Source organism: Scyliorhinus torazame, chromosome 1 (assembly GCF_047496885.1).
Source record: "Scyliorhinus torazame isolate Kashiwa2021f chromosome 1, sScyTor2.1, whole genome shotgun sequence".
In the NCBI taxonomy this organism is placed as follows: Eukaryota; Metazoa; Chordata; class Chondrichthyes; order Carcharhiniformes; family Scyliorhinidae; genus Scyliorhinus; species Scyliorhinus torazame.
Window position 1 is genome coordinate 267,858,057 of NC_092707.1, and position 60,948 is coordinate 267,919,004.

The 60,948-nt window shown below is 49.1% G+C and overlaps 2 protein-coding genes across 2 annotated transcripts; one reads left to right on the forward strand and one right to left on the reverse strand.

Moving 5' to 3' along the window:
- Positions 1–29,238: 29,238 nt before the first annotated feature.
- Positions 29,239–33,506, forward strand: LOC140421266 (somatostatin receptor type 1-like). The gene has a single exon (XM_072505855.1). The coding sequence runs from the start codon at positions 29,306–29,308 to the stop codon at positions 30,302–30,304; it is 999 nt and encodes a 332-aa protein (XP_072361956.1). The 5' UTR covers positions 29,239–29,305; the 3' UTR covers positions 30,305–33,506.
- A 22,035-nt stretch (positions 33,507–55,541) lies between these two features.
- On the reverse strand, positions 55,542–60,715 carry thbd (thrombomodulin). The gene has a single exon (XM_072505863.1). The coding sequence runs from the start codon at positions 60,599–60,601 to the stop codon at positions 58,940–58,942; it is 1,662 nt and encodes a 553-aa protein (XP_072361964.1). The 5' UTR covers positions 60,602–60,715; the 3' UTR covers positions 55,542–58,939.
- Positions 60,716–60,948: the final 233 nt, after the last annotated feature.

The following is a 60,948-nucleotide window of genomic DNA, read 5'->3' on the forward strand; positions in this document are numbered from 1 at the left end:
GCATCAAACGCTATGGAGAGAGTGCGGGAGTATGACATTGAGATAGAGGATTAGCAATGATCAAATTGAATGGTGGAGTAGTCTCGGAAGGCCGAATGCCCTACTCCTGCTCCTATTTTCTATGTTTCTGTTACTGAACCATGTGATATTGCAGCTACTCTTTGCCTCTTTTTCCACCCACAGTCCGCTAGCTTGACACTAACATAGACCGCTCCCTAACTGGACAGGGCCTCCAGCCAGCACTATGGATCAGTGAAGAACTTCACTGAGGCAAAATGTAGCTCCAAACCCTTTGCAAATGCCAGTGGATGGCTGAATTTTAGAAAAATAACTGGCAGTATAAGAAGAAAGGAGGAACGTGCATTGATACAGCACCTTTTGGTTCCCGTACCAGCCTCCTCAAACAGGCGCCGGAATGTGGCGACTAGGGGCTTTTCACAGTAACTTCATTTGAAGCCGACTTGTGACAATAAGCGATTTTCATTCCATTTCATTTTTCATTTTTCATTTCATTTTTGTGACCTCAGAAGGTATAAGTTGCTTTACGATCAAAGGAATTATTTCAAAGTGTAGTCACCCAGAGATTCACATAGATATTGGGCGGGATTTTTTGTTGCCCGATGCCGATATCGTAATCGGCGTTCGGGCGGAAAATCCCTTTTAATGCCAAAATCGGGGGAGGTGCCTATTTTCGGATGCTCCGCCCCCTCCAAAAAGGCATCATCGGGGAGTACGACGCACGTCTTTGGGGCGGCCTCAGGACGCCACTTGAAGGTCCTCCCCCGATGCTCCGCCACTGATTGGCCGACTATCTCACAGCATTGGAAACATGTGCTCTGATTTTTCGTCAACCTCTCCTGGCAGTTGCGGATTGTGTCCAGCGCCGCCAAGTCGGGAGGGTGGCGGGGGAGCCATTCCGGTAGCTGGGCGGGGGGGGCCTTCGACGGGGGCTGGGGGGACCAGTGGGGGGGTGGTCTGGTGTAGCATGGGTGGCCGGGTCCGCCCTCAGCCAGCGCCATGTTGTCCGGCTCGACTGCTGTAGGTCTTCGCTGTGCACATGTGTGGTCATGGACCCAGCAATTCTCCGGCCGTTCATGTCGGGAACGCTGGGAGTTTTACGTGGTGCGGCTGCTGGCCCCCCACTGGGCGGAGCATCGGTGCGCGGGCGCTGCTGACTTTTTCATCGTAAAACTAGACACTTCCTCCGGACACAGCCTCTAAATTGGAGAATCCAGCCTATTATGTCTATGGGACAATGTTCTCTCCATCACAGGCCATGTTGCATTCCTGAAGTGACTCTGTGTATTTCCTGAATCAAATGGCTTCACATGCCACCCTTCTACCCTATTTTGTCCTTCTAATCTTCCCAATAAATATCATGAGTATAAACCTCAAAAGCATTTCAATGCCTCGGTAAGAAATATGCAAGTCACTTTGAAATGTTTAGTTCTAACAGCGCCAAAAATGTACTGAATTCCTTTCTGACCAAAAAGGGGAGCGTGCTTTGGCCCTTAGTTTCAGTGGTCAGCTCTAGGTGATGAAGTAACTGCTAACCGGCTGCACACTGCAAAGAGAGCCCAGCATCATATGTGGCCAGCATTCGTCTCGGCTAGCCAACAGGTCTTAAAGGCAGACTGCTCCTCTTAAAGAGAAGCTGAACTCATTGCACAGAATCTGTTGCAGGCTTGACTGTGGTAAATTTGCAGGGAAGTTAAAACATGGAGCAATAAGCGAGAGAGGTTTCCTGACTTCATTATTGAATGCGACCAATAAATGAAAGAATGCAAAACTGTACCAAACTGAACATATTAAAAATGTGAAGATACCACTCAATGTGAATCATTGACCCTGGAGCTTTGAAGTCACAGATATGCAAAATATTCATGAAAAACAACAATCGTTTTTCAGAGAAGGAAGATGTATATTTAGATAGTACCTTTCATAACCTCAATGTCTCAACATGCAGCCAAAGGTGTGCTTTTGAATTTCAGTCACTGTTGTAATATAAGAAATCTGGCAGCCGGTTTGCACATAACAAAATCCCACAAGCAGCAAAGTAAATCATCAGTTTTAATCTAATGTTCATTCAGGGACCAAGAAAATTAGGATAACTCTCTTGCTTTTCTTCCAAATAGTGTTGTGTAATCTTCTGCCAGAGAAATCAGACAGTCCTTGTTTGATGTCTTATCCGCGAAGTCAGCACCTCTGGCAGCGCAGTACTCTCTCTGTCCTGCGCTGGAGTGTCAGTCCAGGTGCCTGTATTCAGTCACTGTAGCGGGGCTTGAACCCACAACATTTTAACTTAGTGAGTGAGAACAAGACCAACTGAGCATCCGCTGTTAATAAAACATTGACTCTGGGGAAAATGCCATTCAAATCAATTTAATTTAATCTTAAAATCAAAGGATTATACATGATAGAAGTATTTACTTTAGTTAAACACACGGGATACAGCTGTTTTACTTGGACTGCATTAAACTACTTAAATCTACATTAAAATTAGAGGTTAATCCTCTCTTTGAGCTTTCCAGGAAAGACACAATTGCAAATAGCCCAAAGATTTGACTGTGTCGACATATGCCACCAAACTCTAAAATATGCATTCTAATTGTGTACATGAGAACATAACTAATAACACAACTAATATGAAAGGTCTATCCAAACTAGCATTGTGTCTGAGTTAAATGAAAAATTGATCCCTGGGCATTAATGCGCCCACCATTGCAAAAACATTTACGTTTACAAGTGGACACTATGGAATCTCTTTTCAGGGTCACCCAGGTCCTCACTTGGAAGAGCAGCAATGAGTCACTGTAATCCTCCATTACATCTATGGATTAGGGTTTTAACCAGACCCAGAAGCAAGCCCAACAGGAGGTCCACCGATTTGCTCACTCATCCGCGATCAAAGATCAGGAACCGTGGAAATTACAGGAGGTAATGGGGCACAACTTCCCCAATTTACATTTTTCAAGGATGCACTTTTATTCTTCATGTACATTATCCCTACCTGTTTACCATTCATTATTTTGGTTCAAGCATGAGAGCTGGCACTAAACGCATGCAGGGGACGATTGTCTGGCCGCGTTACACCCTCACCGATCCCACTATGTTGGCAGAATAGTGGGAGAGCCCTAAACTGGGAATTGTGCTGGGCTCCAAAGAGTTTGACATTCCCCTGGCCAGCTCCAGCTGGCGTGATCAAGGATCGCGCCCAGAGTGGGTGAGAAACCGATCACATCTCATTTGCATTTATTTTAATCTCATTGGCGAGATTAAAGTCAAATGCAACGGCCTCAGGGGAGTCACCCACCCCGCCCCAGTGGAAAGCCAACTGCACATCATTTAATACTCCTCTACAAAAGCGGGGACCAGACGCCATGGACAACCAGGAGGTGAGTAGCCCTCTCCATTTACCTCCATCATCTTAAGAGCACCATAGCTGAGAGCCCAGTGCTGTGTGTGTGGTGGGGGGGGGGGGTCTCTTCAAGGGGGCTGGACTTGTTTGTGGGGCTGAGGGAAGAGTGGGTTTACGCATATGAGGCATTCAAACCATCTTCTAATCTTGTGAACATCCATAACAGGGCCAACCACAGTTGTGGCCTGTCTGACCGACAGAGGATAGAGCCATCCTGCAGCTTGTCTTCTGAAAGTCCATTTCACCCCTCATGAGGTTCCAATGGGCTCTGAGGTTTCAACATTGCAGTTTACCTTCTTTTCAACCTTTGAACTTGGATGTTTGCATTCCATTTCACAACCCATTGACTGTGACCAGCCTCTAGTTTGACAGCTGAAGGCTTTGTCAAAGGAGGGTTCAGCATTGTAAGTTGTGATAGCACTTCATGGCCCCTGAACTCTGAAGTGCATCTTAGAAAGATCAGGTGACCTTTCTGAAAGAATTATTAATGGACCTGACGCCCTGCAGCCTTTGATGCCTGAACAGCATACCTGTGTGTATCAGCACCACAGAGGCAGCTGCCAGTACTCAAACAGTAAAGAGCAGGGGTTCACCACTGAAGACCCTCACACGGCCAAACGGTAACTATCTTGCTGAGTGGAAGACAGCTGAGCATGACCTCCCTAGTGTTGTTGGCAGGAGTCTAGGGACATTTGTTGCGCAACCCTAATTGCCCTTGAGGGGCAGTTAAGAGTCAACCACATTGCTGTGGGTCTGGAATCAGGGGCAAAATTCTCCCTTAACGGCGCGATGTCCGCCGACCGGCGCCAAAAACGGTGCAAATCAGTCCGGCATCACGCCGCCCCAAAGGTGCGGAATCCTCCGCATCTTGGGGGGCCGAGCCCTAACGTTGAGGGGCTAGGCCCGCGCCAGACTGATTTCCGCCCCGCCAGCTGGTGGAAAAGGCCTTTGGTGCCCTGCCAGCTGGCGCGGAAATGACATTGCCGGGCGGCGCATGCGCGGGAGCGTCAGCGGCCGCTCACGGCATCCCCGCGCATGCGCAGTGGAGGGAGTCTCTTCTGCCTCCGCCATGGTGGAGACCGTGGCGAAGGCGGAAGGAAAAAAGTGCCCCCACGGCACAGGCCCGCCTGCGGATCGGTGGGCCCACGGGGCCATATCGCCCCGCGCCCCCCCCAGGACCCCGGAGCCCGCCGCCGCCGCCTTGTCCCGCCAGTAAGAGAGGTGGTTTAATCCACGCCGACGGGACAGGCATTCCAGCAGCGGGACTTGGGCCCATCCGAGCCGGAGAATCGCTGGGGGGGGGGGGGGGCGCCAACCGGCGCGGCGCGATTCCCACCCCCGCCGAATCTCCGGTGCCGGAGAATTCGGCAACCGGCGGGGGCGGGATTCACGCCAGCCGCCGGCGATTCTCCGTCCCGGCGGGGTGTTGGAGAATCTCACCCCAGGTAAGGATGGCAGATTTCATTCCCTAAGGGACATTAGTGAACCAGATGGGCTTTTACAACAATCGACATTGGTTTCATGGTCATCACTCGACTTTTACTTCCAGATTTTTATCTGTAGTGGTGGGATGTGAACCTGGGACCCCAGAGCAGTACTTTGGGTCTCTGGATTACTAGTCCAGTGACAATACCACTACGCCACCGTCTCCCCTTCAAAGATCACCCCAGGATAACAGGATGGTTTGTGGAGGACAAAGGGATCCCGCTGAGGTCATGGTTACTCAAGCCAGTGCGGAGGCCTGAGACCGAGTTGGAGACTCGTTAAATGAGGCCCACGCTGCCACCCGTGCTGTCATTGAGCAGTGCATCGGGATGCTGAAAATGCAGTTCTGCTGCATGCATCGCTCTGGTGGTGCATTGCAATACAGACCTCACAGGGTCTCCCGCTTTGTGGTGGTTTGCTGTGTCCTCCACAACCTGGCACAGCAGCGGGGAAAATGATGGGCAAGGATGAGGAGGAACATGTGGCCTCATTGAGCAGGAGGAGGAGGATGAGGAGGGGCTGGAGGTCAAGCCCGAGGAGGGGCTGGAGGATAGAGAACAGGTGGCAGTAAGGGTTCGACATGCCAGGAGGACCAGGGTGGCCCTCATAGCCTCCAAATTCACATGACACTAAGGTTATGACACCAAGTTATGTTTCCGTCAGCTCAACGTCCACCGCCCCCACATCACACCAGCCCTTCCCCGATCTCCCTGTTCCCCCTCCCCATCTCCAAGGATCTATGTCACATGACACCAGGGTGATGGGCATGTGTTGGCACTGTCAGCAGATCACTATTCAAGGCAGGAAGGTAATGACCACTCACAGTGAGGAAAGCTGTGGTGCTCCTCAGATTCTGACTGAGCCTGACTCCTGTCTTGCTGCTGACAGCTCACGCCCATGCTTATAACGGATTCTGAATCGGGGGCACTTTATTTTGGAACACTTTGAAGTGATAAGGCTTGCAGCCCAGGATGTCTGTCACTGTGGGTATCCTAGGCTCTCACTGGGAAGGACAGCACTCTAGATGGGGGAGAGAGACCCACTCTGTTGTGAAGATTAAAATGACGGATTGGTTGCATGTTTCAGGTGTGACATATTTTAATGGTGAACATTTAAGTGGCTATTATTCATTTCCCCCTAAATACGAATACAGACCTCACCAGTGCCAACTCAGTGCTCCTGAAATTTCTTAATCCTCTGTTGTCTACTGCTACATCAAGGAGTGCCCCAGGATTCACATCAGGGCTGGAGGCGGACTGCTGTCTTCCACGCCCTGTGACCTTTGATGCCCTCCTCTAGAGGGCCTGGAGTCGTAGGGCCTGGTTGTCTTACCGGTGTCACAGGTGTCGCCATGTTACCCTGTTCTGCCTGCTGCCTTTGTGATGCGCCAAAGTCATGTGTGGGTGTCAGAAGGACTGGAGACCACCTAGGACTCTCTTTGGTGGAAAGCCCCAGAATGGGCTCCACTGCTTCCTCTTCCCTAAGGGCACTGGGTGGCTCCATGGGATGGAGGGGCAGCTGGTATGAGCTCCAGAAGCCTGAGTCACCTGGCACTGCCAGTCCTGGAATCCCCCCCCCCCCCCATTGGCTGCATCATGGTGTTGAAGCCCTCAGCAATGATCCTCTCTGACTGGGCCAAGCTCTGGAGTGCCTCAGCAATGTCCACCTGTGTCTGGGGCATGTCCCTCACTGAATGGGACATGATGTCAAGGCCCTCAGCCATGGTCGTCAGGGACTGAGAATTCTACCACTCACGGTTTGAACATCATCTTCCCAGCTTTTCCATTGCAGTCGCCACCCTTGTAGTGTTGGTTTGGGTGCCACGCAATGCTGGCATTATCACTCCACATGAAGCCTCACGTCTCTGGCTTATCATCTGTATCAGCTTGGGGAAAACCTGGTCCAGGGGCTTGGCATCTGGCGAGGGCTCAGCTGATTCCTGGGGTCAAGCAGACCTCCGATTGCTGCCTCCTTTGGAAATTCCTGCCTCCACCTGATGTACATCAGCAAATGTGTGGTGCTTACCAAATAACGACCCAGAAGCCTGTCTGTTAAACTCACCCACCAAGGTGTGTACTCTGCGATGGCGGAAGGTGCAGGTGAAAGCTGTGATGCATTGTAGGTGTTGTCCTCGGAGCTCTCATCTGAGGTGACCTCTTGGGTGGTGGTGGGAGGGTGGAGTACACCTCCGGATGACCCGGCCTCATCAGATGGTGATCCTGCGAGACAATGGACATAGGTTTATGAAAGGGAGGGATAATTGTGGGACATCGACAACTCACTTCAGACAGGTCACCTGGATGAAGGCGCAGTGGATCCTCACTTCTCTGGCACAGGCCAAACTCGCTGTTGGTCACTGCTCTCTCCTTGGGCAACCCCGTGATCTCCAGGGCCCTTTCCTCATCGAGGGTGAGGACTCGCAACTCTGGCATTCTGCCCCTGTTTTAGGAATGAGAGCATTTTTCTTTAAATAAATAAAGTTGGCAATAGACACAACATTTTATTTTACTTCATCTCAGCATGGCTCCTATGGTCTGCCCATGGTGGATACTGGTGTATTGGCATGGAGACTTTAAGGGCAAAGGGTTGTGGGTGGGGGTCATGGGTTAGCATAAATTGGCACTAAGTTGCAATAGGATTATAGAGGGCCATGAGGGGTGTGTAGAGAGGCACACGTTGGAGTGTTTAATGCATGGCTCCAAGATTAGTGTGGGAGAAATTAATTTTGATTCACTGGACGGATATCTTTGTGTTAATGACCAGATAATCTGTTTTTGTGACGTTGAATTCGGGATAGATATTGCTTGGAACACTGGGAATAACACCCCTGCTCTTCTTCGAAATAGTGCCTTGGGAATTTTTACATCAATCTCAGAGAGCAGGTGGGCCCTCAGTTTAACATTTCATCTGAAAGACATCACCTCCAACAGTGCAGCACTCGCTCAGTACTGCACTGGAGTGTCAGTCCACATTTTTGTGCTCAAGTCTCTGGGGCGGGACGTGAACTCATGACCTTCAACTCAGAGACGATTATGCAGCTGTTACTATGTTACATAATACAGAAATCTTCATAAACACATCTATTATGTGGTAGAACCACAGGAATTCAGGCCTTTGGTAATCTTTTCCTCCCGACAACTGTTTGTGAAAATCCTAATCCTGACTCCACCACAGGGAAAGAAAATCCTCCTTTTCGCTTGTTAAAACTTCTGTTACAGGCAATCATAGTGAGACTCGTGCACAGTGATTCAATTGAATATTCAAAGCCAGAATGAGACTCCGTGACATTCAGCCGAGGAACAACTGGTTCTAAATCACAGCAAGTAGTCTCGAGGTTTAGAGAAAAGAATTGTTCAACCACACAACATCAGCTATTGCTGGGGTTCTAATCCCTAAGACGAGGAGAACTGCCCTGGAACACAGAACATGACACCCTGAGTGAGCTATCTGTGGTTCGTTCCAAACATATATAAATAAGAACAAGGGAAGACAAGGTGTGCACCAGATAGTGTCCTAGGAGCCTCTTCACTAAAGTGCCCAACCGAGGTGAGTGTCTCTGGGATGGTGGAGGGTGTTGGAGACAGCTGTGGCAGGAAGTCAGTGTCATCCTCAGACTTGAGCTCCGGGATGTCCGGTGTCTTAGGTCGAGGGCTGCCATCCGAGCTGCTCTCATTGTTGGTGCTCGGCTCATGGGGACACCAGATTGGCCTGCCCCATCTCCAGCAGACCCTGCAATCATAAGACAAGACACATGATTAGACCGTGGGCCGGGAGGGGAGTGGGTGTGGTGGAGGTGAGCAAGCGGGTGGGGGGAGGGGTGGTGAGGGTGGGGGATGTGTAGGGAGAGGGGGGGGGTGAGTGTGATGTGGGGGGGGGGGGGGGGGGGTGTTGACACACGTGTCACAGGGAACTGCAACTCAGCAGGGTCTCACTTCCTCGCCCATGGCTGAACTTCACCCCGGTGACCTCTCTTTCCTCCGCGCCTCCGACCACAGCCAGGGCCCTCTGTTCTGCCACGGTCAGGGGCCGCAGGTCCGGCGGTCCCCCTCCAGTATCCCCCTGCTCCCGGTGGTGATGACCGGTCTTCTCCGATGGTGGGGGGGGGGGGGAGGCATGAAAAAATGAAAGTGATGGACAGTCCGACGTATGCAGCCCTGGGCATGGGTAGCTGGTGGCCTCAGTGGGTATGGCAGCCAGTATAGATACTGGCATGTGGTGCAGGGTGTGGGTTTGGCCGCCCTCTGGGTGGGGGAGGGTAGGGTTACGGGGATGGGGTTGGTGCCAGGGGCACACCTACTCACCCTGGCCGCCCTGAGGGGGTTGTGCAGTTTTTTCCGGCTCTGCTGGTCGGTCCGGGCGGTGTTACCCACGGTGCCCTCTGCCTCTGCCACCTGCACCCAGTGATGGCAAACGGTGGTGTCTGGCAGCATCCTTCCCGGGCTGGGGTACAGGGTCATCTGCCTCTCCTCCACCACGTCAAGGAGGGTTTCCAGCGCAGCATCCGTGAACCTTGGGGCTGCTCTCTTGCTGCCACTTGTTGGCTGGGATGGTGTGTGTGTGGAGTGAAGTGTATATATGTGGCTTGCCAGCCTCCTGAGTCTCAATCGCAGACCCAGCGAGTCCGGCACTGTTTCTCATTGGAATCGATTCTGTTCCATGTGATGCCGGTCCTAGCTCCTTAACAGTCACTGAATCGGTCTAGCTGCAGCGCCAGTTTTGCTGTCGTGGAACGCCACAAATTCTGTGCTGGCGTCTCAGAAATCCAGCCCCATGGGTCCCAAAGTGTGCCATCAACCAGGGACTATGTAATCTCCAAGGAGAGGTGTTGCTAATTGTGTTTCTCTTTATTTGGCTCTGAATATGGTGGCCAATATGGTCGTCTTCCTTAGTTCTAATTACGTTTTGCTCTAGAGTCGTCAGGTATCTTTCGATACCGCCACTAGGTTCAAACCGAATACTGATCAAAGACTCGATACACCAGTTAGTTAGTTCAAAGTCAAATGCTTATGTATTTACACACACAGTTAAATGTAATCATGTACAAATACTATAGACTAAACTATCACTACTGCTAAAGCATATACATAGCTTTGGGCGCCCATTCAGTCAGAGGAACAATGGCCGGTGTTCAGTTCTGAGGCTGCTGGGTGGAACTGGTACGGGATAACAGCTAAGGTCGTCTGTCTGGTAGCGTGCGTTGACCTTGGACTTACTTGTTCTGGTGCAGCTTTTGGGCAGGTCTCTCCTCAGTGAGAGCCGGAGCCAAGAGAGCGATTCTTTCGTGGGGGATCCTTCTTATACACAAAAGGGGCTTTGTGCGCTTTTGGGCAGGCCTTGAACTTGGCCCCAATTAATTGGGCCGTTTCTCAATCGTTCCTATCGATTTCCTCCAATAAAGGGGTGGGTGCCCTGATGGCTGGGCGTGTCCTAGGTGGCCGTTGGCCTGCTTTGTTCTGGTCTCCTCTGGCGCCGGGGTGTCTGCCTTGGTATCGTTTACTTATATGTTACTCTTTTGTCCCCGGAGATGGCACATTAGTATGGTAATGGCTTTGCAGTTTCGGTCTTGTCTGGGAGCTGCGGCTCCAATCAACCGACAAACTCGGAACCTGCTTGCTTTCTCAGTGTTGTCCATTTTCCCTGCAATCTTTGCAAAGTGTCCATTTTGTAATCGGGAAGTGGCCATCCCAGATGGCGACAGAGGGGAAATCTAAGTCAATATGTGGGGATTAGAAATCATGGGAAATCTCTCTCTAACCTCTGAAGACAAGCAAGTTGAGGTTCAGGGGCCATGGTCACCATGAGACACATGGTCCAATAATCCACTTACAATTAGAGTATTTGGACTGCTGTATATCCATGTTCAGCAACCTTTTGGGCACTTACAATGAAGCCACACTCACTGTGATGGGCGATAACCTTTTCCTCAGAGTCTATGGCTCTTTGCAAGAAGAAAAGTCTTTTGACGTCTAACCTCGCTGAATGCTGCGTAACTTCAAAACATGTCTCCAGGTGGCACCCCACTTTTTAATTCAAATATTGTATTTGCATGGGCCTATTCTGACCCTGCATTATGCCATTATTTTGTTTCTATTTTTTATTCTTTCGTGGTATGTGGTCATCGCTGACAAGGCCAGCATTTGTTGCTCATCCCTAATTGCCCTTGAACTGAGTGGCTTTGAAGGCCATTCCAGGGGGCAGTGATGAGTTAACCGCATTGCTATTGGTCTGCAGTCTCATGTAGGCCAGACCAAGTAAGGACGGCAGATTTCCTCCCCTAAAGGACATTAGTGAACCAGGTGGGGTTTTACGACAATCGACAATTGTTTCATGGTCATCATTAGACTTTTAATTGTAGTTTTATTTTATGAATTTAAATTCCATCCATCTGCCATGGTGGTTTTTGTACCCAGCTCCTCAGAAAATTACCCAGGGACTTTGAATTCCTAGTCCAGTGACAATACCACTACGCCACTGCCTCCCCCATTCTGGCACAGCCTCACCCAATTTTCAACAGATAGTGTTTATGTGTGATACATGGCCTCATAATTATCTACTTGGATAACCATAGTTTTCACCTCTCCACCACTGGCTGCCATAGATAATAAGAATAATCTTTATTAGTGTCACAAGTAGGCTTACATTAACACTGTGAAATTTGGTTGCCTTGTCCTCAACTCTAGAATTCTCTCCTCATAACTCTTCCCCTCGCTATCTCTCACTCCTCCTTTGCGATGCTCTGTAAAATATTCTTCTCTGGCCACCTGGCTCAGTGTCAATTCATATTTTAATACATGCACGTGAAGCGCCTGAGGGTGGTTTACCACTTTACAGGTACTATTATGTTGCAAACCAAGTAACAATGTCTTAGGCTCAACAGTTGGGCTGACTAAAGTTACTGGTTCCAGAAAATATCATGGAGATGGTCAATCATCTCTATATCTGGAATAGGAAAAGTTTTTGTTATAAATGTCATCCACATCTATGTTGCAAGGGGGAAAAAAATCACAAGAATCAATCAGTTCCATTAAGCAGAATGCTTAAGTGTGTCCACTTACATGGACTTACACAGTGACCTGCCACAGAGACAATAATATTATTTTTGAACGAATGGCATCCCAATTTTTAGAGTATTAGTGCCTGTAGACATGTGATTATTTGCGTATGTATCAACAAGCACACCTAAATAGAAAGGAAAAATAGGCAGATGTATTTTCACACTGATATACAATCTCATTTAAAATAATACATGTCTTATGGATTTTTATTCTGGCTGTATTTCTTTTCACAAATCCCTTCACAAGAGGTTGTTTCCACTTATGGGCGAATCTAGAACTGTTACTGTAAATGTTGTCACAGTCGCAGAGGACCATAGAGTGCTCTCCCCTTTAAAAGCTAACTGTGGCGATTTAACCTGAGGGTCACCACACCTCAGGAGATGGGTAAGATTAAGAAGGTGGGGCCTTCATGGTTAACCTCAGTTGATATGGGAATTTAACCCGCGCTGTTGGCGTCGCTCCACATCGCAAACAAGCTATCCAGCCCTCTGAGCTAATCGGCAGCTCAGTTCGAACATTGGTTCGTGATGAGGAGTGAAGCAAACAGTACAGGTTCAATACCTGTACCGGCTGAGGCTATCTATGAAGACTCAACTTTGCCCCTCGCCTGAGGTGTGATGACCCTCAGGTTAAATCACCACCAGTCAGTTCTCAAAGGGGAGAACAGCTTATCTCTGCCTGGACTGTGTCTACATTTACAATCTAGAACTGGGATTACAATTTCAAAAAAAGGAGATTCCCATTTAAGGTTGACATGAGGAATAACTTCTTCTCTCAAGAGGATCATTATAATAATAATAATCTTTATTGTCACAAGTAGGCTGACATTAACACTGCAATGAAGTTACTGAGAAAAGCCCCTAGTCGTCAAATTCCGGCACCTGTTCTGAATAGGGGCCGAGACAGTGACCCAAGCCGGGAATCGAACATGGGACCCTGGCGCTGTGAAGCAACAGTGCTACCGTGAATGGTGAAACTGGCTCGAGAGGGCGACTGGCCTGTTCCTATACCTATTAATTTGCTTAATTAACTGTAATTTATGTACAGCAAGAATCCACAAACAGCAATGCAATAATGACAGATAATGATTGTGTGGTACAACCATTGGCTGATCATTCGGATACACAAACCCCAGAGCTCTGCAGAGAACAAAGACAATGATGTGCATTTTTTGAGTGAGGGCCCTTGCGCAAACAATAATCTGGCTGCTTCATATTCTCAGACTGATTGGATTTGGGAGTGAGATTTAATCTAAAGATGCAAGTACAGTTTGCAAACTATAAAACTGCACGGCATGCTGTACAATATTGCCATGGACAGAGATTTGACCATGAGCTTGGATACGGAAGCAGATGCAACCAGGCATACTTAAAATCATCAAATTCTGTGATATTTATAAATTTTACAGAAAACTGCCATGTTTTCAGATGAGATTACTTTTACACTTTTCATACATTCAATTCTGTGCAACATGGAATGGCAGATGATAAAATATAAGAGCAGGGAATGAATTGCTTTTCTTCTGTCCTTACAGATGATGTATGTGTTTTGCAAGTGAATTGTTATCTTGTACACTGCAAACACCTGTGTTCAGTTTCCTATGGCACCCTGCATCAATGTGCAGCAAAAACATCCACCATAGATTTTTTCCCAGGCAGCTGCCAAACTGCTGAGAAGCAGGCTGCCCACAGCCTAGTCCTCTCACAAATGGCTGTTAGACTTTTCTCAAGGGCAATTAGGGATGGGCAATAACTGCTGGCCCAGCCAGCGATGGCCATACCCTCCTGAAAAAGCAAATTTAAAAAATAAGGGATCAGTGGGTCAGTTTAGTATCTGAAAATGTCAATTGATTTAATCTGTCCTTCAAAAGTTGATTGTGTAACTCAATCCTTCCATGGTAGAAATGGAAACATTCTTGGGAGATGTTACTTTTGCGCCTTTGACCAATGTAGGGCTATATGTGCTCAACTGAAGTGGGTGAAACTCAAGAGCGGTAAAGTGATGGGAGGGGTCAACAACAGTGCTCTCAAGCAGCGCTTGCTTAGCAATAACCTGCTGACTGACTCGCATTTTGGGTTCTGCCAGGGTCACTCAGCTCCTGACCTCATTACAGCTTTGGTACAAACCTGGACAAATGAGTGGAACTCCAGAGGAGTGTACGTGGTGCACCTTCCCGCTTACTGTCAGTTCTTGACTTTAGGAAATTATAAAGGACAAGCTTACACAGACACAGGCTTTATGTTTTTATTAACAGAAAAAAAACACTCCTCATTGAGCATTAAACAAGTGTAATGACACTATACACTCGGTGGAGAATCAACGTTGGCGCCAAAATCGAGGTGGGGCCGCTTTCGCGATGCTCCGCCCACTCCAACGCGGCGTACTCTAGAAGTACACCGCATGCCGTATGGATGGCCTCAGGATGTTGCCTGAGGCCCTCCCCCGATGCTCCACCCTCGACCAGCCGGGTTCCCGACGGCGTGGGTCTGTCATGCTATTATTTGTCAGGAACTCGGCGTGGCAGCTGCGGACTTAGTCCAGCACCGTAACAGTCGGGGGGAGCCGGTCTGCGGGTGGGGACGGCTTTCTCAGGGGGTGGGGGCACTTTTGGGGGTTGGCCAGGGGGTCGCAAGCCTAGCCAAAGGAGGGCACTATTTGGCAGGCCGGGTCCGCGCGCGGCCGTTGCAGGCCACCGCCATGCACATGCGCGGCCACGGACCCACCAATTCTCCGGCCATATCAGCAGCTAGAGTCGAGCACTCTATGCTGCCTGCCTGCTAACCCTCCATCAAACGGAAGATCGGTGGCCTTTTTGCACCGATTTTTCGGTCGTAAAACGCCACCATTCCCATGCCAGCTGATGCATTATCAATTACGACGAGACGAGAGTAGAATGTAATCTAGGCTTTATTATACAGAGATGTGTGGCCTTCTACAGCAGCTTACGAAATGGCTGCTGTTCGGAGAGCACACACATTTATACTCCGCCTCCTGGGCGGAGCCAGCAGGCAGGGATTTACCCGGGTACCTGTAGTACAGGGGCCTTACCATAATACCCATGTATACAACATAATACAACAGTGGTGACTACCACATTCACCCCCTGTTAAAAATGAGTCCAGCGGGGTGGTGGAAAATTATATACATGCAGATTGATTTTAAAATTACAGAGAAGATTACAAATTTAGATGATCGGGTGCCTTGATCTGTCGTTGAGAACGCCGCAGTGCTGGTGGTGGCTCAGGCGTCGGCTTGGTCTTCGGTGACTCCGGGAGCGTGTCAACATCCTCTTCAACCCCGGGTGGGAGCAAGCGGAGGATGGATTGTCCTGGAACGGGGGCTGCGGTGGGATGCGCCGGGGGAGGGGAGGGTGGCGCCGGGGCAGGGGTGTGTGTGTGTGGGGACCCAGCTGGTGCCAGATCCCTGAGGGAGACTGTGTCTTGGCGGCCGTCGGGGTACGCTACATAGGCGTACTGCGGGTTCGCATGGAGTAGCTGTACTCTCTCAACCAATGGGTCCGCCTTGTGGCGCCGCACGAGCTTGTGGAGGAGGACGGGTCCTGGAGCTGCCAGCCACGTTGGGAGCGAAATCCCGGAGGTGGACTTCCTGGGAAAGGCAAAGAGACGTTCATGGGGGGTTTCGTTGGTCGCGGTGCACAGGAGCGACCAAATGGAGTGAAGTGCGTCGGGGAGGACCACCTGCCAGTGGGAGGCCGGGAGATTTCTGGATCGTAGGGGCAGCTGGACAGCCCCCCAGACCGTCCCATTCTCCCGCTCCACCTGCCCATTTCCCCTGGGGTTGTAGCTGGTCGTCCTGCTCAAGGCAATGACCCTGTTGAGCAGGTACTAGCGCAGCTCCTCGCTCATAAATGAGGATCCCCTATCGCTGTGGACTTAGGCGGGGGAACCGAACAGAGCGAAGATGGTGTTGAGGGCTTTGATGATGGTGGCAGACGTCGTATCAGGGCATGGGATGGCGAAGGGGTATCGGGAATACTCGTCGACCACATTAAGAAAGTACGTGTTGCGGTCGGTGGAGGGGAGGGGCCCTTTGAAGTCCACGCTGAGGCGTTCAAAGGGGCGGGAGGCCTTTACCAGGCACGCACGGTCTGGCCGGTAGAAGTGCGGTTTACACTCCGCGCAGACCTGGCAATCTCTGGTGATAGCCCTGACTTCCTCGATGGAGTAGGGCAGATTGCTGGCTTTAATGAAGTGGTAAAAGCGGGTGACTCCCGGGTGACAGAGATCGTCGTGCAGGGTCCGGAGTCGGTCCACTTGTGCGCTGGCACATGTACCTCGGGACAGGGCATTGGGGGACTCGTTGAGCTTACCGGGGTGATACAAAATCTCGTAATTGTAGGTGGAGAGCTCGATCCTCCACGTCAAGATTTTATCATTTTTGATCTTACCCCGCTGTGTGTTGTTAAACATGAAGGCAACCGACCGTTGGTCAGTGAGGAGAGTGAATCTCCTGCCGGCCAGGTAATGCCTCCAATGTCGCACAGCTTCAACGATCGCTTGAGCCTCCTTTCCGACGGAGGAGTGCCGAATTTCGGAGGCATGGAAGGTGCGGGAAAATAATGCCACGGGCCTGCCTGCCTGGTTGAGGATGGCAGCCAGAGCGACGTCTGATGCATCGCTCTCAACTTGGGAGGGGAGCGTCTCGTCAACTGCGTGCATTGCGGCCTTGGCGATGTCGGCCTTGATACGGTTGAAGGCCTGGTGAGCCTCAGCCATCAGTGGGAAAGCGGTGGATTGAATGAGTGGGCGGGCCTTGTCCGCATAGTTTGGGACCTACTGGAGAGTTGGGCAGAGAAATGGCAGATGGAGTTCAATCCAGGCAAATGCGAGGTGATGCATTTTGGAAGATCTAATTCAAGAGCGGACTATGGAAGAGTCCTGGGGAAAATTGATGCACAGAGAGATCTGGGAGTCCAGGTCCATTGTACCCTGAAGGTGGCAACGCAGGTCGATAGAGTGGTCAAGAATACATACAGCATGCTTGCCTTCATCGGACGGGGTATTGAGTACAAGAGTCGGCAGGTCATGTTACAGCTGTATAGGACTTTGGTTAGGCCACATTTAGAATACTGCGTGCAGTTCTGGTCGCCACATTACCAGAAGGATGTGGATGCTTCAGAGAGGGGGCAGAGGAGGTTCACCGGGATGTTGTCTGGTATGGAGGGTGCTAGCTATGAAGAAAGGTTGAGTAGATTAGGATTGTTTTCGTTGGAAAGACGGAGGTTGAGGGGCGACCTGATTGAGGTCTACAAAATTATGAGAGGTATGGACAGGGTGGATAGCAACAAGCTTTTTCCAAGAGTGGGGGTGTCAATTACAAGGGGTCACGATTTCAAGGTGAGAGGGGGAAAGTTTAAGGGAGATGTGCGTGGAAAGTTTTTTACGCAGAGGGTGGTTGTTGCCTGGAATGTTTGCCAGCGGAGGTGGTAGAGGCGGGCACGGTGGCATCATTTAAGATGCATCTAGACAGATATATGTACGGGCGGGGAACAGAGGTAAATAGATCGTTGGAAAATAGAAGACAGGTTTAGAAAAAGGATCTGGATCGGCGCAGGCTGGGAGGGCCGAAGGGCCTGTTCCTGTGCTGTAATTTTCTTTGCTCTTTTTTCACTGGGCGTAATACGAAAAGAACCCCAGGCATTGTTTGAGGGCCTTGGGGCAGTGGGGGAGAGGGAGTTCCATGAGGGGGCGCATGTGAACGGGATCTGGCCCTAGAACTCAGTTCTGAACCACATAGCCGAGGATGGTTAATCGGTTCGTGCTGATCACACACTTCTCCTTGTTGTAAGTTAGGTTGAGGAGTGTGGCGGTGTGGAGAAATTTGGAAAGGTTAGCATCGTGGTCCTGCTGGTCGTGGCCGCAGATGGTGATGTTATCTAGGTACGGGAAAGTGGCCCGCAGTCCGTACCGGTCAACCATTCGTTCCATCGCCCGTTGGAAGACTGAGGGCCGCCTTTACCATTTCCTTAGGGTTCCCGTTGGTGACGCCAAAGGGAACCCTAAGGAAATGGTAAAGGCGGCCGTCTGCTTCAAACGCAGTGTATGGGCGGTCCGCCTTACGGATGGGGAACTGGTGGTAGGCAGATTTCAGGACCACTGTCGAGAAGACCCGGAACTGTGCAATCTGATTGACCATATCAGATATGTGTGGGAGGGTGTACGCGTCGAGCTGCGTTTACCGATTGATGGTCTAACTGTAGTCAACGACCATCCTGTTTTTCTCCCCGGTTTTCACCACTACCACTTGGGCTCTCCAGGGGCTGTTGCTGGCCTCGATGATACCTTCCCCCAGCAGCCGCTGGACCTCAGACTTAATGAAGGTCCTGTCCTGGGTGCTGTACCGTCTGCTTCTGTGGCGATGGGTTTGCAATCCCGGGTGAGGTTTGCAAACAGGGAAGGCGGATCGACCTTAACGGTCGCGAGGCCGCAAACAGTAAGGGGTAGTAGGGGCCCGCCAAATTTCAGGGTTAGGCTCTGAAGGTTGCAATGGAAGTCCAGGTCGAGTAGCAAGGCAGCGCAGAGGTTGGGGAGGACGTAGAGCCGGAAGCCGCTGAACTCTACGCCCTGGACGGTGAGGGTGGCGATGCAGTACCCCCAGATCACCACGGAGTGGGATCCGGAGGCCAGGGAGACTCTATGGTTAGCAGGGTGTACTGCGAGGGAGCAGCACCTGGGGCCGTGTTGACGGCATCAACATTTAGCCTCAGGATCAGAAAATCCCGCCCAGTTATTCTCACTCACATATGCTCATTCACACTCACTGACACAGACTCACACTCACTCACTCACACAAACTGATTCACTCACACCGACACACTCACACACATACTCCCTCCCTCTCACTCACACAAACTCATTCACACACATTCACTCCTATCTGGGTTTGTAGGCTTTGGACATTTTACAGCATCGAGTAATTTGCCAAGACATGTTTTCTCACTTCCACCTGTCTCGGGCTCCAGTTTCACCAGGAGAGGAGAGGCACAGCGGGCATTGTTTCTGAGACTGCTGTTCCTCACGGCCTCCATGTTACCTTGATCCCTGTGCTGTATTATGCAGCCGGTGGCTGTGCAGAGGGAGGACGTGGCCAAAGGTTGACAGAGACTGCTCACTCGTGTTAAGAAGAATGCAGTGAAAACTACTATAAATAGAAATAATTATTAATGCAAATAACATTACACACCATCATAGTGAATCTGTGGAAATTTTTAGCCCAGAGATGTTGGGTCATTAAATATGTTCAAGGCTGAGATAGACAGATTTTAAATCTGTACATTTAGGGGAAAAGGCGGAAAATAGGATTTGAGGATTATATCAAATCAGCCATGATCGCATTGAATGGGGAAAGCAGCCTATTGGCATCTGGGACTGTGGCGACTTTACCTCATCTTACAGAATGCAAATAAGCCACTCAAATGAATAGAGAGTTTGTCACCCCTCTAATAATAAAATTCCATACATTTTAATGTCTTATTCACAGAAGGTTGGCGGTCAAATATTATTTATTGCAGAAATTGTACGCTATAGTCCCTTGTGTAAAATGTCACTTCAAAGACATTAGGATAAAAATTTCATGTCAGTTTGTAGGTGATCCACAGCATACAAACGCCATACTATCTTTTCTTTTTTTTTTTAAATATGTTTTTATTAAGAATTTTTCAATAACAATATTTTCCACCTTACAAACAACCCCCCCCCCCCCCCCCCCCCCCCCCGTAACAAAGAAAAGGAAAAAGAACTCGCGTGGCAAGACATGAACATGGCAAGTCAATAAGATACAAAACTTTGTACAGTGGATTCTTCCCGTACATGTCAGTTTCCGGATCCAACTCGCCCCACCATCAACCTCACAGGTGCCTCAATGCACCACATCCCCATCACTGATCCATCAGCAAGCTCTAGCACTTAGGAGTCATGCCTAGCATTCATAGAATTATAGAATCTCGAGTATAGAAGGTGGCCATTCGGCATCAACCCTCCAAATGTGCACTCCCCTGGCCTATCGCCACAACCCCACCCAACCTTTGGACACTAAGGGGCAATTTAGCATGGTCAATCCACCTAACCTGCACATCTTTGAACTGTGGGAGGAAACTGTAGCTCCTGAAGGAAACCAACATGGATATAGGGTGAAGTGCAAACTCAACACTTGACAGTGACTCAAGGTCAGAATCGAACCCATGTCCCTGGTGCTGTAAGGCAGCATTGCTAACCACTGTGCTGCCATTCATATGATCCTCAGCCATGATGGGTTGAGAGAGGTACTATTTGATGATGGTCTGGTGTTTGGTAAGTCATTTTCTTTATGGACTCACAGACTCCACTAGCAAGTGTGGTTTTTTGAACACAAATGGCCTTCCAGTAGCTCCTTTTGAAGTTGGGCTGTACAATCACAAAGTCGTCTGGTAGAAGTTCCTTAGAGATAGCGAGGTATGATGTTCCCGAAACTGAGAATTGATTCCATTTGCTCCGGAGATTCAAAGATGATAACTCACAGGCTGAGGGCCAACTATTAAATAGACCTTTGTTCAGCTGAAAAATTCAGTTTAAAAACATCAATAGGGGTATATTTTATTTGAAAAACAGAGTGTTAGGCTCTGTTCCATCACATCACAGCAAGGTTAAGTATAGAAGTTACATTTGTTAATGAAAGACTGTCAAATAAAAAATTTGCAAGTATTTATCCATTGTTAACCCCAACTCTTTTTTTTAGGATTTATTGCTTTTCTTGATCTGTCAAAAAAAGGTTTCTATTCTTTTGAGAGAAATGAATATTATTGCGCACAGCAATTATTTTCAAAAAAGCAATGTGAAATGCAATGTGCAGAAAGTGCTGAATGGCTGCCTCCATTCTAGAGTTCAATATTTAATAAACCCTTATTGATGATTCATGTCATTACTGACACTTCTCTGTGCATATTGGCTGCTCAAACACAGATGGTCTACACTCCCTCTGGTAGGAAAGACACTTCAACAAAGCATGCCTAAATAAGCAGCCTTCTAAGTTTCTGAGCACAATTAGGCAGTGACTCATGAAAACTTCAATGATCCCCAACCCACAGCAGGTTGTTCTAATAAAATTCCAAACCTGAGAATCCAATTTTTAAATAGAGCTAGGATTACATACATGGGATATGTGCCACAGAAAGAGGAAATTCAGCCTATGTCAGCATTTAAACTCCACTCAAGCCTCTTCCCATAAGACAATAAGATGTAGGAGCAGAAGTAGGCCATTTGGCCCGTCAAGTCTGCTCTGCCATTCAATGCGATCATGGCTGATCTGATATAATCCTCAACTCCATTTTTCCGTCTTTTCCCCATAAATGTACAGATTAAAAATCTGTCTATCTCAGCCTTGAACATATTTAATGACCCAACATCTATTTGGGCTAAAGGTTTCCAGATACATTATCCTCAGAGAGAATAAATTCCTCCTCACCTCTGTCTTAAATGGGTGACCCCCTACTCTGAGATTATGCCCTCAGATCCTAGACTCTCCCACAGGGGGAAACAACCTCTCAGCATCTACCCTGTAAAGCCCGCTGAGAATTCTTTATGTCTCAATAGGATCACCTCTCATTCTTCTAAACTCCACTGAGCACAGGCCCAACCTACTCAATCTCTCCTCATAAGAAAATCCCTCCCAGGACCAACCCAGTGATCCTTCTCTGGACTGCCTTCAATGTCAGTATATCTTAAATCTATCATTGTAACCCTTAATTCCCTTTGCTATCAAATGCTTGTCTAGCTTCCCCTTACATGTTCCCTGTACTATTCACTTGAATCTCTGTTAGAGAGGTCCATGTTCTCACCACTCTTTCAAAAACGTTTCTTCTGAATTCCCTATCCCAGCGGTTACCAATCTTTTCCTTTGTGTGAACCAAAGATCATCATTAAAAGCTTTTGCGACCGCAATGCAAGCAAGCCATTTAAAACATTGATTTTTACACAGCCCACGGCTGATGGGAGTCAGACTTATATATCAATGGGTATTAAAATGCAACTATTTCTGACAGTTTCTGATGCACAAATACATTGCGGATTATATTACATAAGGATGTCTGTGAAGCAAATTACATTGTGGATAATAATGAAACATTGATTATGATACATAAGAGGTACACGTAATTGTATTTTTCATTCCTCATGGACCACCTGCAGTACTCTTGCGGACCACATGTTGGGAACTACTGCATGACTGGATTTCTTGGTGACTATTTTATATTCACTAGTTACGCTCTTCCCCACAAGAGGAAATATTGACAAGAATTTTCCAGTCCCATCATGGCTGGGACCCACCACGGGAAATGGGCCAGCCCAGCCAAAAACCCATTGGGCAGGATTCTCCGTTTATTGGTGCCGCGTGGAACACAATCGATTCCAATAAAAAACGGTGCAGGATTCGCCATCTGTGATCAACACTCAAGAGGCTGACAAGCTGTAGCCGCACATGCACATTACACTCCCCACATACACTCATCTCATCCACAAAGATGGCACTGGTTGTGCTGGAGTGCGCCCATACAGCTGATGGTTCGGCTGGAAGTGAGCTGTTAGCGGTGTGCGTAGCTGCATGGCTGCCTTGTTGGCTGCGGCAATGGCATTTCATGCCCGTCCACCCCAACTCCACAGCCCACCTCCTGCCCAACCGCCACTACTCTCCCTGGCCAACGGCACAACTGTCAGCAAACTATGGCGATGTTGGACCCTTCCTACCTGCTCTCTCTCCCTCAGCAGCCACCATGCCGGTTTCATGAGTTTTAAAAGAACAAGTGAACTGCGCCGTCGGAAACTCGACCCATCGGAGGCAGAGAATCGCGGAGGCCCCAGAGAATACTGGGTCGGGCCCGCTAATGATGTGTAAATGGTGTCTACTGTACGTGCGGAGTGAAACGAATTGACACCGCTGCCAAGGTGTTGGAGCACTGTGATTTGGCGTCAAATCGGCATCTGCCGCGATTTCAGCATCGGCCAATGGAGAATCCCACCCATAGACTTTCGGCAGAACTGGCCAACCCGGCAGTGGGCGGGGCTGCGAACATCTGCCCATTGTCTCTGTATCCACTCTATCGAAACCTTTCAGAATTTTAAAGATGTCAATTTTGTCACCCCCCTGAACCTTCTTTTATTAAGAGAAAAGACACCCAGCCTGTCAATCCTTTCCTTATAAATTTGGTAGCAAAAACGAGAAGGCAATTATCTGAATGAATGAAATGAAAATCGCTTATTGTCACAAGTAGGCTTCAAATGAAGTTACTGTGAAAAGCCCGTAGTCGCCACATTCCGGCACCTGTTCGGGGAGGCTGGTATGGGAATCGAATCGTGCTGCTGGCCTGCCTTGGTCTGCTTTCAATGCCAGCGAATTAGTCCTGTGCTAAACCAGCCATAAATTAGGAGGGGAATGTACAACGAAACCTGGGTGTCCTCACACACCAGTCACTGAAAGTAAGCATGCAGGTACAGCAGGCGGTAAAGAAGGCAAATTATATGTTGGTCTTAGTGAGAGGATTCATGTACAGGAGCAGAATTGTATAGGGATTATGCTGTGCCTTGGTGAGGCCACACCTGGAATATTGTGTTTTGGTCTCCTCATCTGAGGACGGATGTTCTTGCTCTAGAGGGAGTGCATGGAAGGTTAACCAGACTGATTCCTGGGATGGCAGGACTGATATATGAGAAGAGATTGAATCGGTTAGGATTGTATTCGCTGGAGTTCAGAAGAATGAGAAGGTGTCTCATAGAAACATATAAAATTCGAACACGACTAGACAGGGTAGATGCCGGAAGGTGGGTGTGTCCAGAACCAGGGGTCACAGTCTGAGGATATGGAGTAGACCATTTAGGACAGAGATGAGGAGAAATTTCTTCACCCAGAGAGTGGTCGGCCCGTGGAATTAGTTACTACAGGAAGTAATTGACGCCAAAACATGGTATGTTTTCAAGAAGCAGTTAGATATAGCACTTGGGGTGAAGACGATGAAAGGATACGGGGAAAAAGCGGACTATTGAGTTGGATGATCACCATGATCATAATGAATGGCGTAGAAGGCTCGGAGGACTGAATGGCCTCCTCCTCCTGTTTTCTATGTTTCTAAATACATCTATAATGCCATTCCAACCTTAACTTTATTTTTGTCTAATTCTGATAATGCCAAAACTACAGTGACAGGAATGATGAAGGAAAGTTAATTTGCCTTCACATCTGTCACTATGAATTGCTTCAAGAGGTTAGTCATGAAACACATCAACTCCATACCTCCAGAATGCCTTGATCCACTGAAATTTGCATACTGCCACAATTGGTCCACAGCAGACACTACACACATCCCTGGAGCATCTCAACAAGGACTCCTATGTCAGACTCCTATTCATTGACTACAGCTCCGCCTTCAACACCATAATCCTAGCCAAGCTCAAATCAAAACTCCAAAACCTAGGACTTGGCTCCACCTTCTGCAACTGGATCCTCGATTTCCTGACCCATAGACCACAATCAGTAAGAATGAACAACACCGCCTCCACGATAGTCCTCAATATCAGCACCCCTCAAGGTTGCGTACTTTGCCTCCTACTATACTCCCTTTTTGACACACGATTGCGTGGCAAAATTTGGCTCCAACTCCATCTCTGGGTTTGCTGATGACACAACCGTAGTGGATCGGATCTCAAACAATGAGTCACAGTACAGGAGGGAGATAGAGAACCTAGTGGAGTGGTGTAACGAGAACAATCTCTCCCTCAATGCCAGCAAAACTAAGGAGCTGGTCATTGACTTCAGGAAGCGAAGTGTCGTACACACCCCTGTCTGTATCAATGGTGCTGAGGTTGAGATGATTGACAGCTTCAAATTCCTAGGTGTGCACATCAACCAACAATCTGTTCTGGTCCACCCACATCGAAGCTATGACCAAGAAAGCACAACAGCACCTATACCTCCTCAGGAAACTAAGGAAATTTGCCATGACTCTTACCAGCTTTTACAGATGCACCATAGAAAGCATCCTACCTAGCTGCATCACAGCTTAGTATGGCAACTGTTCAACCCAAGACTGTAAGAGTTGTGAACACGTAAGAGTCGTGAACACAGCCCAGTCCATCACACGAACCTGCCTCCTGTCCATTGACTCTGCCTTTTCTTCTTTGTGTTAAACTTTTAAAAATAATCTTTTCCAAGGGGCAATTTAGCGTGGCCAATTCACTGACCCTGCCCATCTTTGGGTTGTGGGGTGAGATCCACGCAGGTACAGGGAGAATGTGCAAACTCCACATGGACATGGACCCAGGACCAGGATCAAACCCAGGTCCTCAGTGCCATGAGGCAGCAGTGCTAACCACTGTACCACTGTGATACCCTCATTGACTCTGAATGCACCTCCCACTCCATTGGGAAAGTGGGCAGAAAAATCAAAGACCTAGGTAACTCTCTTCCAACCTCTTCCATTGGGCAGAAGATACAAAATTCTGAGAACATGCACCAACAGATTCAAAAACAGCTTCTTCCCCACTGTTATACTGTTCCCCACTGAATGGCCCTCTTATGGATTGAACTGATCTCTTCACACATCTTCTCTACTGTTGTAGCACTGCACTCGTATGCTTCACCCAAAGCATTGTGTTTTTATCATATATCCTATGTTTTTCATGTATGGAACGATCTGTCTGGACTGCACACAAAACAATACTTTTCACTGTACCTCGGCACATGTGGCAATAAATCAAATTTAAATCTAATTAATGTATTCACACCATGGTGAAAGTTGATTATTTAGATAAATAACTGGATCCAGCATTGAAGAAAAAAATTTCGCTTAAGGTAACAGCGAGCCATAGTCCAAAAAGTGTCTTTAAGGAAAATGAAAAGTTTTAGAAAGCTGCACTTTAGTAGCTTGGTTGATACATATTCATGGGGAGCAGGTGTTAGAAAATATAAAAGCAAATTACTGTGGATGCTGGAATCTGAAACGAAAGAGAAAATGCTGGAAAATCTCAGCAAGTCTGGCAGTATCTGTAGGGAGAGAAAAGAGCTAACGTTTCGAGTCCGATGACTCTTTGTCAAAGCTCAAAGATTATTAGAAAGTATTTGAAAGTAACTGCCACCCTGATAAATGTTCATTCGAACTCAGATGTGCCTCTAATAATAACTTATTGTCACAAGTAGGCTTCAATGAAATTACTGTGAAAAGCCCATAGTCCCCACATTCCGGCACCTGTTCGGGGAGGCTGATACATGAATTGAACCCGCACTGCTGAAAATTGTTATGCATTGCAAGCCAGCTATTTAGCCCACTGTGCTAAACTAACCCCTAGCTCTAAACAGCAGTGCTCAGGAAAAGTGGCTCACATAACCTCCCAGCCACTATTGAACAGGCTGACAGTCTCTGATCTTAATTACATTTTTTCTACTTTGCTGTCTTTTCTTTGTGTTACAGGGTAAAACACTCACTGTATTAATAAAAAAGGCTGGCAATTGTGTGCATGGTTACTGTAGCCGCATAGCAATTGGCGGCTATCTTCTCTGCTATAATTAACTGATCCACTTTCACTGAAATCACACATTCTGGAATCTTTTTGTTTGTGAAGGTTTATGATTAATGTGAAAAATCAGATCTCACTTGAACTCATCAATTTATGAAAAATAAATTGAAGCCAAGGCTTCCGTTAATCCTCCTTCTGAAATGGACTGTATGAATTCCCAATCTAAAAGGGAGATGAAGATTTTTAATCCAAAACCAGGACATGGCCCTGGCAATACCTCAGGGGCTACTAATGGGATTATGATATTCATATCCAGGGCTTGGGGAACTTGATAATAAATATGTTTGCCACCATATCGGATGACAGTTGATTTTATTGAGCTATAAGTTATCGATACCAATGTCTCCATGTGCAATGGCATATCAGATCTCTTTCATAAAAGATCTCTATTTATTGTACACAGAGCCCAATAGTCAACTTTAAAAAAATTATTTCAGTGAATTCAGCCATCAGCATTTATTGCCCATGGCTAATTGCCCTTGAGAAGGGAGTCGTGAGCTGGCTTCTTGAACCACTACAGTCCATGTGTTGTAGGTACACCCATGGTGCTGTTGGGTTAGGAGTCCCAGGAGTTTGACCCAGTGACAGTGAAGGAATGGTGATATATTTTCAAGTCGGGATGGTGAGTGGTTTGCAAAGGAACTTCCAGGCGTTGCTGTTCCCATGTGCCTGCTGCCCTTGTCCTGCTACCGGCGGTACAGGCCACGGGTTTGAAAGGTGCTGTTGAAAGTTTTCTCCTCAACCTCCTGGCTGAAAGTGAAGGCATTGTGTGGGTTAGATGATTGGAGTCGCAGACAATTTTAAGACGGACAGACATTTGGCAGACCATTTAGAGGTCCGTTAAAGGGCAGTACGGTAGCATAGTGGTTAGCACAATTGCTTCACAGCTCCAGGGTCCCAGGTTCGATTCCCGGCGGATGTCTGTGCGGAGTCTGCACGTTCTTCCCGTGTGTGCGTGGGTTTCCACCGGGTACTCCGGTTTCCTCCCACAGTCCAAAGATGTGCAGGTTAGGTGGATTGGCCATGATAAATTGCCCTTCGTGTCCAAAATTGCCCTTAGTGTTGGGTGGGGTTACTGGGTTATGGGGATAGGGTGGGGGTGTGGGCTTGGGTTGGGTGCTCTTTCCAAGAGCCGGTGCCGACTCGATTGCTGAATGGCCTTCTTCTGCACTGTAAATTCTGTGATTCTACCCTTGGGTGGGAATTTCCAGTCTCAGGGTGGTTGCAACCAGAATTACACACCCAATGTGCTCTTGGGAACACCCCTACCCCTCCACCAGCCACACCCTATCTCCCCCTCCAGCTCCCACATCACCCTCTATTCATTGGCTCCTCTCCAATTCTTGTTTGATCCGTAAGGGGAGTTAACTCCCTACCTGATCTCTGCCTAGCAGGCCAGCAGCGGTTCAATTCCAGTACTGGCTGATATCCATGAAGCCTTCTCAACCTCGCCTGAGATGTGGTGACCCTCAGGTTAAATCACCCCCAGTCAGCTCTCTTTCAAAAGGGGAGAACAGCCCTAGGGGACTGTGGCGACATTATTTACATTTTACTCTGTGAAGGTGCAATAAGTTAGGGCTGAGGTTGAGCACTAATTCTCAATTGGTGTGGGGGGGGGGGGATTCTTCGAAACAAGAAACATCAAATCGGTTTAAACACAAGCGACCAGAGAGGGAGGTTTCAGCGCACAGAAGCTGTGTGTTTACTAGTGGTGGGCAGAATGCTCCCCTCAATCTAGTCCTGTCTGACGTTTAATGTCCCTTATGGGTCCAATGCGAGTGCCGGGCGCCTATTTAAAAAAACAAACTGTGAAATTCAGAGTGAACATTTGCACCGGAGCATTCGAAACAATGCAGTCGGGAGATATTTTAAAAGCTATGGTGAGATGAGTCGGACTCGAAATTCGCCTCTCCCGAATTGTTTCCCACTGGTACATTGGACAACCTGTTACCAAATGGATGGCGGTGCTGCGAGCTTTCTCCTTTTTAAAAGTTGTGATTCGAGGCGGTGTGGAGTTGAGTGGATGACGCAGGGCCGGAGGTAAGAAGCTCGCAGACAATTCTTCATTCCTCTGCTCCCAGCGTTAAAGGGACAGCAGTGAGAGAGGGAGATAGAGAGAGAGAGAGAGGGAGGTTGAGAGAGCGAGAGGAGAGAGAGGGGAGCGGGGGGGGGGGGGAAGCTGGAGAGGTGGGAGTGAGAGAGCTAGAGAGAGGGGAAAGCTAGAGAGGGAAGGAGGGAGATAGAGCGACAGAGAGGGAGAGAGAGAGAGGGAAGGAGCCAGAGGGGGAAGAAGGGTGAGAGAGCTAGACAGAGAGGGGGAGGAGGGAGGGAGAGCTAGAGAGAGGGAAGGAGGGAGAGAGCTCGAGAAAGAGGGAAGGAGAGAGATAAAGAGAGAGGGAAGGAGGGAGAGAGAGAGCTGGAGCCCAGCAGCCGCACTGCACTCATACACACACAGCTGTCAGTGGTGCCTCTCTTCACTCTCTCTGCCGGCTGCTTTATAGAGGGGGGGAAGTGGGCACAGGGCTTAACAGGTGGGAGGAAGGGTGCAACAGAAAAAGGGGGCAATCTTCCTTGAAGTCTTATTTCTTTTGCGGATCTAGGGGAGGTGGAACATTTGGCCGGGAGGGGTAGGGGGGATGAGTGCACGGACCCTGCCGCTGTCTGCAGCCGGGGGGGGTCCGACAACCTGGGGCAGCTTGTGGAACCAGTCGGATGCGGTGACGGCCGCGCCCTCCTTCAACTGCTCGCCGGGAGGGCTGCTGGAGGAGGGGGAGGTGGTGGTGGAGGCCAGGATGGTGGTGATCCAGTCCATCTACGCCGTGGTGTGCCTAGTGGGGCTGGTGGGCAACTCCATGGTCATCTTCGTCATCCTGCGCTACGCCAAGATGAAGACCGCGACCAACATCTACATCCTGAACCTGGCGATCGCCGACGAGCTGTTCATGCTGAGCGTGCCCTTCCTGTCGGCGGCCGCCGCGCTGCAGCGCTGGCCCTTCGGCTCGCTCATGTGCCGCACCGTGCTGAGCGTGGACGGCATCAACCAGTTCACCAGCGTCTTCTGCCTGACCGTGCTGAGCGTCGACCGCTACGTGGCGGTGGTGCACCCCATCAAGGCGGCCCGCTACCGGCGGCCCACCGTGGCCAAGGCCATCAACGTGTGCGTGTGGCTGCTCTCGCTGCTGGTCATCCTGCCCATCATCGTGTTCGCCGGCACGACGCCGGCCCGGGGCGGCGGCCTGGTCTGCAACTTCCTGTGGCCGCGGCCCTCGTGGTCGGTGGCCTTCGTCCTCTACACCTTCCTGCTGGGCTTCCTGCTGCCCGTGTGCGCCATCTGCCTCTGCTACGTGCTCATCATCCTCAAGCTGCGCGGGGTGGCGCTGCGGGCCGGCTGGCAGCAGCGGCGCCGCTCCGAGCGCAAGCTGACGCGCATGGTGCTGATGGTGGTGGCCGTGTTCGTCCTCTGCTGGATGCCCTTCTACGCCGTGCAGCTGGCCGGCGTCTTCCTGGCCCGCCTCGACACCACCCTCACCCACCTCTGCCTCATCCTCAGCTACGCCAACAGCTGCGCCAACCCCATCCTCTACGGCTTCCTCTCCGACAACTTCAGGCGCTCCTTCCAGCGCATCCTCTGCTTCCGCTGGCTGGAGGACGGCACCGAGGAGCCGGTGGATTACTGCGCCCCCTCCCCCAGGAGCAAGGTGTGCAAGCCGCTGGAATTCCAGCCCGAAAACATTGCCTCGGACCCCGTGTACAGGAACGGGACCTGCACCTCCAGAACAACCGTGTTGTGAACACATCCCCAGGGTTAGCCCAATACCTCCTGACTCTATTTCTAAAGAAAAACTGAAAGAAAAAACAGGTTACATATATTTTACTACAAAAAAATGAATCCATTATGGTCGCGTTCATCAGCATTGTTACAAGTTGTGGTGTGGTTAGTGATCAATAATGAACAGTATATTCCCAGTGTCAACCATTAATGTGGCTGCAATTAAAACAGACCAACCCAGCAGCATGGAGAGTGTGAAGAGAGGCAGACAGCTCATCCGGATCGAAGTGAAACGTGTTTGGGATCTAACTGATCGGATGAAGCATCATTTAGATCCCATACCTGTTTCTCTCTCCCCACATGCTGCCAGGCCTGCTAAGCTTTTTTTTCACCAGCATTTTACCTTTTAAAAAAACACAACATTCAGATTTCCAGCACCCGTGAGTATTTCGCTTTTTTTGTCAATGTGGGCAGCGCCGACAACCTTGTTGTTCCTGCCCCCCACCCCCAAGGAGTTGACCCAGAGCTCCCGCACAGCACATTTCATTTGAGCTCTCAACATCGTTTGTGCGACTCTCCAGTGTCAAGGCCACGCCAGTGGATATCTGCTTCGCTGTGAATTGCATCGTCTCTGAATGCTTGTCACTTGTCGAGCGAAATGCAGTCCCCGCTCTGTTGACCAAGGTTACTACGCCAAGTGGGTGACGGAATGCATTCTCGTGTCTGGGCAAGAAGCCCGGGATATTAACTGCACACCGAATCGGAACTGTACTCCTTCTAAGAACAGCTTGATGTTGATCCAAAAATGCCATTTCGTTTTGTTTCTAACTTTATGCATGGTTAAAGCAGGGGAGCTGGGCAGTGTAGACCTCGCCCCAGTAAGTCACGGTCCCCAATTACCCTTTGCAAAGGTGGACCGCTGCTCGATGATTGTCAAGTGGAGGGACTGTGATGAAAGCCAATTTCTCAAATGTCACAGTTCCTCACCTCGAACATTGTAATCACAGCGCTGCACACTCAGTGCCGTTGACACCTTGGAGTATTCAATAGACAGCTTTATCACATCAAAGTATCTCCATCTGAACAAAACACAATTGCTGTGAGGACAAAAAGCAGCAGAGCCCCTACTATGAATTAGCTGAAAGATGTGTACATAGTTCAGAAATAATAACATAGAACTACACAGTTAAAATGAGTTGATATGGAGCTAATGAACGAAGAGCAGCATTTGATGTGAGCACAAAACATGCTCCAGTAGGAGACATAGGTTAATTCTTATTTTGTGCTGTACTTTCACCCACTGTGACTTGAATTTGAATGATATTTAGCTTAAAGACACGCTCATGGCCATCATAAACTAACCTCCACACTTAACGTATTACCAATCCTAAACAGAACTATGATACACCTAAAAATGAAAGTATCGGTTGGATGTTAAATGGCACGCTAAGGTAGAAATTGCTTTTTATTGTGCTATTGTACAAACAGCTAACATAATTCTATCAAGAGGACTTGGAACTTTCCAAAATCCTTTACAGTATGTTTTGGAAGGGTAATAACTGCTGTAAATCAGAGCTAGATTGTGCACAGCAACATCCCAACCCTCGTAAATAAATGACAAGGTCATATGATTTAGCTGTTGTGTGACAGACAAAGGTTAGCGAGGCATCCTCTGCCATTCTTCAAGGAGTAGCCATGGGATCTGAGCATGCACCTGACAGAGTTAACCAGGCCGGGGGTCTAGTGCTTCATCAAGAAGGCCGTGCCTTTGACAGTACTCACTGAAGTGCCAGCCCAGAATATCTGCTGCAAATCTCCATAGAGGAGCTTAAGAACATCACCCTCCAATTTAGATGTGAGAGCATGACCATAGGCTCAAAGCTGAACCCTAACTGGGCTGGTTAATGGAGGAGTTACTCATTTGAAATCAAACTAATCTTATTGGGCAACAAATTATCTTTCAATAATTCATGCAATGTGATCATGGACAGAACAGAATATGAAGTCTGAGATGGGAGTTGTTAATGTTTCCCTCTTACTATGTGATTAATAGAGGTATGGAGATTAGGTAGGCAAGCAAAGGAAAATGAAAGATTTAAAAATATGCACTACAATATACATCATCTATTATATTTACTTTTAACTTCTGCGTTTCATCATATGGGAAATCAATTAGTTGTGATAATATAAATGGACATTTTACCAGCTGTAAAACATTAGTGGTGGTTCAATGAGTAGGATGTTTGCCTTTTGAGACAGAAAGTGTGCGTTCAAATCCCACCCCAGAGACCTTTAGGTAACAATCTAGGCTGACATTCTGGTCCAGTACATAATGAGCATTCGAGGCATAATCCCTCTGATGAGGCGTTAAATTAAGGCCCTCTCTGGTTAACATAAAAGATTCCATGATGTTACTTTGAAGTGAAGCACAGGAGTGATTTCTGATATTAATAATTGATTCAACGGCACAGAAATTGATTATCTGGTCACCATCTCTTGCTGTTCATGCAACCTTGCTGTGTACAAATTGATTGTCACATTTTTCACATTACAACAGTAACTATACTTCAAAAGTACTTAATTGGCAGTCAAGCAAATTGGGTCATCCTGAGGATGTGAAAGACGCTACATAAATGCAAGCCTTTATTGACTTGTTGCACACAGAATCCACTAGTTTGTATATGTTTCTCAAAACACTCTTTGTTGATCCACAGAGCTAAATTGCAGGTATTAAGTGTGTATATTTGCGCATATGTTGAGTTGTGTCTATTTCTGACATTATTTTGTTCATTTTCCGGTTATATCTGGAAATGTGAGGTGATAATTACTTGAATGTTTTAAAAGATTTTGTTGTTTCCTTTTTGATTTCAGTGTTTGCACTACAATATAATGCAATTGTTGCATATTATCTGGGGAAAAGTTATCATTTACAGACTTAGCCTATGTGTAGTTCATACTGTGTATGTGGTTCAAGTAAATACGTTGGCAAAATTTGATTAATTTTAAAAGTTTGAGATAAAAATCAATGCAGTCAATGTTTCTAAATTCCTCTCAGCTCTTTCATTTGATTGGTTCCATTCATGGATTTCAAACTAGAGTTAGCCATTATTTATTTTGGATCTCAAATTGTGAAAGATCTTGAGAAATAAAAGCAGGTAATTCATCGATATACTTCTTTCTGTTTGACAATCATTGCGAATAATAAAAGGTAGCTGCAGAAACAATCTCAATCTCTCTTTCTTTTCTACCTCTAAATGTTGTATCTGGTAGTCAGTAGCAATAGTTAACAATGGAGAATAGTAGGGCACATATTCTTTAAACAGACAATAATTGTAAAGTCAACAAAGGAGTCATCTCCTTTAGAATTTCTGTTATTCCTTTTGTTAAAAGTATAAAAATGAAGAGAACTCTGTATGTCGGTGCTTTTAACAATGCATCCTGTTCAGTTAATAAGCGGAATTGCTGAGTTTCGAGAATGTTGATTTGACACACTTGGCAGCAGTCTCTCTTCTAAATCAAACGGCTGTAGATGCAACTCTCTCCTTGCAGGGATTTGAAGATATGCCAAGCAAACACTTGGAAGTACTGCATTGTCAGAAATGGTTGAACTTCATCGATGCCAGCCATGCAAGGTTATCACAGTTGCTTTGAACCCTTGTTTCATCTGGGATCATAGGACCCCTACAGTGCAGAAGGAGCAATACGGCCCATCGAGTCTGCACCGACCCTCTGAAAGAGCTCCTTACCGAGACCCAATTCCTCACCCTATCCCCGAAACCCCACCTAGCCTTTGGACATTAGGGGGTAATTTTAGCATGGTCAATCCACCTAACCTGCACATTTTTGGACTGTGGGAGGAATCAAGAGCACCGGAGGAAACACACGCAGGCACGGAAGAATGGGCAAACTGCACACAGGCAATCACCCAAGGTCAGAATCAAACGTGGGTCCCTGGCATTGTGAGGCACCAATGCTAACCACCGTGCCACCCACTGATCCACACACTTACATTTCTAACAGAGGTCACTCAGTAGTGATCAAGAGGGGGCAACAAGGCTGATTTTCTCCATCTCATCCAGGGTGAATGAATGCAAGGAATCTCAATGAACAAAACACTTTCTTTTCAACACCAATGTGATTTACCATTATGGTGCCCCTTGCATTAATTCAAATCTTAGATTAATCAACTTGCAGCAATGTGGTTTAAAGTAACTTATCAAGTTCTGATGCAAATAATGCTCCTCCAATATCTAGCTCATAGTATTAAACTGCTGCCACTTCATCTATGCCATAAGAATTTTAAAAATGTTAATAATATTTTTTGTTAATCTAATTCCAGTCATGAGTTAATTTGGGTTGGTCATGGCAGCTTTATCTGAGTGGGAAGAGAGGAGCTGGTAAAAAATTCCCTCCGGTCACTATGTGTGAGTGGCATCATAATCAGAACAGGAGAATGTTCTACACTTGTTATACCCAGTGAAACCGTGAGTGTAACCAGAAAGAAGAGCTTAACTGGCAGCTGACTATTCACCGTTCCCAGACTTCGTTCCACTCAAATTGACTGAGTGCTAGCTCAAACTCTTTTTGGAGACTCCTTTTCTTATCTCACTGGCACTTTTACTTGGTTAGAAATTATAATTTTTTTCCCCTCAAGTCATAGGAAAATGTAAAACTGACCTGGTGAAAAGTTGGCTGCTTGTTCACTATAAATCCATTTCACGTACCTGACCAACTCCACCCTGACAATTACTTACGAGTATTGCGGAGGAAAATTTATTACATTCACACAATGAACAAAGAAATGTACAGCACAGGAACAGGCCCTTCGGCCCTCCAAGCCCGTGCCGACCATGCTGCCCGACTAAACTACAATCTTCTACACCTCCTGAGTCCGTATTCCTCTATTCCCATCCTATTCATGTATTTGTCAAGATGCCCCTTAAATGTCACTATCGTCCCTGCTTCCACCACCTCCTCCGGTAGCGAGTTCCAGGCATCCACTACCCTCTGTGTAAAAAACTTGCCTCGTACATCTACTCTAAACCTTGCCCCTCTCACCTTAAACCTATGCCCCCTAGTAATTGACCCCTCTACCCTGGGGAAAAGCCTCTGACAATCCACTCTGTCTATGCCCCTCATAATTTTGTAGACCTCTTTCAGGTCGCCCCTAAACCTCCGTCGTTCCAGTGAGAACAAACCGAGTTTATTCAACCGCTCTTCATAGCTAATGCCCTCCATACCAGCCAACATTCTGGTAAAATTCTTCTGCACCCTCTCTAAAGCCTCCACATCCTTCTGGTAGTGTGGTGACCAGAATTGAACACTATACTCCAAGTGTGGCCTAACTAAGGTTCTATACAGCTGCAACATGACTTGCCAATTCTTATACTCAATGCCCCGGCCAATGAAGGCAAACATGCCATATGCCTTCTTGACTACCTTCTCCACCTGTGTTGCCCCTTTCAGTGACCTGTGGACCTGTACTCCTAGATCTCTCTGACTTTCAATACTCTTGAGGGTTCTACCATTCACTGTATATTCCCTACCTGCATTAGACCTTCCAAAATGCATTACCTCACATTTGTCCGGATTAAACTCCATCTGTCATCTCTCCACCCAAGTCTCCAAACAATCTAAATCCTGCTGTATCCTCTGACAGTCCTCATCGCTATCCGCAATTCCACCAACCTTTGTGTCGTCTGCAAACTTACTAATCAGACCAGTTACATTTTCCTCCAAATCATTTATATATACTACAAACAGCAAAGGTCCCAGCACTGATCCCTGCGGAACACCACTGGTCACAGCCCTCCAATTAGAAAAGCATCCTTCCAGTGCTACTCTCTGCCTTCTATGACCTAGCCAGTTCTGTATCCACCTTGCCAGCTCACCCCTGATCCCGTGTGACTTCACCTTTTGTACTAGTCTACCATGAGGGACCTTGTCAAAGGCCTTACTGAAGTCCATATAGACAACATCCACTGCCCTACCTGCATCAATCATCTTTGTGACCTCCTCGAAAGACTCTAACAAGTTAGTGAGACACGACCTCCCCTTCACAAAACCATGCTGCCTCTCACTAATACGTCCATTTGCTTCCAAATGGGAGTAGATCCTGTCTCGAAGAATTCTCTCCAGTGATTTCCCTACCACTGAAGTAAGGCTCACCAGCCTGTAGTTCCCTGGATTATCCTTGCTACCCTTCTTAAACAAAGGAACAACATTGGCTATTCTCCAGTCCTCCGGGACATTACCTGAAGGCAGTGAGGATCCAAAGATTTCTGTCAAGGCCTCAGCAATTTCCTCTCCAGCCTCCTTCAGTATCCTGGGGACTTATCTACCTTAATACTTTTGAAGACGCCCAACACCTCATCTTTTTGGATCTCAATGTGACCCAGGCTATCTATTGGGGCAGCACGGTAGCACAAGTGATTATCACTGTGGCTTCACAGCGCCAGGGTCCCAGGTTCGATTCCCCGCTGGGTCACTGTCTGTGCGGAGTTTGCACGTTCTCCCCGTGTCCGCGTGGGTTTCCTCCGGGTGCTCCGGTTTCCTCCCACAGTCCAAAGACGTGCAGGTTAGGTGGATTGGCCATGCTAAATTACCCGTAGTGTCCATAAAGGTTGGGAGGGGTTATTGGGTTGCGGGGATAAGGTGGAAGTGAGGGATTAATGTGGGTCGGTGCAGACTCGATGGGCCGAATGGCCTCCTTCTGCACTGTATGTTCTATGTAATCTACACACCCTTCTCCAGACTCAACATCTACCAATTCCTTCTCTTTGGTGAATGCTGATCCAAAGTATTCATTTAGTACCTCGCCCATTTCCTCTGGCTCCGCACATAGATTCCCCTGCCTATCCTTCAGTGGGCCAATCCTTTCCCTGGCTACCCTCTTGCTTTTTATGTACGTGTAAAAAGCCTTGGGATTTTCCTTAACCCTATTTGCCAATGACTTTTCGTGACCCCTTCTAGTCCTCCTGACTCCTTGCTTAAGTTCCTTCCTACTTTCCTTATATTACACACAGGCTTCGTCTGTTCCCAGCCTTTTAGCCCTGACAAATGCCTCCTTTTTATTTTTGATGAGGCCTACAATATCTCTCATTATCCAAGGTTCCCGAAAATTGCCGTATTTATCCTTCTTCCTCACAGGAACATGCCGGTCCTGAATTCCTTTCAACTGACACTTGAAAGCCTCCCACATGTCAGATGTTGATTTGCCCTCAAACATCCGCCCCCAATCTAGGTTCTTCAGTTCCTGCCTAATATTGTTATAATTAGCCTTCCCCCAATTTAGCACATTCATCCTAGGACCACTCTTATCCTTGTCCACCAGCACTTTAAAACTTACTGAATTGTGGTCACTGTTCCCGAAATGCTCCCCTATGGAAACATCTACCACCTGGCCGGGCTCATTCCCCAATACCAGGTCCAGTACCGCCCCTTCCCTAGTTGGACTGTCTACATATTGTTTTAAGAAGCCCTCCTGGATGCTCCTTACAAACTCTGCCCCGTCTAAGCCCCTGGCACTAAGTGAGTCCCAGTCAATATTGGGGAAGTTGAAGTCTCCTATCACCACAACCCTGTTGTTTTTACTCTTTTCCAAAATCTGTCTACCTATCTGCTCCTCTATCTCCCGCTGGCTGTTGGGAGGCCTGTAGTAAACCCCCAACATTGTGACTGCACCCTTCTTATTCCTGATCTCCACCCATATAGCCTCACTGCCCTCTGACATGTCATCCCGTGGTACAGCTGTGGTATCCTCCCTAACCAGTAGCGCAACTCCGCCACTCCTTTGACATCCCCCTCTATCCCGCCTCAAACATCTAAATCCTGGAACGTTTAGCTGCCAATCCTGCCCTTCCCTCAACCAGGTCTCTGTAATGGCAACAGCATCATAGTTCCAAGCACTAATCCAAGCTCTAAGTTCATCTGCCTTACCCGTAAAACTTCTTGCATTAAAACATATGCACTTCAGGCCACCAGACCCGTTGTGCTCAGCAACTTCTCCCTGTCTGCTCTGCCTCAGAGCCACACTGTCCCTATTCCCTAGTTCTCCCTCAATGCTCTCACCTTCTGACCTATTGCTCCCGTGCCCACCCCCCTGCCATACTAGTTTAAACCCTCCCGTGTGACACTAGCAAACCACGCGGCCAGGATATTTATGCCTCTCCAGTCTAGATGCAACCCGTCCTTATATAGGTCACACCTGCCCCGGAAGAGCTCCCAGTGGTCCAGATAACGGAAACCCTCGCTCCTACACCAGCTGTTTAGCCACGTGTTTAGCTGCTCTATCTTCCTATTTCTAGCCTCACTGGCACGTGGCACAGGGAGTAATCCCGAGATTACAACCCTAGAGGTCCTGTCTTTTAACTTTCTGCCTAGCTCCCTGAACTCCACCTGCAGGACCTCATGCCCCTTCCTGCCTATGTCGTTAGTACCAATATGTACAACGACCTCTGCCTGTTTGCCCTCCCCCTTCAGGATACCCTCTACCCGTTCGGAGACATCCTGGACCCTGGCACCAGGGAGGCAACATACCATCCTGGAGTCTTTTTCACATCCACAGAAGCGCCTATCTGTGCCCCTGACTATAGAGTCCCCTATTACTATTGCTCTTCTGTGCTTTGACCCTCCCTTCTGAACATCAGAGCCAGCCGTGGTGCCACTGCTCTGGCTGCTGCTGTTTTCCCCTGATAGGCTATCTCCCCCGACAGTATCCAAAGGGGTATATCTGTTCGAGAGGGGGACAACCACAGGGGAATCCTGCACTGACTGCCTGCCCTTTCTGGTGGTCATCCATTTCTCTGCACCTTGGGTGTGAACCCATTTATATAACTGCGATCTATGATGCTTTCCGCCACCTGCATGCTCCTAAGTGCATCCAATTGCTGCTCCAACCGAACCATGCGGTCTGTGAGGAGCTCCAGTTGGGTGCACTTTCTGCAGATGAAGCCACCCGGGACGCTGGAAGCCTCTCGAACCTGCCACATCTCACAGTCAGAGCACTGCACCCCTCTAACTGACATTGCGTCAATTCATTAGTAAATTAAAATTAAAAGTTTAAAAAAAATTTTTTTTTAAGTTACTGTTATCTATCTGTTTCCTAGCACTAGATTTCTACTATAAATATGAAAGCTAAATATAGTACTCTCCGATCTCTGGCTTAGATATGCCTCTAAATTATAATTAAGTCATTATGTTCAATTAGTTACCAATGCTTAATTTTTTTAATTTAGTGTAGATTCCCAACCAGCCACTCAGGTCACAGCTTTTCTGTGATGTCACTTCAGTTTCCCCCCCCCCCCCCCCACACACACACAATTTGAAAAGGTAATAAAAGTAAAAATGAGTAAAAATCACTTGCTTACCTTCTTACCTTCTGAGGGTCTCAGATGTTCTCAGGTTCTCTCCCTGACAGAGACTGCTCCTCCTTCTCCGAACGGCTCCCGAAACTAGGCCGCGATCTTTTTAAATCTCCGCTCCGACTCGCAGCTCCCGCGCTTTGTAAATCTCCGCTCCGACTCGCAGCTCCTGCTCTTTTTAAATCTCCGCTCCGACTCGCAGCTCCCGCTCTTTTTAAATCTCCGCTCCGACTCGCAGCTCCCGCGCTTTTTAAATCTCCACCCCGACTCGCAGCTCCCGCGCTTTTTAAATCTCCGCCCCGACTTGCAGCTCCTGCTCTTTTTAAATCTCCGCTCCGACTCGCAGCTCCTGCGCTTTTTAAATCTCCGCTCCGACTCGCAGCTCCTGCTCTTTTTAAATCTCCGCTCCGACTCTCAGCTCCCACTCTTTTTAAATCTCCGCTCCGACTCTCAGCTCCTGCGCTTTTTAAATCTCTGCCAGTTTTTGCCACTGTGGGGAACAGTGGTGAAGAAGCATTGGCAGGTTGATTAAACAACCTGTTTGAACTGTGTCCTGCATTCCTTGTGCAGGGATCAAGCCCTGAAGTGAGACTGGAACCCAGAGCTTCCGGCTCAGAGACCGGGCATTACCCATTGTGTTACAAGACATCCACTGTGAAGGAAATAAAGAATCTGGTGTATATTGTGTGCAGTATTGTGATTGTAACTGGTACAGATTATGATTTATCTTAGCTGTCGGTAACAACTGCCTTGGAGGCTTGCTGAGAAAGAGGAATATTACATTATTAACACAAACTAAGCAGATGCAGAGTTACCCGTATTGACAACAAAGACTGATAATCCCTTCATTTTAATATTTGAGATGTGAGATTGTTCTGGAGATCTGAAAAAGTTTGTTCCCATGGGTGTATTATACTCCTAAATTCTAATAAAACTACAATGAAGTAAAAAAAATTATTGGAACACTTCCCACTGTAATATATTGTAATATAATTTGTAGGAGTGCTTTTATGATATGACCTACCACAAAGAGTGTACATGGGGAAATCAAAGGCACATTCCCCAGGACATCTTGTTCATTTCTGAGAGTGCCGATCAGAAAATTGCAGATATAATAGCTACAATTTTATGTTCATTGATGCAAAGTCATGGAGAGAGCCACTGTGATTCTTCAATGTGCACTCTAAGGGATGGGATTCTGCTCCGAGAGCACACATGACAACATGCAATTTATCCTTATGTTAATAGACTGAGAGTTGATGTCAATTTCAGGGTGACATGTTGGTGTAGTTCACTGAAACTCTATGGTGATGAGATAGGATGTGAGTTCCCATATGGTAAACAACTGATCTCGGCTGTGTCCATCCAAAGAGTGCACTAAACAAGAGGCAAAGCACTGACAAGCTCTAATCTTAGTAATCATGGGCGTAGTTTTATGGGGCCTGCAGGAGTGGAATAGGAAGCAGGAGGAACAAAGAATTATGAGTGAGCCCAGGAGTGTCGTGCCTGTGGCGGCCCTGTTAACATGATATTTTGCCAGTGATGGGGAAGGTGATGGTGGCCTTTTCACCCAGCAGCCAGTTGAGCTACATGAGTGTGATTGGGTGGTATCTTGTCTCTTTAGGGGAAGGGAGCCCCACAGCATATTGATAGCTGCCTGATGGCTACCAAATTTGGTTGGGACTCCCTCAAACAGCTGAGACATGGTTGCCCCTAACTTTCTGACCTGTCATCGAGGTTCACCACACCCCAACAAAGTTTTTGCCCATGTGTGAATCTGTAAGTGTTCAGAGGTATCACAGGTGATTTGAACCCTTGCTTCATCTGAGATCCACCTACTTACATTTTGAACAGAGGCCACGCACTAGTGATCAAGAGGGGACAATGTGGTTCATTTACCTCCATCCTTACAGGGCTAATAAATCAGTGCAAGGAATCTAAACAACCTACACTTTCTTCAGAATATTTCAATACTATCTGGTTTACAATTAATAATAATAATCTTTATTGTCACACATAGGCCTACATTAACACTGCAGTGAAGTTACTGTGAAAAGCCCCTAGTCGCCACATTCAGGTGCACAGAGGGAGAATTCACAATGTTCAAATTACCTAACAGCACATCTTTTGGGACTTGTGGGAGGAAACCGGAGCACCCGGAGGGAAACCCACGCAGACACAGGGAGAACGTGTTGACTCCGAACAGACAGTGACCCAAGTCGGGAATAGAACCTGGGACCCTAGCGTTGCGAAGCAACAGTGTTACCATGCTGCCGGATTGCTACCGTGCCGCCAGATGCTCCCTTTTGCATTAGTTTGAATTTCACAGCAATCAACTTGCAGAAATGTGGATGAAAGTAAAACATAAACTGCTGACAAAATTTACTGTCAATAATGTTCCTTTAATCTCTGGTCTATAGTATTAAACTGCTGTCACTTCATCTATGCAATAAAAACAATTTTAATTTTTTTAAATTGTTAATCTAATTCCAGTCACGAGTTAATCCAGAGCTGGTCATGGCAGCTTTATGTGAATGGGAAGATTCCCTCTGGTTACTATGTGTGAGTGGCATCATAAACATAGCAGGAGAATTTTCTACACTTGCTATATACAGTGAAACTGTGAACGCAGTCTTAAAGAACAGCTTAATGACTTCATGAGACATAGCAGTAAGCTAAGGTACAGTCTTGATAATACAATGAGCATGCAATGGTATCTTTTACTGGAGGCTGTTAACTCAATTTGTTATCTTTGTCTTATTATGTATCTTGTATGCATCTAACTCTGCAGTGTTTTGACACCATTCACACAAAGGAATATTTTCTCCTGCTGAACCCGCTGGCAACAAAAATATTTTTTAAAATATTGATGATGAGAACTACCTGTTGTTTCAATACCTGTGTATTCTGAAAGACAATGGGCGGGATTCCCCGTTTGCTGACCCCAAAATCGCAAAAGGCAAATGGGCGGAGAATCAGTTCCAACGCCAAAATTGCGGCAGGCGCCGATTTGACATGACATCACAATTCTCTGTCACCTCAACCGTGGCATCAATGCCTACTAAGTCGCACGTACAGTAAACACCGTTTGCATATCATTAGTGGGCCTGACCGGGTATTCTCTGGGGCCTCCGCGATTCTCCTCCTCTGATGGGCCAAGTTCCCGACACTGTGGTTCACTTGTGCTTTTAAAAAACGTGAAATTGGTGTCATGGCTGATGAAGGAGAGAGAGAGAGAATGTAGAACACAGAGAGGAGCGACTGCAGACTGCTGGACCGGACACTGGCTGGGCTGGCTGGAGTGGGAGGGTCCTGCCAGGGCTTGGGGGGAGGGGGGGGAACAGGTCGAGTGGCCGGGGTGACCCCCCACGGGACTGGGGAGGTGCCCAGGCACAGAGCACCATTACTTCGGGCTGCAAAGCACCCCATAACGCGGGCCGCTGGTTCTACAGTGTGACACCGACCTTATAGGTGTCCCCACACACTCATGCGTGCACCCCACCCCCTACCCCCCCCCCCCCTCTCCCAGCTGGCCACCACCTGTCCAACCAGCATCACACACAGTGGTCCCTTGGGGCCCCTAGTGGGGGCAGTGCCAGCCAATGGTACCCCTGGCATCAGTGGCGGGCACCAGGGCCAGAGGCCAGCACTAATGGGGCTAGGGGTGCAGAGATGGGAGGGGGGACATGCAGGGGCAGAGCCCGCAGTGCCACCTGGGCCCACAATGTAGCCTGGTGACCTGGTTGGGCATGGGGATATGCACCATGCGCATGTTGGCCTTTCACCCCCTGGAGACAATGGATATTGGAATTCAACCAGCAGTGGTGGCATTGCTGCTAGTCACTGCAGCCCTGCGGGTGTACGAGCTGGAGCTGATCAAGGAGGAGGAAGCTGCAGCAGCAGAATGGGTAGCAGCAGATCAGGCAGCAGAGGGTCAGGTGGCAGAGCCAGCTGCCCAACAGGCCGAGGAGGAGGAGGTGCCAAGGAGACACCGCATGGGGCTTCATGTATACCGATACCGCCTGCCCTTCGAGGACCTGCCAGACCGGGCATGCCATAAAAGACTCCAGCTGAGCAGCGAGACAGTGCAACATACCTGCCAGATGATGGCACATCTGGCACCGCGGGGGTATGGGGGAGGATATCCGCTCCCGATAGCCATCAAGGTGACGGTTGCCTTGAACGTTTATGCCACGGGGTCCTTCCAGACACCCAGTGGGGATCGGTCCAGGATCTCAGAGACCTCAGTGCACATGTGCATCCGTGCCAACTCGGAGGCCCTTTATGCCCAGGCACCTCAATTCATCCATTTCGATGTGGACTGAGCCCACCAGGATGCCCGGGCAGCAGGGTTCACTGCCATTGACGGGATGTCCTGGGTCCAGCGGTTGATCGACGGGATGCATGACCCTCTAAGGGCACCTGCGGATAATAGTCCGCTCTACACAAACCAAAAGGTGTTCCACTCGATGAACCTGCAGCTGATTTGTGACCATCAGCTGCGCATCATACACGTCTGTGTCCGATACCTGGGCAGTGTGTACGATGCCTTTGTCCTGGCATACTCGATGATTCCAGACATGCGTGAGATGCTCCCCGGCTGGGGGTCTGGCTCCTGGGTGACAGGGGTTATCCGTTGCAGTCGTGGCTGATGATGCCTATCCAGAGGTCACAGACTGACGTGGAGACCCGCTACAACGACGCCCATACAGCAACCAGGGACGTGATTGAGCAGTGCTTTGACCTCCTGAAGATGCGGTTCAAGTGCCTGGACCGCTCTGGAAGGGCCCTCCAGTATAATGCTGAGAGGGCCACCCGCATTATGATAGCCTGCTTCATACTGCACATCATCGCGCAGCAGAGGGGTGATGTGCTGGAGGGGGAGGGCAAACGGCAGGCCTCGTCCGACGAGGAGGATGTGGGTGAGGGTGGGCAGGACCCGAAGCCCAGGCAGGCATGGGAGGCCGCACGACATGCGCGCCAGGGCCAATGCGCATGGGATGCTCCAATCGCTTCCAGGTTTACCGACTGGGGGGGGTTGGAAAGGGGGGGGGGGGAACTGGTCAGGGGCATGGACACTGCATCCCAAACTCACACTCCCTCACTCCCCCTTCCCACCCGTCCTGCAACCCCCTCTGCGATACATACCTGCCACACTACGGGGTGTGGGTCCTGGGATGGCAGTAACATCGGGTCTGGTCCATGGGATGGAGCATGATGACAAGCCGCTGATGCATGATCAATAACCCCAGAAGCGAGATTGGAGACAATTGATGGCTTTAATACGCTAGATGTTTCCCCCAGCAGCACAGGTACAGAGGAAAGCTGCTGGGGCAGCACAGGCTCTTATACCCCGCCTTGCAGGGCGGAGCTAACATACAAGCTTAACCAACGGGAACAAGTACATTCTCCACCAATGTTATTCCGGCATTACCAGATACTGTAATCCTCCGAACAAAGACTACCACATTCACCGCCTGTTAAAAAGGAGTCCGGCGGAGGTGGTGGCTTCGTATTACAACGTGGTAAAAGTGGTAGAAGTTAGTTATGAATGTACCGTAATACCTCGGGACAGCGATTTGCCTCATTACATCTTAACTATTTACAACAGTAATGTACATTTCAAAATTAAGCAATTAGTCGATCGGGGGCCCTGGTCGTCCTCTGCGATCGTCGTAGCTTTGGTGGTGATGCCGGTGGAGCTTCGGGCATCTGTGACTCCGGGAGCGTGGTTTCGGCTTCTGTGGCAGCTTCATCACCCCTAGACGTGGCCGGTGGAAGGACCGACTGACCTGGGAAGGGGGCGGCTGTGGGGTGCGCCGGTGGGCGGGAGGGCCTAGATGGGGCCGGTGGAAGGACCGATACACCTGGGAAGGGGGCGGCTGTAGGGTGCGCCGATGGGAAGGAGGGTGGGACTGATGGCGGGAGTGTGTGTGGGGATCCAGCGGGCGCCAGGTCCCGTAGGGAGACCGTATCCTGTCGGACGTCGGGGTACACCACGTAGCGTACTGAGGGTTAGCGTGGAGGAGATGGACCCTCTCGACCAATGGGTCCGATTTGTGCGCCCGCACGTGTTTTTGGAGCAGGATGGGTCCGGGAGCTGCCAGCCAGGTCGGGAGCGAGCTCCCAGAGGAGGACTTCCTGGGGAAGACAAGGAGACGTTCGTGAGGTGTTTGGTTGGTCGTGGTACAGAGCAGTGACCGGATGGAGTGGAGGGCACCCGGGAGGACTTCCTGCCAGCGGGAAACTGGGAGATTCCTGGACCACAGGGCCAGTAGGACGGTCTTCCAGACCGTTCCATTCTCCCTCTCTACTTTCCGTTTCCCCGGGGGTTGTAACTGGTCATCCTGCTCGAGGCAAAGCCCTTGCTGAGCAGGAATTGACGCAGTTCGTCGCTCATAAAGGAGGACCCCCTATCACTATGTATGTAAGCGGGAACCTGAAAAGCGTAAAGATGCTATGGAGGGCTTTTATGATGGTGGTTGCGGTCATGTCGGGGCAGGGGATGGCGAATGGGAACCGGGAGTATTCGTCAATCATGTTCAGGAAGTACGTGTTGCGCTCGGTGGAGGGGAGGGGGGAGTTTGATATTCATACTGAGGCGTTCAAAGGGACGGGAAGCTTTTATCAGGTGCACTTTCTCTGGCCTGTAGAAGTGCAGCTTGCACTCCGCGCAGATTTGGCAATTCCTGGTGGCTGTCCTGACCTCCTCGATGGAGTAGGGCAGGTTGCGGGTCTTGATGAAGTGGAAGAATCGAGTTACCCCCCCGGGTGGCAGAGGTCCTCGTGGAGGGCTCGGAGGCGGTGCACTTGTGCCTTGGCACATGTGCTGCGGGATAGGGCATCAGGAGGCTCGTTTAGCTTCCCGGGATGATACAAGATCTCAGAGTTGTAGGTGGAGAGTTCGATCCTCCACCATTGGATCATGTCGTTTTTTATCTTGCCCCGCTGTGCATTATCGAACATGAAAGCAACCGACCGTTGGTCAGTGAGGAGAGTGAATCTCCTGCCGGCTAGGTAATGCCTCCAATGTCGCACAGCTTCTACTATGGCCTGGGCCTCCTTTTCGACTGCGGAATGGCGGATTTCGGAAGCATGAAGGGTACGTGAGAAGAAGGCCACGGGTCTGCCCGCTTGGTTGAGGGTGGCTGCCAGAGCTACGTCGGACGCGTCACTCTCAACCTGGAAGGGGAGGGACTCATTGATGGCGTGCATCGTGGCCTTTACAATGTCTGCTTTGATGCGGCTGAAGGCCTGGCGGGCCTCTATCGACAGGGGAAAAACTGTGGATTGGATCAGTGAACGGGCCTTGTCTGCATAGTTGGGGACCCACTGGGCATAGTAGGAAAAAAAACCTAGGCAGCGCTTCAGGGCCTTGGAGCAGTGCGGGAGGGGGAACTCCATAAGGGGCCGCGTTTAGGGTCGGGGCCTATAACTCCATTACGCACTACGTAGCCGAGGATGGCTAGGCAGTCGGTGCTGAACACGCTTTTATCCTTATTACACGTGAGGTTAAGGGTTTTTGCGGTCTGGAGGAATTTTCGGAGGTTGGTGTCGTGGTCCTGCTGGTTGTGGCCACAGATGGTGACATTATCGAGGTACGGGAATGTGGCCCGTAAACCGTACCGGTCAACCATTCGGTCCATCTCTCGTTGGAAAACCGAGACCCCATTAGTGACACCGAAGGGAACCCTTAAGAAGTGGTAGAGCCGCTTATCTGCTTCGAAGGCAGTGTATTTGCGGTCACTAGTGCAGGTGGGGAGCTGGTGGTAGGCGGACTTCAGATCCACTGTGGAGAAGACCTTGTATTGCGCGATCCTGTTGACCAGGTCGGATATGTGGGGTAGAGGGTGCGCGTCAAGCTGCGTAAACCTGTTGATGGTCTGACTGTAGTCCATGACCATCCTCTGCTTCTCCCCGGTCTTTACAACCACTACTTGAGCACTCCAGGGGCTGTTGCTTGCCTCAATGACACCTTCCATCAGTAACCGTTGGACCTCTGACCTAATAAAGATCCGGCCCTGGGCACTATACCGTCTGCACCTGGTGGCGACTGGTTTGCAATCCGGGGTGAGGTTCGCAAACAGGGAAGGCCGATCAACCTTGAGGGTCGCGAGGCTGCAGACAGTGAGGGGGGTTATAGGGCCGCCAAATTTGAAAGTTAGACTTTGGAGGTTGTACTGAAAGTCCAACCCTAGGAGTGTGGCCGCGCAGAGGTGGGGAAGGACATAGAGTCGGTAGTTTTTGAACTCGCTTCCCTGGAACATGAGGTTAGCTACACAATACCTCTTGATCTCTACTGAGTGAGATCCGGAGGTCAGGGAGATTTTTTGATTAACGGGGAGAGAACAGCGTCTTACCGTGTCGGGGTGTATGAAGCTCTCCGTGCTCCCAGAGTCCATTAGGCAGGCTGTTTCATGCCCATTGATAAGCACCGTTGTCGTAGCAGTCGAGAGTGTTCAGGGCCGAGACTGGTCCAGGGTCACCGAGGCTACTCGTGGCAGCAGTTGACTGTTCTCTTCGGGCGGTGTGTGACCAGCCAAACTGGGGTCCTTGGAGTCCATCCAAGATGGAGGCAGCCATTGGTCACATATGGCTGGGGGTGCACAAAATGGCGGCGCCCATCCATCACACGTGGCGTCCGCGGGACAAGATGGTGGCGCCCGGAGGCCACAAGTGGCCCTGGAGGAGGAAGATGACGGCGCCCGCTGGCCGCACGGGGACCATGGAGAGGGTTGTGGTGGCGGTCCGTATTCGCCTCCGGAGACCGCAGCGACCGCCCGGGCCTGGCATACCGCCACAAAGTGGCCCTTTTTGCCACATCCCTTGCAGATGGATGAACGGGCTGGACAGCGTTGTCGGGGGTGCTTGGCTTGCCCACAAAAATAGCAGCGGGGACCCCCGGGGTCGGCCACGGGGGGGTTCCACACTGCCCAGGGGGCTGCCACGCGGTCGGGGACGTAATCGACGGCGTTTTGGGAGGCCACATCCAGGGAGCTGGCAAGGGCCCGTGCCTCCTTGAGGCCTAGTGTCTCTTTCTCCTGCAATCGCTGGTGGCTTTGGGAGGACAGCATAACTGCAACGAAAGCGTCCCGGATCAAAAGTTCCGTGTGGTCGCTCACCGAAACTTGCGGGCAGCTGCAGTTTCTCCCCAACACCAGGAGCGCGCGGTAGAATTCTTCCAGTGATTCCCCAAGGATTTGTCGCCTCGTCGCGAGTAGATGTCGGGCATAGACCTGGTTTACAGGGCGAATATAATGTCCTTTCAGCAGCTCCATTGCTGCATCGAAATCGTCCGCGTCCTCGATGAGGGTGTAGATTTCTGGGCTCGCCCTCGAGTGCAGAACTTGTAGTTTCTGTTCTCCCGTGGGTGTGTTTTCGGCCATTCCGAGATATCCGTTGAAGCATGGCAGCCAGTGCTTGAAGGTTGCCGCTGAGTTTGCCGCATGAGGGCTGAGTTGCAGACTCTCCGGCTTGATTCGGAGCCCCATTCTTTAAAAACTAGCGTATTAAATTGATGCACGATCAATAACCCCAGAAGCAAGATTGGAGACAATTGATGGCTTTAATACGCTAGATGTTTCCCCCAGCAGCGCAGGTACAGAAGAAAGCTGCTGGGGCGGCACGGGCTCTTATACCCCGCCTTGCAGACGGAGCTAACATACAAGCTTAACCAATGGGAACAAGTACATTCTCCACCAATGGTATTCCGGCATTACCAGATACCGTAATCCTCCTAACACAGACTACCACACCCGCTCTGCGACGAACTCTGGTGCTCCACATAATTGACAATGTCTGACACCTGCCCACGGTGGCACTTTCCATCGTCCACCTCGGTGCTCCCTGCATGTGAACTGGTCACTCTATCACACAGTCCCATCAGATCCCTGGGTGGTGGTGGTGGGGACGGTCAGGGGAGCAGGATAGTCGGGGGGTGGGGAGCCTAGGCCACCACAGGGCCTACCGATTCCCCGCACCCCAACCTCAGCCCATACCCCCCTCCGCCCATTCCCCCACTCGCCCCCCTAGCCAGCCCACCCCTCACACCCACCAGATAGAGTACCGAGGCAGGTTGTAACGGTATTTAATGTGAACAGATATATACACAGTTATGTCCTAGCCCATATAATTAAACTGTGCCCTGTGCCCAACTTAACTAGTGTTTAACCTCCTGGCATTACCAGCCCTAATGCTACATCTAGGTGGTTCCCCAGATGATACATCAGGAGTGAAGATAGCTGTGATTCCCACCCTGTGACCTGGGTTGCCATTGGTGGGCGTCTTCTGTGGTGACAGAGCCTGAATGGGCCTGCAGCTCAGGTGTCCCAGGTGCCGTGCTGCCCGCTGGCCACTAGATGCGCCTGGAACCAGGAGGGGGAGGAGTCCGAGGTTCTGCGGTGTTCTGGCAGCTCCCGTGCGGAAGTCACCGGCATGGGACTATCACTTCCTCCTCCCTCGGGGTGTCCGATGGTCCCCGGGCTACTCGGAGCTATCTCCTTAGGCTCCCCTGCCACCTCCTGGAGGCCCGCTCTCATCTTGACCAGAGTCCGCACGCTCGCGGCCATGGAGGAAAGGGAGTGGACCATCTCTATCTGGGACTGCGTCACATCACGCTGTGACTGTGCCACCACAGTGACCACTGTGCTACCACAGTGACTGCGCCTTCTTCCTCTGCATCTGTGCCACGTCAGCCAGTGCCTGGGCAATGCCGCCGAATGCCGCCGATGTTTCCAGCCATGGCCTGCTGCGACTGGGCCATGCTCAGGAGTGCCACTGCAATTTCTCTGTGGCTCTGGCGCATGGTCGCCTGTGAGTCAGCAACCCTGTCTTGAGCCTCAGCCACCGCCTGTAAACAATGCCCCAAGCATTGGATATGTTGATCCATAGCCAAAACCGTCGCCCCCAATGCCTCCACCGCGGATGCCACCTGTGCGGTGTTGGCCTGGATACACGCATTGTCAGCACCACCTCCTGCTCCTGCAAACAGTTGGACTCCAACTGCACCAGTAGGTGCTGGAGGCTCGCCGACAACCCTTCATATAGTCCCTTGGCTCTGTGACTGCATCTTCCCGTACCAGCCTCCCCAAACAGGCGCCGGAATGTGGCGACTAGGGGCTTTTCACAGTAACTTAATTTGAAGCCTACTTGTAACAATAAGCGATTTTCATTTTTAATTTTTCATTTCATCTCCACGATTGATGGGACATCATCACATTTCTGATAGAAGAAAGCTAATTATCCACCCACCTACCACAGTATATTAATATTTTCTGTCATGGAAGGCTTTTGAAATCTGTTTTTCAATGTGGATAAAATCACAACAGCGATGGGAATCATCTATGAAAAATAGTATTGATATGCATCAAACATGAGTTAGATCCAACCTAGAATCTATAACTTAAGCAGACCTTTTGCAAACAATAAGGTGAAAATAGCAACAATATCAAATATATTATCAATTTCTACTAGCTCAAATTATGAATCAGTTGGTGCTTTGCACAACCATCAAATTATATAATTATGGTCAGACATCTATTTTGCATTGATTTTGCAATTCACATGTGAATTCATACAAATCGCATGAATGGAAGTAACATGATTTCCTCAATTTCATTTTGCAGTGTTTGTAGTACAACTGCAACAGTTTAAAATATTTTTTCCCCAAATTCTTGCCAATTTTCTTTCCACCACTTTCTCTTGTGAGGCAGTTAATTGATTCATTGCTAGGTGTATTTCCATGGCAACTGTTGACCTTGTAAAAATTGCAGTTGCAGAAGCATTGACAGTGAGCAGTGACAATTGTAAATGCTTGCTGCAGGGCTGGCCCATAATTGCTATAAGTGTGAAACTTAGTTATGTTTGAAACTTACTTTCCAAAGTTCCTTAATGCTGTGGAAGCAGAGTCTTTGAATATTTTTGAGGCACAGGTAAATACATTCTTGATAAACAAGGGGGCGAAAGGTTATTGAGGGGTCATAGTCAGATTAGCCACAATCTTATTGAATGGTGGAGCAGACCCAAGGAAGGTCGACTTCTGCTCTTAATTCCTATATTTGTGTAAGATTAAAATCTCACTGCTGTTTGAATGTCAATAAGAAAAACTCTTCCTTTCTTTGACAGCACCCTTACAAAATCTCTGTTTTCCCATTCCAGAGGTTGGCATGGGAGCTGACAGTACAACTGGGTTCCCAAACCTAGCATAATAGCCCACTTACAGAACTGGACAGATCTACCACTTGCAGTTATAGGATGCAGGTTGGTACTGTCGCTCACCAATTTTGAATTGGTCATGGCCATGACTCTTCGTCGTACTCAGTAAACTTGCATTAACTTTGTATCATGATTGTTGTTCCTCCAGTGTGGATGTCTTCACTATTAATGACATGGGAAACTGATTTTGGTGTCCACAGAAAGAATATAAGAGAATCAAAGCAACCAGATTTGCTTTTATAAAGCACCTATCAAATTTTTCACATGCAGTGAACTACATTGAAGTGATTCAAATGGTTTTGGGTCCCAGGACACTAAGCTACATCCAACAGTGACTGAAATTATTTCACTTCTTCAAAATAAGGAAAGAAAATACGTGAGTTGGAAGTAAGTTTTGCATCTATTTCCCCCCCACCCCACCCAGTTGTGCAGCCCACCCAGTTTAATATTGAAGCCTAAATGACTGCGGTTGCCTCCACCAGCTCACTCTGCACAGCCAGTTCCTATTTTCCAGTATTACTGCACGTCAGCATGTCTGGATTGCTCTGTGTGTGAGAGTACACATGTACAGTGTTCATACATGTGCACTCATTTGTTTAAATCACTAAAACGGAAAAAACCCTTCATGTTTCAACTGTACACTACGGGCTGTGGTTGGGGGCAGGAGAGTGCATGATGAGGGGTCGGTATTTCATAAGAATGTAAAGTCAACATCGAAGGGGAAAGAAGCAAATCATGGAAATTCCTCCCCACTGAATTTCATAGATTCATGGTTGCCAGCAATCATCTGGCACTATCAGAAATAGGTGCCAGAAATAAGAAATAGAAGCCGGTTATTCAGTCTTTTAAGGCTGCTCCCACCATTTGATATGATCATTGCTGACCTTTTAACTTCAACTCCATTTTCTGCTTAATTCCCATAAACCTTGATTCCATTAGAGTCAAAATATTTGTCAATCTTATCGTCGAAGAAGCTCAATGACTGAACATCAGGAACTCTCTGAGGTAGAGAATTCCAAAGATTCACAACCTTTTGAGTGAAGATATTTCTCCAGATCTCAATTCTAACTGACCCGTCATGCTAAAGCTAGGCCCTTAGTTCAAGGTTCCCAGCCAGCTAGAGGAAACAGCCTCTCAGCATCCACGGTCTAGCCCCCTCAAAATCCTAAATGTTTCAGTTAGGTCACCTCTCAGTCTTCTAAACATCACAGAGGAGAGGTTGTTATGGTAACCCTAGACAATAATTAGCATAACCAAGCTTGAGCCTATTTTCATATTATCTCCCCAAATGTGCAATTTCTAACACTGATGGAAGTAGACTGGTTTATATTCCTCCTCACTGAGGGCATTGAAGCCAACTGATCTATCCCATAATTCCTCTGCCTGAGACCAGCAAATTCCATTGTAAGAATATTAGAATATACTCCAGCATTATTGTCAACCATGAAACAGTGAGAGCATTCTTATTTCTGAGTCCCAAGTTTTGTGAGGTCAAGTCACACGCCATGAGACATGAAGGCATTAACAGGCTGATGCTATAATGCGACAGTGAGGGAATGCGGCACTGTTGAGAATGTTGTCTTCGAGATGTTAAACTGAGGCCTGAGCCAAACTTGAGGCACTTCTAACTTTATCCCCATGGATGGGCATCTTTCAGCATAAATGACTGTAAATGATCCACCAGTCTGGTGGCACCCTTTGAAGAAGACAGGGAAGTCTCCCGGTATCCTGTGCCAATATTAATCCCTAAATCACCATTGTTAAAAATACATTACAGTGAGTCCCCACTTCATGCTTACTCAGTTAACGCTGCTTTGCTTTGTCATTAATAAATTGGTAACAATAGATTTAACACTGCGAGTTTCACGTTGACATTGTTTGCCACAGACTTTCTGCTCCGTGGCCTGCATGTCTTCATGATCTTTTCTCCAGTGTTCCCACTCTCAGTGAAATCTCTCTTTCCCGCAGCTCCTGTTCCCACCCTCCATTCTTCCTTTTAAAGTCCCTGGTGGCCGTTACCACCATCGGGAACTTCTTCAGCTTTTTCTTTTCTTTTTTCATGTGGGTGGCACTGGGCCAGCATTTATTGCCCATCCCTAATTTCCCTTGAACTGAATGGCTTGCTTGGTCATTTCAGAGGGCATTGAAGAGTCAACCACATCGCTGTGGGTCTGGACTCACATGTAGGCCAGACCAGGAAGGATTTCATAGATTTCATAGAATATACAATGCAGAAGGTCCATCGAGTCTGTACCAGCTCTTGGAAAGAGCACCCTACCCCACACCTCCACCCTATCCCCATAACCCCAGTAACCCCACCCAACACTAAGGGCAATTTTGGTGACTAAGGGCAATTTAGCATGGCCAATCCACCTAACCTTCACATCTTTGGACTGTGGGAGGAAACCGGAGCACCCGGAGGAAACCCACGCACACACGGGGAGAACGTGCAGACTCCGCACAGACAGTGACCCAAGCCAGAATTCAAACCTGGGACCCTGGAGCTGTGAAGCAATTGTGCTAACCACTATGCTATCATGCTGCCCAAATGATAGAATTCCTTCTCTCAAGGGCATTAGCGAACCGGAAGGGTTTTTACATCATCAATGGTTTCATTCTTAGACTTTTAATTCCAGATTTTTACTGAATTCAAATGCCACCATGGTGACTGTTTCCACCCTGGAAACATCATTGGAGCTTCTCCTCCTGCCCACTTCCACAACCCTACCACTACCCACCCACTCCTCTTCCTGCTTTGAGGTCACACTAAATAAATTTATTTGTATTTCTTCAATATTTTCCCATTTATTTTATTTTAATAGTTATTTCATTTATGGATGTTGGCATTTAGGAATATACTGCATTTTAATTGATCACATTTTTGTTTCTGCTGGGAAGGGTCCTAAAGTACCGAACTGTATTGATTTATTTCAGCTAGGAATGTACAGTATCTCACACATGCAGTACAGTATTTAAACCTGTGCATTCTCTTTCCAGCCGACAAATGTACGAAGAGGCCTAACGTCTGCTTTTACATTGATTCCTATGATTCAATTAAATTTGTTTCACTTAAAGTTGTGATTGTTCAGGAACTGCGACTTCAAGTGAAGACTTACAGTATATGGTTATTATCTCATTGATGTTCGTGAGACTTTGCTGTGTATAAACTGGCTCTTGAGTATCCTATATGATAATAGTGACAACACATTTAAAATACTGCACTGACTGGAATGTGGAGCATCAGGAGATCAAAAAAGGCGCCAGGTCAGCATCACTGTTTCATTAACCTTGCTTCTAACTACAAAAGTTTTGCATCACATTTTTTTCCATTGGTTCCTCTTCAAGAATTTCTCCAAGAATCCCACTTTGGCATTCCGCTCTCTAAATCTACATGTTCTTTTCCAGGTTTTGATATTATCATTCTTATTTCTCGGGTTTTCTGTTGCACAAACTCACTGGATGCCACTCGCCTTGTCCATCATCAATGTAATATTTCAATTCATTTGACCCACATGTTGGGAAGCTTGGAAGAACTCCAAGTAATTTAAGATTTGGCACTTTGTCTGCAACTCTGGAAATAATGTCAACTCCAGATTTCACAACTGAAAAGTCAGAAGGGTGCTCTTTTCATAAATGATTTCAAACAGCTTTCTTCAACGACAAAAAAGTATGCATATCATTCAGTTCAAAAAGAGACATCTTTAGGTTTTATTTTACAAATTGATACAGAAGTGAAAAAGATTTTAAAATGATTATACAGATATTTTAAAAACTTAATAAATATAAATGTACATGTTCTCATCTTTCTAATCCCTTCAAGAATGCACAGGAACAGTCACTGGAAAACATCCAACTGTATTCTTCAATCTAATGTTATGTCTGAATTAGTGTCTGAGTGATTATCTAATGTGACTTCGAATGGATAAAATAATTGCCCATCATTTTGAAAACTAATCTTGAATTGACAAGTTTGGAAAGTATCTTGATTAAAACAGTGGTTCTCAGACTTTTTGGTTGAAAGATGCATTTTCAAATGGATGAGTAATCACAGACCCCCACCCCCATTTAAATTACGCTCATAAAGTGCTGCATTTAAAGAGTGTTCTCATATTCTTTGTTTAAGAGAACATGTTTTTATTGAAAAACATCAGTAAGATGGGGATGCCTGCTTCACACTGCCGAGCAGGCCACAGGGAAATCATTAGGGGACCGGGGGAGAGGAGAAGAAATGGGGATTCATACTGCAGTGACAGCAGTAGAGTGTGAAGAGCAGAGAAAACTGGAGTGCGGGGCAATCAGAAGCATGGAGACAGGAGGAGCACGAAGCGAGCAGGAACAAGAGAGAGAGAGAGAGAGCGCACTGGATTGTGGGGAGAGTTGCTGCATAGAGAGAGAAGTGGCAGCACAGAGAGTGGGAGCGTGGACAGCAGGAGCACAGAGAGCGAGAGAGGGGGGGACATAGAAAGCAGGAGCATGGACAGAGCAGGAACATGGAGAGAACAGTGTCTGGGGAGAGCAGGAACATGGAGAGAGAGAGCACAGTCAGAGAGAGTGGGAAAACAGAGAGCAGGAGCACAGTGAGAGAGCGGGAGCAGGAGCATGGAGAGAGCAAGTTCACACAGAGAGCAGGAGCATGGGCAAAGAGCAGGAGTACGGAGAGAGCAAGTTCACAGAGAGAGCAGGAGCATGGGCAAAGAGCAGGAGCACAGAGATAGCAAGTTCACAGAGAGAGCAGGAGCATGGGCAAAGAGCAGGAGCACGGAGAGAGCAAGTTCACAGAGAGAGCAGGAGCATGGGCAAAGAGCAGGAGCACGGAGAGAGCAAGTTCACAGAGAGAGCAGGAGCATGGGCAAAGAGCAGCAGCACGGAGAGAGCAAGTTCACAGAGAGCAGGAGCAAGGGGAGAGCAGGTTCATAGATCATAGAATTTACAGTGCAGAGGAGGCCATTCGGCCCATCGGGTCTGCACTGGCTCTTGGAAAGAGCATCCTACCCAAGGTCAACACCTCCACCCTATCCCCATAACCCAGTAACCCCACCCAACACTAAGGGCAATTTTGGACACTAAGGGCAATTTATCATGGCCAATCCACCTACCCTGCACATCTTTGGACTGTGGGAGGAAACCGGAGCACCTGGAGGAAATCCACGCAGACACGGGGAGGATGTGCAGACTCCGCACAGACAGTGACCCAAGCTGGAATCGAACATGGGATGCTGACGCTGTGAAGCAATTGTGCTATCCACAATGATACCGTGCTGCCCCTGGCTGATCTTTTGTGGACTCAGCTCCACTTTCCGGCCTGAACACCATAACCCTTAATCCCTTTATTCTTCAAATATGTTCATGGAGAGAGCAGGAGCATGGGCAAAGAGCAGGAGCAAAGGGCAAGCAGGTGTATGGAGAGAGCAAGAGCAAGGGCAAAGAGCAGGGGCACGGAGAGAGCAGGTTCATGGGCAAAGAGCAGGAACACGGAGAGAGCAAGTTCACAGAGAGAGCAGGAGCATGGAGAGAGCAAGTTCACAGAGAGAGCAGGAGCATGGGCAAAGAGCAGGGGCACGGAGAGAGCAGGTTCACAGAGAGAGCAGGAGCATGGGCAAAGAGCAGGGGCACGGAGAGAGCAGGTTCATGGAGAGAGCAGGAGCATGGGCAAAGAGCAGGGGCACGGAGAGAGCAGGAGCATGGGCAAAGAGCAGGGGCACAGAGAGAGCAGGAGTATGGAGAGAGCAGGAGCATGGACAAAGAGCAGGGGCACGGAGAGAGCAGGAGCATGGGCAAAGAGCAGGGGCACAGAGAGAGCAGGTGTATGGAGAGAGCAGGAGCATGGGCAAAGAGCAGGGGCACGGAGAGAGCAGGTTCATGGAGAGAGCAGGAGCATGGGCAAAGAGCAGGGGCACAGAGAGAGCAGGAGTATGGAGAGAGCAGGAGCATGGGCAAAGAGCAGGGGCACGGAGAGAGCAGGTTCATGGAGAGGGCAGGAGCATGGGCAAAGAGCAGGGGCACGGAGAGAGCAGGAGTATGGAGAGAGCAGGAGCATGGGCAAAGAGCAGGAGCAAGGGGAGAGCAGGTCTATGGAGAATGCATTAGTGGAGGAGACAGAGAGGAGGAGCACCGGGATGGGTTGGGGGGGGGGGTGGGGGTGGGGAGGGTGCTCGTGTTGGGAGGATACGAGCAGCCTGCACACAGCACTCACTCACTCACTCTTCACAAAGCTGACCTGGGCACTGTCACCACCCCCCCCCCCCCCCCACCCCCCACCACCTCACGCCTCTTCACACACAACAGTCCACACATCCCAGTTTGAGAACCAGACGTTTAAACAAAGTTCCCAGGTCCACATTTTCAAATTGCCTCTAGTATTCACTCACTCCCGTTATTCGTTTGTAACTCTTTATGATTTTTAATACACCTCCTCAAAAAACTCTTTGTCAATATCGCCTGACTTGCTTTCACTTCACCTGCTTATCTTGATCTTCAGACTAGCTGGGCAATTACTGGTGAGAAAATGTTCCCTTTCTGAAGCCTCAGTCTGGCGTTTCCAGCGCATTCCGAAGCTGGCTCGCATCCAGCTACACTTCAGATGTCACTGCCGCTTCCAAGTCTGCATTTCTACAGAGTTCAGCGGCTCCTCCCGAGGTCTGGGCTCAGTTTGTCCAGGCTGCCCTTTAGCTGCTTGGCCAGGGCGCCCCATTAGCAGTCAGCTGGGAGGAGATAGTGGATATCCAAACGCAGTTCGGTCAGCGGGCTGGTGTCCCACAAACTGGTCAAGCCCAAAGGCAGTGGCTGAAGCTGGCTGCAGCAGGAATCCTGTTCATGGGGCGACTCCTGCGCCTAATTGGCAATGTTCCTGTAACGGGTTGGCCTTTGGGTTAAAATAGCCCCCAGAGGAATGTACTGGGAGCCCGTTCGGGGTCAGAGGTGGGGAATTCAGGAATGTTCACAGGGCGCGGCAGCTCCATGTATCTTGCTAGTAAAATCGAATTATTTGGGTTTTTTCCCTCTAATATCTTCGTATAACGGTCTGTTCCCCCCCCCCCCCCCCCCAAAGTCGTTGTGTGTGTGCCTCGCCCACAGGAGTGCCCTCAGGTCAGCACGTGGGGTTTCTCGGCGGATTGGCATTGCCCGGGGCTGACCTGGCTCAGGTTGACATCCTGCTCCAGGTTGGCAGATTTGTAAGCAGTCTCCGAGGTGTTCCACCGACCCCGCTTGGCGAGCAGGTGGTGCGCCAGGCCGGCGAAAACCAGCGTTAGGACGGCGACGGCGAAGATGCTGCCCAGGACCACCCCCAGGGAGAGGCCAGCCCTGGCAGGGTGCCCGGTGCCCGGGGTGGGCTCCGGGACCAGCTCCTCGCTGCCCGAACCCTCGCTCTCGCAGGTGGTGCCGTCCTCCTGCAGTTCAAAGCCCTCTTTGCAGTTACACTTGAAGCTCCCGTGGGTGTTGACGCATTCCTGGTCACATTCGCCAGACTGGCACTCGTCTATATCATAGCATTGCCCCTGGTCCTCGTCCAGGATGTAACCCACGGGGCAGTCACAGCCATGCCCTATACACTTGGCATCGCAGGGATCAGTGTTGCAATAGAACACACATTTGGTGGGATCGTTAGGGTCCAAATCATAACCGCCATGGCATTTGCATACAAAACTCCCAGCCGTGTTGGCACACCTCTGGTCACATAATTCGTCCAGGCATTCGTTAATATCCTCGCACTTGTTGTCCCGGGTCAGCTGGTAGCCTGCCCGGCAGTGGCAGCTGAAGTTGCCCGGCCTGTTGATGCACTCCTGCTCGCATGGCTGCTCCAAACACTCGTCCACGTCCACGCAGCCCTTGCCCTCGGCGTCCAGCCGGTAGCCGTCCCGGCACAGGCAGTAAGGCGAGCCGTCCTGGACGATGCAGCGATGCTTGCAGCCCGCCCCCTGGCACGGGTCGATGAGCTGGCAGGTGTGCCCGTCCGGGCTCAACTGGTATCCGGGCCGGCAGCCGCACCGCGGACCGCCCGCGGGGGGGTCCTCACAGGTGTGCTGGCAGCCGCCGTTCTCCAGCTGGCAGAGCCAGGGGGCAGGGTGGCCCAGGGGCTTCCATGCCCAGGTGTCGTTGGAGCACTGGAAGCGCAGCCCCCAGGGCTCGGCCAGCGCCACGGTCCCCGGGGGCAGCTCGGAGAGTTGGCTGCTATTAACCCCGAAGGGTGTGGTGTAGGTGGCCGTGCCATTGTCCAGGCGGAGCACGCTGCAGCTGCCCGCGTACCGGTACTCGCACAGCACCCCGTCCGCCTTCTCGTTGCAGGCTCGGTCCGTCCAATCCCTGCCGATTGACACGGTCACGCAGCGGGGCCCGCATTTTCCGGAGCCCGCCGTCCAGTTGGCGTAGTCGCCGTTCAGGTCGCCGTCCAACCAGCGGTAGCCCCGCAGGAGGCTGTCATTGCCGGGGCAGGACCTCTGATGGAGCTGGAGGCCGATCCAGAAGTTTTGCCCCCCGGCGGTGAGGGTCTGGGCCCCGCTGGGGGGCAGCAGCATGGAGAGGGCCTCTTTGGCCACAGTGGAGGTGATGGTCATCGCGTCGCCCTCGCTGTTCTTGCACACATTCCGGGCCATGTTAAACTTCCTGCGCTGCTTCTGCAGACTGTAACACACGGTGGACACACACACGGTGGGTGCCGGCTCCTCCGGCCGGATCTTACTCTCCGAGGGTCCCGGGAAGAGCAGGGGGCTCACACACAGGCACAGGAACAGCACCCCTCCTCTCATCCTCTCTCTCTGTGTATCTCTGACAAAGTCCAGCAACAGTCTCAAAGCAACTTCTTCCCAGACTGTCCCGTCCCAACTGGCTGCACTTTGCTCAGATTTAAATGGATTGGGAGGCGGAAGGAAGTCAGGTCTGTGATGTAAGTGATTTGAGTGGGGTCTGTCCCGGTGCCAAGTTCTCCCCGCCCCACACCCTCAGCGTCTCCCAAAAGTTTCAAGTGTGTTTCTCAAACCCCAAAATCACCGGAGCGGGACTGTGAACGTTTGTTTGATCTCCCCGAATCCCCCCCTCTCTCTCTCGGTGTCCAAATAGCAGCCCCCTACCCCGCTCTCAGTCTCTTTTCACTTTG

Excerpts from the sequence above, each read along its gene's own strand:
- LOC140421266 (XM_072505855.1), top strand. The coding sequence starts at position 29,306 with ATGGTGGTGATCCAGTCCATCTACGCCGTGGTGTGCCTAGTGGGGCTG.
- thbd (XM_072505863.1), bottom strand. The coding sequence starts at position 60,601 with ATGAGAGGAGGGGTGCTGTTCCTGTGCCTGTGTGTGAGCCCCCTGCTC.